We start from the raw sequence: 70083 nt of genomic DNA, 5'->3' as shown, positions 1-70083 counted from the left end.
GACTGACTTGGACTTCCTGGTGATCAGTGCGGTTGATTGACCCTCCATCCTACCCACAGTCCATTTCCTACTGAGAGGTAGTGTCAGTGAGATAAGTAAGATTCTGTGTGGTCCTTAGTGGTTCAGTAACGGTTCAAGGTTGTTCTGTGAGCAAGGTTCATAGCATGGGTCACACTCCCATTAACAGATTAGATGATATAGTGCTGACAAGTGGTCAAAGCGCTTTAAATCCACAGCCAATGTGGATCCAAAGCCATGTCATCTGGTCTTGTAATGTCCCACAACATTGTCTGTGACGTGTCATTTACCCTCCCAATCAATCTCTCTCGCTATACCTCTCTCTCTCTCTCTCTCTCTCTCTATTTCTCTCTCTCTTTCAGCCTCTCTTTTACTGTATGTAGGACAAAGCGTGTATATAGATAGATTTTCAGTGTCTTGGTCCCCTGGAAATTTCACTGGGAAACTTCCAGGAACAGATCGGCCCACTTTCAGCACTAAACTGGAGCGGACAATTTATCTCCTCCCTCTCAAGCCCCTCCCTCTCTAGCATACACACACACACACACGCACACACGTATGCATGCACACACACGTACACACACACACAGCCAACCATATGTGTAAAGTTTGACTTTCCGATACAGTTCCAGCATGAGTAAGGGGCTAATTGGGAGCTAATATAATCCTTCTCTGTCAGTTATGGCCTACCAGCCTTCTGCTACATGGTCAGAGAACAAGTCATCAAACTGTCAGCCAGGAGGACCCGCCCACAGGAGATTCAAAAGGTTAGGTAATGCTGATCACACACTCTGCTACAAACAGTGATCCAAAAACAATGACCAAAGACTCCCTCCACGCCAACCCTCCCACACAGTTATGTTAGAGGGAGGGAAGGTGAATATCATAGATTACATCTCTCCTTCCAAGCATAATATTTCTGTCAGGCAACAGTAGCAGGACACAAGGAGAGGATTCAGCAATTCAGCGATTTGGGGAATCCATAAAACTATACTGAACACCCCTACGGTACACAACTCCTGGGTGGATAAAGAAAGTACACAAAGCGGCAACTACAAAGAAAGAGAGGAAATCAGAATCTGCACCTCCTGAGCTCAAAAGTGACCTCAAGTCCATTTAGTTAGTCAGGTGGACTACTACAGTACTACAGTACGTTCTGCCTGTTACCTCCAGGCTCCACATTCAATCTAAAGATGTCACAGGAAACAGTGTGAACAGGCTCTTAGTGATGACCTCATCCACAGCCAGGCAGCTCACTCTCTCTCTGCTGCCTATTCCAGGAGCTGACTAATACCAGCTGCAGCTCCCCTCGCCGGCCTGTTGGTCTGGAAGCAGAGTGATGACATCACACACAGAGGCAGGTCCCCCTGTCTGCCTGCCTGCCTGCCCACCCGCCTGAGTCCCTGCCTGCCTGACCACCCGCCTGCCTCCCTCCCTCCCTGCCAGGCAGCTCTAGTGGGGACCATTATCTGGCAGTGTAGTGGAGGGGCTCATTAATAAATGAAGGGTAGTGGGAGTAGCTGTAGGGAGGGGACTGAGGAGCAGACGAGGGATGTGAAATATAAAGGGAGATGCTGCTCTGCTCCAGGCCTGTATGCAGGGGAACAGGAGGCTACATGTCACCCCCAGCTCTGCCCTCACAATAACCGTATTTAGGTTTCTGAGCCTGGAAACACACTAGCCTTGGATGGTCATAAATCTATACGTGCTTTAGCCAACTCCTCCAAATATGTTGTCATGCCATACAGTACATGTTAGTAAGAGGAGTTGGCAACAGATCTGAAAATGAGACCAGGCTAGTAGAACATCTGATTGTCTCTTATGTTTGTCAGCATGATGGCTTTGGAAGTCGTGGTCCAAGAACAGCTCCATCAGCTAACTAGGAGAGAACATAGACGTTGTGATGTCATCCCACTGGGAATGGACCAAAGCTGTGTGTGTGATGAGCAGGCAGGTTTCAGACAATCTAACTTAAGGCTGGTTTTATGTGCTGGCTGTAATGAAACCACCTGTACTAGGGAGCAGGGATTACATAGATTCATAGTCAGAGACAGAAACGGACAGACAGTAAAAGACAAATTGAAGAGCAGAGCAGAGCTGCTGTGCGTTACAAATTGCACACTATTTCCTTCATAGTATATATATCTGGAATAGGGTGCCATCGGTTCATAGTATATATATATGGAATAGGGTGCCATCGGGGCACAGTAGGCTGGACAGAGCTGTCATTGAGTGGGATGGGGGTATTTGACAGAGACAGTTATTTACAGTGGGTTTGACAGCTCCCTAAGGTACTACAGTGGCTGAATCAGCAGTTTGCACTGGGATGTTCGGGGGTATAGCACTGTTGGGAGGCTTTTGAACAGATAAGAAATGTCCAGATTTAAAAAAGGTCTGCGTATGGCTTTTAGTTTGTGTCTGCTTTTGAATTAATAAAGACATCCTCAACTGGTATGCAGAGCTATAGTTTAATTTTGTCTGAGACTGGAACAAATACAATTCAGTAATGTTTTTCCTAACATCTTAGATTTTTCAGCACTTACACTTATACATCTTGTATGACATCCTGGTCCTTAAACAAAATATCTGTGTTGAGACTAGCCTAATTCCATACGACTCCAATACCTTGCTCTAGTGAATGACTTCCGTCAGGATACTCCTTAGTTGGGTTAGAAGTGACTAGTGACAGATAATGGATGAGGAAAGACAGAGAGCTGAATGGCCTGGACGACACTGATTACGTCTGACTTCATAAACTCCACCATGTAGGGAGAGACAGCATATGTATATTGTCCTAATCTATTCCTATGTAGGCCAATCAATATGGCTTCACTTCAATTACTTGTATAGCTCTTTTGCTTCTCTCACCTTGTTTTGCTCTCTCTCTCTCTCTCTCTCTCTCTCTCTCTCTCTCTCTCTCTCTCTCTCTCTCTCTCTCTCTCTCTCTCTCTCTCTCTCTCTCTCTGTTGTCTTTTTTCTCTCCTTTCAATCTCCACCTTTTTATATATCCCATTATCCTCCTTTCTGTCAGCTATGAGCCACTTTTTAATATCGTGTCTCCATTCTCCTCCATCCCCTACTCCTCTCTTCTACTCCTCTCTCCTCCCTCTCCTCTCCTCTCCTCTCCTCTCCTCTCCTCTCCTCTCCTCTCCTCTCCTCTCCTCTCCTCTCCTCTCCTCTCCTCTCCTCTCCTCTCCTCTCCTCTCCTCTCCTCTCCTCCCCATCCACTTTCTTTCACACTTCCACTTCACCTCTTAATTGTGTTTGTGTTTTAAATCATTTAATACGCTGGAAAAGCAGAAAAGACACATTAATTTTTCTCTTTGTTGAATTATGCCTGCATACTGTCCCAAATCAGCAGAGTAGTTCTGAAAATGGAGGGGGGGGGGATATATGAGTTGAAATACACAGAATGTGACATCATATAACCATATTATGGGTATAAAATGTATGTGTGTGTGTGTGTGTGTACTTTTGCGAAGAAAACGTTCAAAATAGGAAGCCTTTAGCGGCGAGGAGAAGGAAGAATCCTGATGCATGTGTGTTCAGTGTGTGAGTGTGTGTCTCTTAGGAGCCCTCTGCCAGGCAATTATGTCCTCAGCTGTTAGATCTGTGCGGTAGCCCTCCATTCCTGGTACACTTAACACCTGCATGTGGAGAGGATATCTCATACATCAATTCCCATTCATACTGCCACAGCCCAGCCCCTCCACTGTTACTATAAATACTGCCAAATCACAGCCACTCCACGGTTACTATAAATACTGCCACAGCACAGCCCCTCCACGGTTACTATAAATACTGCCACAGCACAGCCCCTCCACGGTTACTATAAATACTGCCACAGCACAGCCCCTCCACTGTTACTATAAATACTGCCAAAGCTCAGCTCCTCCACTGTTACTATAAATACTGCCACAGCACAGCCCCTCCACGGTTATTATAAATACTGCCACAGCACAGCCCCTCCACGGTTACTATAAATACTGCCACAGCACAGCCCCTCCACGGTTACTATAAATACTGCCACAGCACAGCCCCTGCATTGTTACTATAAATACTGCCACAGCACAGCCCCTCCACTGTTACTATAAATAATGCCACAGCACAGCCCCTCCACTGTTACTATAAATACTGCCACAGCACAGCCCCTCCACGGTTACTATAAATACTGCCACAGCACAGCCCCTCCATTGTTACTATAAATACTGCCACAGCACAGCCCCTCCACAGTTACTATAAATACTGCCACAGCACAGCCCCTCCACTGTTACTATAAATACTGCCACAGCACAGCCCCTCCACGGTTACTATAAATACTGCCACAGCACAGCCCCTCCACTGTTACTATAAATACTGCCACAGCACAGCCCCTCCACTGTTACTATAAATACTGCCACAGCACAGCCCCTCCACTGTTACTATAAATACTGCCACAGCACAGCCCCTCCACGGTTACTATAAATACTGCCACAGCACAGCCCCTCCATTGTTACTATAAATACTGCCACAGCACAGCCCCTCCACTGTTACTATAAATACTGCCACAGCACAGCCCCTCCATTGTTACTATAAATACTGCCACAGCACAGCCCCTCCACTGTTACTATAAATACTGCCACAGCACAGCCCCTCCACAGTTACTATAAATACTGCCACAGCACAGCCCCTCCACTGTTATTATAAATACTGCCACAGCACAGCCCCTCCATTGTTACTATAAATACTGCCACAGCACAGCCCCTCCACTGTTACTATAAATACTGCCACAGCACAGCCCCTCCACAGTTACTATAAATACTGCCACAGCACAGCCCCTCCACGGTTACTATAAATACTGCCACAGCACAGCCCCTCCACTGTTACTATAAATACTGCCACAGCACAGCCCCTCCACGGTTACTATAAATACTGCCACAGCACAGCCCCTCCATGGTTCCTATAAATACTGCCACAGCACAGCCCCTCCATGGTTACTATAAATACTGCCACAGCACATCCCCTACACGGTTACTATAAATACTGCCACAGCACAGCCCCTCCACTGTTACTATAAATACTGCCACAGCACAGCCCCTCCACTGTTACTATAAATACTGCCACAGCACAGCCCCTCCACGGTTACTATAAATACTGCCACAGCACAGCCCCTCCACTGTTACTATAAATACTGCCACAGCACAGCCCCTCCACTGTTACTATAAATACTGCCACAGCACAGCCCCTCCACTGTTACTATAAATACTGCCACAGCACAGCCCCTCCACGGTTACTATAAATACTGCCAGCAGAGCGTATATTATTAATGTACAATGCCGCCCCAACCAATCCAGCCTGCACATCGCAAATTCATCATCACTGCTAAACTTTATTAGCCTCCTCCACCGCTGGTTCTTAACCCACAGCCACAAACACATTCAAACACATACAAACACACAGAAACACATACAAACACATACAAACACACACAAACACATACAAACACACACAAACGCATACAAACACACACAAACACATACACACACATACAAACACATACACACACGGTCACACACAGCCATGGTCACACACACACTGACTCTGGCAGCTCTGACCAAGGACAAGAGTTCACTGATGATGGGGCGGTGGGAAAGTCAATAGATTTAATGACTTACTAAATGATGATGCCATATCCCCACTGAACATAATCAAATTTGAGGGCACCACAACTGTCAGCCGTCATACAGTCAGGAACCTCCACTATAAGGTCTGACAGAAGTTATAGTATTGTGTGACAATGGGGGCACCCCCTGTAGAGGCTAACCAAAGTTATGCTGACACGTAGGTTCATCGCTGCAAAGTGTAAGTGCTGACACAGACAGAGTGTACTTACTGTATGGGAAGTAGCCTAGTAGCCAGAGTAGCATCCCTAGCTCCACCATAGACCTCTATTAACTTACCTGGTAAAATAAGGGTAAGCATAAAACAGGAAGAATCAAGCTGCTATCATTGTAATGATCCATAGGGGCTGCTGATCCTGCTGTTACTGCTCTTTACGCCCCTCCGCCCCCCTGCCTTAGGCTGTGATCACCGTCCCGGGCTGGGCCAGCTCCTCAACCAAGCATCTGCTTCTATAAATAGCTCCACTTTGATGATGCAGTGGTGACTGCTGGGAAAACTCACATCCCGCTCTTTCCCACCCAGCCTCCCAATGGCGCAATTAGCACTAATAAACTCCCAGCCAATCCTGGCTGCATGGGAGACTCTGGCCAATGCCTCCATCTAATTGCTATGAATGGGATCATTGCATTGCACCAGACATGTGGCTGAGATAGGGTGGGGTGGTATGAGTAGTGATAACTGCACCACGAGGGAAAGAGAGAGAGAGAGAGAGAGAGAGAGAGAGAGAGAGAGAGAGCGATGCAAGGCGAGTGGTTCCCCAGGGAGAAATAGGCTGGTTTAGCTTGGCCCTCTCCTACACTGGAAGAGACACAGACACATGTCCATGGAGGTGTGAAGCAACCAAACCCATGTCCCCTCTTCACTTAACAGAGTGGCAGAAGGCAGACACCACGGTGCTATTTCTGAACATAACCACCCCAGTGCTAGACAGACAGTAGTACTCATGGGTCATTTATCTTTGTGTCCGGCCCCTCTCGCAAATCCAAAATAATAGATTTTCTCTCTGAACAGCAATTGTCTGCAGCTAAATCTGTCATGAGTAAGGTGTGCTGGTCTGTGTGCTCAGTGATGACAGCTTTTGGCCTGAAAGCATCCGGCCTTTTAGGTATCTGCCATTTGCACTCTCTCAATGACTTCTCAAGTTGAAGTGTCTTAAACAACCCACCACTGGACCTGAGAAAAAGACAAGCAAAACCACAGATGGAAATAGGTAAAAGCACAGAGAGAGAGAAAGAGGTATCAGGAATAAGGAGGAGAGAGAGGAAGAGAGGAAGAGAGGAAGGACGATAGTGAAGTAGGACAGAGCACAAGGGAGGCCGTCTGTCCCAGATCAGTCGTTTACCGCGGGCAGGAGGAGAAGAGAGGAAGAGAGAGAGAGTAAACGAGTGGGCTAAATCTGGAGTTATGAACTATCCCCCCAGAGCAACATAGCAAATACTGAAGAGGAAGTCATCCTCCATTCTCTGCACTTGAACAAACACACCAGGAGGAGAGAGAGACAGGAGGGCAACACGGAACAATGTCTTACTGAGTGTGAGGGGGTGAGAGGCCATGAAAGGAGGGACAGACAGAACAGAGATGAAGGAAAAGAAGAGCAGATGAAGTAAGCATCATCTGAAAGAACATTACTAAAAAACATGGACTAGAGTAAGGTAACTCAAAACGTCCTTGTTCAAGGCAGGTAAGCAGATGCCTGTAAAGAGTGAATGTAAACATTACATAAGCAAAATGTACATTCAAACACATTTTTGTGCGATATTGAAACATCTGGCATCTTTAATCCATGTAAAGAGATGTGCTATATAATCCTCAGTGGATGTGTTAACCATGTGTTGCCGCTGTGTCAAGTCTGACACATTTCTGAACAGAGTCCAATGATTGGTATTTCCCTGCCAACGCAGGCTGAATATTAAGTCAATGACTCAGAAAAACAGTGGCTCATCAGAAGCCTTTACAGGACCTCCACTGACTTCATGGGAAACAGAAATAGACATGAAAGCCATGTCCATTAGCTGCTTGGTTACTCAGAGAATTCATCAGCCTATTGATTGCCATCTCTACATCAGTTGTTGGTCCCACTGGAGTCCCTTTGGCTATCATCCAGCTCCCTGAGGTAAACCCTTACCTACCAGCCTGGGTCTGAGCCTGTCCTGCCTGGCCCTCCCTCCAGTGCTGAGGTTCCTCTCCTACCCTGCCTCCTGTCTCCAGTCATGAGGTGCCTCTCCTACCCTGTCTCCTGTCCTGTATGCTGCCTCTGACCCAACCCTGTCTTCCTCTACCCTTACCCTGTCCTTCCCAGTGTTATGCCAGGCTCTGCCAGGCTTTGACAGCCTTTTATGGTCTACTCAAAACTTCAACGCAGCAAACCAGAAGAGGGTGGACACCCCCTCTAGAGCCTCGATCCTCTCAAGGGTTCTTCCTAGATTTTTGACTTGGCCACTATTGACCTGGCTTTCTCAATTGCTTGATAATTAATGGTCAGTTTATCAAACAATCAGGTTGCAAATTAGTGAAGTCCTGGTCTGTGGGTAATTTGATCAGTATGAGTATGATTTTTGTTTGACAGTCATTTAGTCACTGTTACTCACATTGTCTGCCAATCAATATGAGTGTGTGTAGCTGTGTGCATAATCCATCTAGTGCTGAGTAGTGGTGTGTAGGTTGTAAGTACAGTCACACCCCTACCCGATAAGAGTATTTCATCTTAGCGTATTGACGTCATGGCACGAGAGGACCACTTGAGGTACAAAGAAAAAATGTATGCACTCAATGTAAGTCGCTCTGGATAAGAGTGTCTGCTAAATGACTAAAATGTAAAATGTAAAGACATTGTCAGGACGGTATTCCCACACACTGACACACAGTCAGCAGGGCACAGCACCAACACTGGGCTCTATGTCAGGAACATTTACATTTTACATTTTACACTTGAAGACATGCTCCGGAACTTTGGCGACTAAGTATTTTTTAAACCTCCCGCTTTGGGCTGGATGTGTCATCACATGCAAAATCTATGAGCATAATTACTGTACGAAATCCCTAGTTTGAAAGCAACTGTTTTTCTGGAAGCTGTGCTGTGCCATTTTCCCCTATGTGGGCCAGCCCCCTAGCAATTCCAGTTCAACCAATGAGCTTCAGCCCCTCGCCATATGAGTGACAGCTAGCAAGATGCACATGATGCACCCACAGCAGAGCAGAGAGAGAGCGATGACGTGATGCACATTTCTGCACATATGTGACGTAGTACGCAATTTTAGGGGACCACTTTTGGCTCATGAGCGCTACTTTCAGAACTACTGGCTAAAAAGTATACAAAAGTACCGGAGAACCCCTTTAACATTTACGTTTTACTCATTTAGCAGATGCTCTTATCCAGAGCGACTTACAGGAGTAATTACGTTTAAGTGCCTTGCTAAAGGGCACATTGACACATTTTTCACCTAGTCGCCTTGGGGATTCGAACCAGTGACCTTTCGGTTACTGGCCCAACACTCTTCACTGCTAGGCTACCCAGCAATACATCCTTGTATTAAACACACACACTCAGAAATACACACACATACTGTACAGTAGTGGAAGTTGAGAGAGAAAGGCAGAGGGGAAGTTTCTAAATGTTTGGCAAAGGAATATCAGTGTCATTCCAGTTTTGTGATTTGTCAATCGCTCTCACCATTGAGGCTAATTTTAGATCTCCCTTTGTGTGCCTCTGTCTGATTATCCACTCTGTCATCCTCTCATCTCTCCCTCTCGCACCCGCCTGCAGCTAATGTGCACATATAAAACACGAACAGAGTGTGTGTGTGTGTGTGTGTGTGCCTGCACATGGCGTCTGTGTCCAAATCTCTTCCCTAAATCTGGTACCCTATCAATAGTTTAATCAATAGTGTAACTTTCTCTTCTGGTTTATTAAGTACAGGCTCCCTCCCTCTCTCCTGCTGCATCATCAAGGCTTCTGTGTGTAATTAAATGTGCCCACTACAATGACCCATCAACACCCTCTCTGTAGGCAGTGATCATTGTTCTCCCCAATGACTGATATGATGGAGGAAGAACATCAGAGACAAAGACATCTATAGACAGACTCAGATAATGACAGGGACAGAGTAGACCAACCACGTGCTACCATCTGGAAAAGGTCCTTATAATATAGCCTTATAATAATATAGCCTTATAATAATATAGCCTTATATTAATATAGCCTTATAATAATATAGCCTAGCCTTATATTATCTCACTACTTCAGCTCTACAAACCCTTCCCACAAGGACCCAGGTAAACCACCTCTGTGTGTGTGTGTGTGTGTGTGTGTGTGTGTGTGTGTGTGTGTGTGTGTGTGTGTATAGAGTATAGAGTATGTCCCTATGGGTATATGCAGGCACGTGTGGAAGTTCATTCAAATGAAAGCATGTATATGTATTTGAAGTCACAGGTGCATTTGCCATTAGATGCACAGCAAAGTGCACAATAGTGTATGTGCATATGGGTGTATCTAAATGTCTAAGTGCATGTTGGAAAAAGTGGTAATTCTACCCATGCCGTGTTTCATTGGCATCATGACATCCACTGTGTGATTGACTATGTGGTTTCAAATGGTTGTTAGCCTTCTGATGTGAGTACCAATCACATTCACGAGCTGCCTTGACTGTGCAGCAGTCCATCACTGTCCCTGCATGGGTACAACAGCCTTCAGTAGGCTAATGCATGCCAATGGATGTGGGTGGGTGTGTAAATAACGCCTCTCTGGTGCCTTGTACTGAACACCACTTCCAGTGAGATTGCCTACACAAATTGCCATCTCAAGCCAATCCTACCTCAAGCCAATCCTACCTGTCCTTCACTGAACTACATCTAGAAAAGGTCCCACTTTCTCTTTCCGTCTCTTTTTCAGTCTGAGAAGGTGTGATATATGTACTGCTATCAGAGAGTATTCTGCTGCCAAAAATGTCAATGCTGCCCAACTCTCCCTTCCTTCGGTCTTCTGCCTCCTCACCACCTCCTCCTCCTTTATCTCTCTGTCATCTTGTTCTGTCATTTATCTTCTCTTTGCACAGTATTTGCCTGTGTATCTTCCTCTACAGTCTCAGTATTGTTATGACTCTCCGTCAACCCACGTGACCAATGAATTAGACACATTTCACATCAATGCCGTAACTTGAATACACAACCTGCCACCGCAACTCCCTCTTACCCTCTCCATTCCTTCCTGAGACAATCCCCGCTCTCGTCTGCTTGCCTTGCAATATTCCCCCATGCACCTCTCTCTGTCTCCCTCGGATGCAGAAAAAGCGCTTCACTTACTGTTCTTCTTCTGTTGCACTTGATTCACAGATCCCTCCTTTGGAAATGGAGAGAGTGACAGAAGTGGTGGAGGGAGGGAGGGAGGGAGGGGGGGGATCCCAGCAGCTGGCAGGAGCACACACAAAAAAACAAGGAGAGAGTAGGCAGCGACAAATAAAGAGAAGAAAAAAAAGGAATGTGAGAAGTGGAGAAATCACCGCTGATAATGAGGCCTTTGAAAATCACATTTTACATGGTGTCCGGTGTGTCTGGGTGTGCTGTGGGGTGATGCATATTCTCGGTGGCCAGTCGGTCTTCTAGCGCCAGGCAGCACAGCGCAGTAGTAACACTTCTATTTCCTCTGTCCTGAACATTTCCCTCTCGCTCTCCCTCTCTCTCTCTTTCTCTCTCTTCCCCTCTAGCACGTTCAAACAGCCCGATCTCTCTCTCACTTTCATCTGGTTGGTTGGTTGATTTCCCTCTATCCCCCTCCCATACCTGTCTCTCTCTCGCTCTCTAGTGCTCTCGCCCCTCCCCCTCATCCTCTCCTCCCGGTCTCGCTCTCTCTCGCCTCCATCAGCACCCAGATACAGGGCATACCCCTCCCTCTCTCTCTCTCTCTCTTCCCTCATCTCCCATTCTCGCTCTCTCTCCTTCTCTTTGATGTTTTGAAGAGTTCTCGACTCTTAGCTGGAAATGTTTAAAGAAATAGACAGAACTGAAGACACTAGAGAACACAGACAGCGGGAACCACCCAACACCACAGACTTCACAGACCCAAACTGTAAAATTAACGCGCCACACAATATCAACAGCACAAATACATTGAATAACAAAATGATCAAATTATTTTCATAATCTCAATGATTGTTTTTCCTAATCAAATGATCCCAACAAACAGCCACAGTCTGAGCAGATGCAGCAGGACTGCCGAGCGACACAGACACACATATTGAAATATAAATGAAGAATGAAAAGGATGTGTATAAAAGGAGCCACTGCAGCAATACTGATTACCATACAGAGGCAGTTGGGGAGAGAGACTGTGTGTGTGTGTGTGTGTGTGTGTGTGTGTGTGTGTGTGTGTGTGTGTTTGGGGAGGGTTACAGTGGGTGGAGAGGGAGCCTTCCAACTGACTAACTGAAATGAATAGCAAGTAGAAATCCCTTCCATTATGCCAATCAGGGGTGATGAGGTATGTCAAAGCTGCTAGGGGGGCTCTGATAGTGGACACACCCCTTTCATTGCTCACCCACACTACCCTCCGAGGGAGTCAGTCAGCATGGACGTCTGTGGATGTGTTTATAAATATACATGAAGATGAAGTCATACCTCCTAACACTCTGATAGCAATATGAGTTGTGTGTGTTGGCTTGGTTAGTATCTGTATGGACAACCACGAAAGAGCTGTCAGTCATTCCTGTGTATCCCAAGACTATCCCAGTGCCCCAGCGGTGTGTGCCCATCAAAGCCATCTGTCCAAACCATCTCACTGCATCAAACTGGCTGAAATATAATAAATATAAAAGTGACATATCAATGTGTGACTAAACTCTGTACATAGTGAAAACACTGAGAGCTAAATTCAATCAAATCTGCATCTAAATGTTACCCCTGTGGGAAAAGTCCATCCTTCACTCTAGCGAGTTATCCGGTGAGCTAACTTACCTCATACAATACCAAGCACAACGTAAATGTGATCCATCCTCATTATCACTAAATTGAGTTTGCATTGATTTGCGTGTGTACGCACTGACGTTGAATAATTTGCTTTCCCCCTGCGTGATTGGGTGAGTCTGTGTGTGTGTGTGTCTCTATGTGGCTGCGTTTACACAGGCAGACCAATTCTGATCTTTTTTCCACTAATTTGTCTTTTGACCAATTAAATCAGATCTTTTCACATCAGATATTTTTCAGAGCTGATCAGATTGGTCAAAAGATCAATTAGTGAAAAAATAGATCAGAATTGGGCTGCCTGTCTAAACGTAGCCCCTGTCTGTGTCTATCTGTGAGTGTCTGTGTGTGGTTAGCGGAATTTAGTATACAGTGAGCTCAATGACTATGAGGTTAAAGCGCAGACTGTCAGTTTTAATATGAGGGTATTTTCATCCATATCGGGTGAACCGTTTAGAAATTACAGCACTTTTTCTACATAGTCCCCCCATTTTAGGGGACCAAAAGTATTGGGACAAATTCACTTATATGTGTATTAAAGTCGTCAAAAGTTAAGTATTTGGTCCCATATTCCTAGCACGCAATGATTACATCAAGCTTGTGACTCCACAAACTTCTTGGCTGCATTTGCTGTTTGTTTTGGTTGTTTTTGATTATTTTGTGCCCAATAGAAATGAATGGTAAATAACTCATTTTGGAGTCACTTTTATTGTAAATAAGAATAGAATATGTTTCAAAACACTTCTACATTAATGTGGATGCTACCATGATTACGGATGGCCCTGAATGAATCGTGAATAATTATGAGTGAGAAAGTTACAGATGCACAAATATCCTACCCCAAGACATGCTAACCTCTCACCATTACAGTAACAGGGGAGTGGGAGGGGGGGGGGGGGGGGGGGTAATGATATTTATGCCACTGTAACTTATATTTGGGACCAAATCCTAAACGTTTGACTACTTTAATACACATAAGTGAATTTGTCCCAATACTTTTCGTCCCATAAAATGTTGGGACTATTTACAAAAAGTGCTGTAATTTGTAAACGGTTAATCCGATATAGATGCTAATACCCTAACATTATAGCTGACAGTCTGCACTTTAACCTCATAGTCATTGTATCATTGTGAATCCAAAGTGCTGGAATACAGAGCCAAAACAACAAGATACAGTGGGGGGGGGGAGTATTTAGTCAGCCACCAATTGTGCAAGTTCTCCCACTTAAAAAGATGAGAGAGGCCTGTAACACGTCAACTATGTCAGACAAAATGAGAAAAAAAAATCCAGAAAATCACATTGTAGGATTTGTAATGAATTTATTTGCTAATTATGGTGGAAAATAAGTATTTGGTCAATAACAAAAGTTTCTCAATACTTTGTTATATACCCTTTGTTGGCAATAACACAGGTCAAACGTTTTCTGTAAGTCTTCACAAGGTTTTCACACACTGTTGCTGGTATTCTGGCCCATTCCTCCATGCAGATCTCCTCTAGAGCAGTGATGTGTTGGGGCTGTCGCTGGGCAACACGGACTTTCAACTCCCTCCAAAGATTTTCTATGGGCTTGAGATCTGGAGACTGTCTAGGCCACTCCAGGACCTTGAAATGCTTCTTACGAAGCCACTCCTTCGTTGCCCGGGCGGTGTGTTTGGGATCATTGTCATGCTGAAAGACCCAGCCACGTTTCATCTTCAATGGCCCTTGCTGATGGAAGGAGGTTTTCACTCAAAATCTCACGATACATGGCCCCATTCATTCTTTCCTTTACACGGATCAGTCGTCCTGGTCCCTTTGCAGAAAAACAGCCCCAAAGCATGAGGTTTCCACCCCCATGCTTCACAGTAGGTATGGTGTTCTTTGGATGCAACTCAGCATTTTTTTGTCCTCCAAACACGACAAGTTGAGTTTTTACCAAAAAGTTCTATTTTGGTTTCATCTGACCATATGACATTCTCCCAATCCTCTTCTGGATCATCCAAATGCACTCTAGCAAACTTCAGACGGGCCTGGACATGTACTGACTTAAGCAGGGGGACACGTCTGGCACTGCAGGATTTGAGTCCCTGGCGGCGTAGTGTGTTACTGATGGTAGGCTTTGTTACTTTACTCCCAGCTCTCTGCAGGTCATTCACTAGGTCCCCCCGTGTGGTTCTGGGATTTTTGCTCACCGTTCTTGTGATCATTTTGACCCCACGGGGTGAGATCTTGCGTGGAGCCCCAGATCGAGGGAGATTATCAGTGGTCTTGTATGTCTTCCATTTCCTAATAATTGCTCCCACAGTTGATTTCTTCAAACCAAGCTGCTTACCTATTGCAGATTCAGTCTTCCCAGACTGGTGCAGGTCTACAATTTTGTTTCTGGTGTCCTTTGACAGCTCTTTGGTCTTGGCCATAGTGGAGTTTGAAGTGTGACTGTTTGAGGTTGTGGACAGGTGTCTTTTATACTGATAACAAGTTCAAACAGGTGCCATTAATACAGGTAACGAGTGGAGGACAGAGGAGCCTCTTAAAGAAGAAGTTACAGGTCTGTGAGAGACAGAAATCTTGCTTGTTTGTAGGTGACCAAATACTTATTTTCCACCATAATTTGCAAATAAATTCATTAAAAATCCTACAATGTGATTTTCTGGAGAAAAAAAATCTCAATTTGTCTGTAATAGTTGACGTGTACCTATGATGAAAATTACAGGCCTCTCTCATCTTTTTAAGTGGGAGAACTTGCACAATTGGTGGCTGACTAAATACTATTTTTCCCCACTGTAATTGTCATTGTCTCAATACGTTTGGAGCTACCGGTATTTCAATTAACTCAATATAACAAAAGAGTTGAAACCCCAAGCTCTAAGAGCAAGCAGTCTGACATTAAACTACTAACAGGAACTGTCATAAAGAAAGATGGTCATAATAACGATAAAAGCCATATCCCTGGCTGTGGAGCTGACATATTTATTCAGTCCTCTCTCTCCTACACGTTTGTCCCAGCCATAATTTACACTAATGCACTGACACCACCAGCACTGGACACTCATTTGGAGCTTCAGCCTCCTGTCACCTGGGAAATAATGTCCTGCTACACTACCTCCTTCTAAGCCCTCTCAAATTCCTCTGCTTTCTCTCTCCTCTCCTCCATCTCTGCCCTGCTCTCTAAATCCATCTATTTTCTCTGTCTGCTCGCCTCTCCTCCATCTTTCTTTTCTCTCTCTCTTCACTCCTCTCTGGCTGAGCTTGTTTTTCAGGGTTACAGATGGAGGTGTTCTCTCTCTCTCTCTCCGCTCCACTGGCAGGGTGACTGAGTTGTACTCCTACTGTACGGTCTACCACTGTTCTCCTCTAGACTCCAACACCAAGTCCACTCAGTCAGTCTCAGCCATCTCTAAGACTACACCACCACACGACACATGGCTACAGCTACTCTCTGCCCCTCTGACAGCCTGTAATCACCAGAGGGGGTTAAACATGGGGGGCAGGGGAGCTAATGTTGCTACAGTTGAAGTCGGAAGTTTACATACATACATTTTAACTCGTTTTTCACAATTCCTGACATTTAATCCTAGTAAAAATACCCCGTCTTAGGTCAGTTAGGATCACCACTTTATTTTAAGAATGTGAAATGTCAGAATAATAGTAGAGATAATGATTTATTTCAGTTTTTATTTCTTTCATCACATTCCCAGTGGGTCAGAAGTTTACATACACTCAATTAGTATTTGGTAGCATTGCCTTTAAATTGTTTAACTTGGGTCAATCGTTTCGGGTAGCCTTCCACAAGCTTCCCACAATAAGTTGGGTGAATTTTGGCCCATTCCTCCTGACAGAGCTGGTGTAACTGAGTCAGGTTTGTCAGGTCCTTGCTCGCACACGCTTTTTCAGTTCTGCCCACAAAATTTCTATAGGATTGAGGTCAGGGCTTTGTGAAGGCCACTCCAATACCTTGACTTTGTTGTCCTTAAGCCATTTTGCCACAACTTTGGAAGTATGCTTGGGGTCATTGTCCATTTGGAAGACCCATTTGTGACCAAGCTTTAACTTCCTGACTGATGTCTTGAGATGTTGCTTCAATATATCCACATAATTTTCCTTCCTCATGATGACATCTATTTTGTGAAGTGCACCAGTCCCTCCTGCAGCAAAGCACCGCCACAGCATGATGCTACCACCCCCGTGCTTCACGGTTGGGATGGTGTTCTTCGGCTTGCAAGCGACCCCCTTTTTCCTCCTAACATAACGATGGTCATTATGGCCAAACAGTTATATTTTTGTTTCATCAGACCAGAGGACATTTCTCCAAAAAGTAAGATCTTTGTCCCCATGTGCAGTTGCAAACCGTAGTCTGGCTTTTTTATGGAGGTTTTGGAGCAGTGGCTTCTTCCTTGCTGAGCAGCCTTTCAGGTTATGTCGATATAGGACTCGTTTTACTGTGGATATAGATACTTTTGTACCTGTTTCCTCCAGCATCTTCACAAGGTCCTTTGCTGTTGTTCTGGGATTGATTTGCACTTTTCGCACCAAAGTACGTTCATCTCTAGGACACAGAACGTGTCTCCTTCCTAAGCGGTATGACGGCTGCGTGGTCCCATGGTGTTTATACTTGCGTACTATTGTTTGTACAGATGACCGTGGTACCTTCAGGCATTTGGAAATTGCTCCCAAGGATGAACCAGACTTGTGGAGGTCTACAATTCTTTTCTTGGCTGATTTCTTTAGATTTTCCCATGATGTCATGCAAAGAGGCACTGAGTTTGAAGGTAGGCCTTGAAATACATCCACAGGTATACCTCCAATTGACTCAAATTATGTCAATTAGCCTATCAGAAGCTTCTAAAGCCATGACATCATTTTCTGGAATTTTCCAAGCTGTTTAAAGGCACAAGGCAACTTAGTGTATGTAAACTTCTGACCCACTGGAATTGTGATACAGTGAATTATAAGTGAAATAATCTGTCTGTAAACAATTGTTGGGAAAATTACTTGTGTCATGCACAAAGTAGATGTCCTAACCGACTTGCCAAAACTATAGTTTGTTAACCTAAGTGTATGTAAACTTCCGACTTCAACTGTACATACAATATATATACAAATGTATGTGGACACCCCTTCAAATTAGTGGATTCGGCTATTTCAGCCACACCCGTTGCTGACAGGTTTATAAAATCGCGCACACAGCCATGCAATCTCCATAGACAAACACTGGCAGTAGAATGGCCTTACTGAAGAGCTCAGTGACTTCCAACGTGGCATCGTCATAGGATGCCATCTTTCAAATTTCTGCCCTGCTACTGTAAGTGCTGTTATTGTGAAGTGGAAACGTCTAGGAGCAACGGCTCAGCCACGAAGTGATAGGCCACACAGACCGGGACCGGCGAGTGCTCACTACTGAGTTCCAAACTGCCTCTGGAAGCAACATCAGCACAATAACTGTTCGTCGGGAGCTTCATGAAATGGGTTTCCATGGCCGAGCAGCCGCACACAAGGCTAAGATCACCATGTACAATGCCAAGCGTCGGCTGGAGTGGTGTAAAGCTCGCCGCCATTGAACTCTGGAGCAGTGGAAACGCGTTCTCTGGAGTGATGAATCACGCTTCACCATCTGGCAGTCCGATGGACTAAGCTGGGTTTGGCGGATACCAGGAGAACGCTACCTGCCCCAATGCATAGTGCCAACTGTAAAGTTTGGTGGAGGAGGAATAATGGTCTGGGGCTGTTTTTCATGGTTTGGGCTAGGCCCCTTAGTTCCAGTGAAGGGAAATCTTAACGCTACAGCATACAATGACATTCTAGACGATTCTGTGCTTCCAACTTTGTGGCAACAGTTTGGGGAAGGCCCTTTCCTGTTTCAGCATGACAATGCCCCGTGCACAAAGCGAGGTCCATACAGAAATGGTTTGTCGAGTTCGGTGTGGAAGAATTTGACAGGCCTGCACAGAGCCCTTACCTCAACCCCATCGAACACCTTTGGGATGAATTGGAACGCCGACTGCGAGCCAGGCCAAATCGCCCAACATCAGTGCCCGACCTCACTAATGCTCTTGTGGTTGAATGGAAGCAAGTCACCGTAGCAATGTTCCAACATCTAGTGGAAAGCGTTCCCAGAAGAGTGGAGGCTGTCATAGCAGCAAAGCGGGGACCAACTCCATATTAATGCCCATGATTTTGTAATGAGATGTTCGACGAGCAGGTGTCCACATACTTTTGGTCATGTAGTGTATATTTAAGAGTTTAATGGAATTGTGAAGTACAGAAGCACAGGAGGAAGAGTGGGTGAGGAGTGGAGGCATTATGGAATAATTGAAAGAGGAAAATCACCGTTGTTAAAGATGGCTAGTTTCGGTTCCCTGAGCCATTAAGGGAATCCTACACAGTGTATGGCCTATTTTGCACATGTATTCACTAGGCTATGTGTAGATGAAGCTGATGAAGCATGGTGTGGATTAGTACCTTGGTGCAATTTAATAGCATTCATATCACTGATTTAATATACATGTAGGTGTCAGCAGGTACTAGCATTGATGCTAAGGGCTGTAGGATCATTCAGCGGTTGGTGCAACACCTCAAAGGATCTGGTCTCTTAGCACACTCAGATCGCCTCTCTGTCTATCCCTCTATGCTGCCTGCCTCTGCTCTGCCTGTCCTCATTATGGAAAAGCTGTTCCACTTGGCATCACATTTAACCCCTCACTTTCCACTGAGACAAGCAAAGTGGGTCACAGGATCTGAAGCACTAAACAGGGCCATGGGATGTGCATGCTGCTGCACTTAGAGAAGAGGCTAGAAACAAGACTGAAAACAGAGTTATGGAGAAGATAGGAAACAGACAGGAGGCTTAGTGACAAGACGTAAATGACAGTCACATACTGTATGGATGGAGAGCAAGACATTACAGACTGGAGGGGAAACAGTCTAGAAAGAAATATGAAAGCTTGTGTAAATATGTTGAGTAAATAAGGAAGTAGTTGCCTGAAGGAAGCTTTCAATCAAACCAGCACAATGTTTTCCACCCCTAAATGTATGCACTGTTAGAAGTTTGGTATTTTCATAAACTACAGCATAACATTAAATGGCTGAATGAACAAATAGATCAATATAGAGTTTACAGCAGTTTCTGTGGACTACAATGATGGTTGCAACCAAACATAAATTCAGTCGAATAATATAATTACTGTATTTAATTAAGCAAAATGATTAAATAGCTAGGCACTGTAAGCTCCCATTACAAGTTCAACATAGCATGCTTCAGATCCACAAATCTATAAATGGATCATGTTTCATAATACACGTTCACGCGACACTACACAAGGGGGTATATTGAACCAATAAATAAATGTCATACCATGAATAAATTGTGAAAAGACACGTCCAAAGCTTAATTCAAAAAAAGAATGCATTTTTCTTTAATGATTTACATTTTACAATTCTACAGCAGACCATTAGAATGTTTACCTCTTCAAAAGGCTGATTATATATCACCACCTGAATCAACTCTAAATCTTGGTCCAGGGGAGACGTCGGGGAACCATAAATGAAATGTTAGATTTGTTTAAAAGTAAATAAACAATATGTTCTATCATGTAATATAAACAAACCTTTCATATCTCGAACAATCAATATTATGTGTAAAATATTAAATTACAATAAAGCACCATTTTCAATAATAATAATAATAATAATAATAATAATAATACACATAGACACAGACATTACTACTTCATGGTATTTATATAAGATTATGTAGTCCTATTGAGTACCTCTGTTGGATTGCTACTGGAACAATGTCTAGATGAGGAAAGTGGAATGCTCAAATGACATTACAAATGTGTAAGAAAGAGCAACGGTCATTTAAAAAATATGAATCTCATTCACGGATGTAAAAATAATACATGCAACCACGTGGCTGACTACACATTTCACTGTGATCACCATCTACTACTAGCCTAACCAGTGTGATCCAATTAAGTAATGAGCGAGACAAGACTAAAAGCAAGATTATCAAGTAACAAGTCACAGCCCTTGCTCTAATTCACAACAGATTGCTTTGAAGTTGCTTCATAAATAATGCCATAACCACCAAGTATTCTCAGTGTGGATGCAGAGGGTAAAGAAGGAAGGGAGGGAACAAAATGTACCCACTTAGTCCAAGTTGCCCCACTAATACAGTATCATCTACCCCTTGATCTACACAAGACCAAAGAAAACCTCATTCTGCAGAAAACATTGCAGTCAGTCTCCCACCCACCCGGTCTCCCTCCCTCGTATACTGTGGGAGCTCTGGACAGCAGCTGCAGAGCTGCAGTTAATGTCATGCACGCCACCCCCCCCAGTGGAGTTGTCCTGGAATTTACAGGCCTGGAACTCATTCTACAGTACACACTGTTCATACACTGTGCATTTCTTAATGCACCATTGACTGCTAATCTTAACTCAAATTGTCAAGGCAGTGCACAAACATACCATGTACAGAAAAGCATGGTACCTAAAATTCCTCCTCACTCCTACACACACTTGCACGTCTATGTCCTTAGTGAAACAGAATGCAGACCCAATAAAACTGTACATTTTAGAGCTCGTAGACAGTACTTAAACCGACAAATCAAAGCCCTACTAACCAAAAATCACAGAAACATGTTAGAGGCACACTTTGCTTGTTTTAGAACTTTAACTTTAAAACACGTTTTATGTAAAAGTAATCATGTTCTGAAATGCACAAACGGTTTGTGTAGGTCTATCTTCCTGACATGTCAATTTTAGAGAACAATCCATTCAACTATGTTACAGTACAATAAGAAGGCCTCCACACACTACTAGAGCAGGGTTTCCCAAACTCGGTGCAAGTTTGAGTTTTTGCCCTAGCACTACACAGCTGATTCAAAAAATCTACTCATCATCAAGCTTGGATTATATGAATCAGCTTTGTAGTGTTAGGAGTGTTAGGGCAAAAAGCAAAACGTGCACCACTTGGGGACCCGAGGACCGAGTTTGGGAAACGCTGTCCTAGAGGGTTCAATGTGCCCACCTTGAGGCTAACCTCTGCTATGACAGACTATGAAAGGATTCTGGAGACTGACTGATCTATTCACTACATATTTTCCACTTGCAAATCACTGAACTTACACAGAAGATGGTTTTATTCACAAAATAAATAGAAGTAAAACTGTTAAGCATAAGCATTACTCGATCCCCACAGATGTCAATAAAACCTTCTCTGAGACATTCATATCATAATAGTATCCAAGAGAGGGAATTCGAACAAACACCAGTAACCATTAAACAAACATAAGGATAGGTAGACTGCAAATTGTTTAAAAAACATTGGGGCAGAGATATGCTCCTCATGAACAATTCTATACAATAATGTTGATATATTACAAGCTGAATCAAAGTCAGATGAGAAGGACAGGTATAAATCAGTCTGTATACTGGAGGTCCAGATCCACTAGCCCATCAGTAACCACTAGCCTCAGTCTCTTGGGCTTTCGGTCTGAGACCGGGGTATTCAAGGAGTGTGAGGATGTGGGCGCATGGTGGGATGTTGGTGGGTGGTCTATGGGCTGGCACTGCTGTTGTATGTCCCTCTTGCAGTGGTCATCCTGGCCTTTAAGCCCTGAAAAGCCCCCCACAGAGAAAGATGGTGAGTGTGAGAGTTGGGGTCCACAGGGCTCCAGAACCAGCCTCCCCTGGGTGCCCGAAGGCTCCATGAGGCAGCGGTACGTATAGTTGGTGGGAGGTGACCCTGGGTAATCTCCCAGGCCCATGGTGACTGAGTGGTCACCAGTAAAGTTGACCACGTAAGGTGGACCTTGGTGACCATAAGAGTAGGAGAAGGAGGAGGAGGGGGGCTGCTGTTTGTTTGCTGGTGTCTGTGATCCAGAGGGAGAGCTGTGGGCTACTTGGGGGCTATTGTGCTGAGACATAGAGGGAGAGAGCGAGGTGGAAAATGTAAAGTCTGAGGAATCGTAACACAGTTTGTCAGGTGACACCGATGTGGCATAGGAAGAGTGAGGGTTCTGGGAGTGCACAGCAGCACAGGGCTTGTCCTGATTCAAACGTTTGCCATGAGGAGACCCATAACTCTGAGGTGCTTGGCTGGGGAAAAAGAATGGCCTTGGGAGAGTAGAGAAGTTTTTGCTTCCAAAGCTGGTTTCAGTGTATTGGGGTTTGTCAGAGGGCGGCTTCTCCAAAGCTGTCGGTGTACTTTTACTGGACGTCTGGAAATAATCTGGATGGACTTTGTCATTGTGAAGATTTGACTTGATGGGGTAGTTTGATGTATTGAGACGAATTGGATCTTTTCCCGAAGTGATGCTATAACTGGGCATGCTACCTTTTTGACCGCCAGTGCTAGAAGCTGAACATTTGTTACTCTGGTGGACCTTCTCAGTGTCACTGTACCTAGATTTGGCAATATGAGGTTTGGGTGCAATTTTAGGGCTGCCAGCAGCAATATTAACTTTGGGGGCACTATTCAAATTCTGACTTGGTTTCCCTCCTTGAAACTTAAGCACACTCTGGATCACACTGGAGCTTTTGTCATAGGTGTTGCGAAAAGCATCTCCTACATTAGGATTTAATTGTGAGCCAAACTTGTTAGAAACCATTTGAGGTAAATGGACGGACTTGGCTGAGTAATTCTGGGGCCCAGTTTTGAAGGAACTTGGCACTGGCTGAGAGGTGGAAAAATATTGAGATTTGTTGGAAGAGCTCATCAGGTGGAAGGGACCCGGAGTTTTGACTTGAGGCTGGACCTTAGAAAAATTGGAATGGGTAAAACTAGCTTTAGTACCATTGGTACTCTGATTGAGAACATTGACTGGGTTATTCTGGGAATGGGAACCGATGGATTGAGTATTTGTATTAAACATGAATGATTCTTTGTGAGAGTACTGGGTTTTGGCTGCTGAAGATAAGGGCTGTGTCTTAGAATCTTCTTTTGACAGTTTCATACCAGGATTCTTCATCAAAAAACGATCCATGAAAGTCCCCTCAGCGCTGCTCAGGGGTGTAAAACTAAAATTTGCATTGAGCTGCCCTCTGTCTTTGGAAGTATCCTTAACTCCACAATCCAAAGGGAGAGACTCATTTTTGGAGCACACAAGACCATTAAGAAATTGCTGATCCTCTGCATTGAAGATACTTCCTGGGCTTGGAGGGCCAAGGTATGGAGTTTCTGGGTTCCAAGCATCCGAGGGGCTATGAGAGAGGGGACTACTAAAGGGCCCACTGGGTGGATCCATTGGACAGAGGTCTATTGGAGAGGTTTGGAGGATGTTCTGTGGATGATAGAACCCTTCAAGATTGAGACACTGGAAGTCGAGGAGATCTTCACAGCAATTAGCAAAGCTGGATTCTGTGGAAAGCATCCTTTCTGGAAAACTGAACGGTGGAGACTGAGACTGGGACGGAATCTTTGAGGTGGAAGCAGTGTAATCAGAAGGTATGTTTTTTTCTAAGGATTGTGACTGACATAACCCTTCGGAAAGTCTAGAAAGACTGTTGTCTATCTGTAGCAGGTTATGACTAAGACAAGAAGTTCCCATCTCTCCAGTTGCACTCTTACGAGCAGTCTCTGTTTTTTGCCTTTCCTTCCTTCCTCTTCCCCTTCCTCCTCTATTACTGATTTTTGGCATGGCCCTATCATTCATTGTTTCAGGAGCATAGGCCATCACATCAGAACCCAAAGGTTGGGGTGAGTTAAGGGTCAAGGGTGAGAGAGATAAAGTGAGGGGGGGAGGTTCTGTTTTCAGAAGACCAGCAGAGGAATCTTTTAAAGTGTTACACTTGGTTGCACTGTTGAGTTTCTGGCAGGCGGAAGGCTGAGAAGGGCACTCTTCTTTTGGCTTAACGCATGTAATTTCCTTCTTCTCTTTTTCAGACTCTGCTTCACTCTGCTCCAACTCCTGGCTGTCCACCTCCCATACACCCTGTATTTTTCTCCGCAGTTTGATCCGTGGCAAGGGTTGGTCTTCTTCCTTTACTTTGTGTTCATGCCGTGCCCCACTGTCAACCAAACTACTCTCCACTCTAATAGAAGTATCCTTCACTTGTTCTCCGTCTCCATCCAAGGACGGAATATCTTTTTCTTTTTCACAGATTCTAACAGGGCTTGGTGTCACTTGATAGTCACATTGCAGTCCCTCCCCTCCGACAGATATACCCTCACTAGAAATTGTATGGTCCTTTTCTCCTGGCAGTTGCTTTACTCCATAAATAACCTTGTCTACCACCTCATTTCGCTCTACCTCGCTGAGCTCTCCCCGTTCTTTTTTTTCTTTTTTTCTCTCTTTCGAGTCTACAGCTACAATCTCACCCTGCCTATCCAAAATGGGACCTCTAGCTTTCAAACTCCCCAATCTGTCTCGTCTAACTTTACGTCTCTTCCAAAATCGTACGTCATGAGTCTCTTTCCCATCTACCTGGGCACCCTTCTCCATTTCTAAGTTCAAGATTGACACAGAATCTAAAATGGCCCTATAAGGCTCCAATTGTTGTGAATCAATAGACTTTTCTGCTTCAATAATCAAATCCTCTCCTCCTGCAGGTTTGTCCAACTCCCACACTTTGCCCCTTTTTCTCTTAAAACGAATTTTGAAGTTGAGGCTCTGCCCTTTCCCGTTCTCTTCCTTACATGTTGGCGAGGTGAGTGAATTCACTAACTCAGTATGTAATTCTGGCTTCTTCTCTCCTTCATTTACATGTTCTTTTCTAGAATCCGGTGAGATTTCATCATGCCCTGCATTGTGTTTGTCCTCATCAGATTCATTCTCCAGTACCTCTGCGTCTTGGGTCCCTCTTTTATACTTTCCTGCACTCCTCCGTGGCCGGTCTTTTTCCAGTTGATTGACTCTGGGACGCAGCATTCTGGGCGTTGCATTTTGTTTTGCTGTCCTCTTGAAGGCCTGTGTCCGAAATTGGACCCCAAGCTCTGAAACAGTAGACTTAGGGTCACTATTCGACCGCAACCCACCTCTACCGCTGTCCTCCTTCAACACTTTGATAGCTTTGGTTTCTCTTCCTGAACACAGAGTAAGATTCTGCCTCAGCTCTGTGGAGGGTCTGAGGTCCTTGGAGGAGGGCTCTGACACAGGAGAGTTGATGCTCTGCTCAGAGTCAGTCTCCACTGAATTACGGAACATCCGTTTCTTCAGAGGAATGTTGGCCTGGGTGTGTGCCTGAAGATATTCTGAAGAGGGAGGGGGAGACTTGGAAAGCCTATCTTTCACTGGGACTAAATCATCATTACTTTGTGGCGAGTGAACATGCAAGCCTTGGCCTGGATCCTCAAGTTTCATCTTACTAGCCCTTCCTTTCCCCCGTTTGGAAATGATCCCACTTTGTGTTTTTGCGTGAGGCAAACTATTTATCTGTGCATCAGATAATATTTGTTCCCTCACCCCTTTCCCTCCAACATTATTTGCCTCTCTGCCATCTTCCATTTGCTTGGAGGAAATTAGATCTTTCTTTCCTGTGTTCCCACTTTCTGAGCTCCCAGCCTTCTGATCCCGCTCTTTTCTTAGAATATCAGAAAGTAGAACCCTCACCTGTTTGATGACAATCCCCTTCTTGTCCATAGTTATGGGAATACTACTCCCCTTTACCATTTCAGACACCCTCTCATTCTTACCTCCATCCTTTCTGATTATGCTGTCACAACTTTTGCTATTTTGTCCTCCTCCTCCTACTTTTCCATTACTCTGTTCATCTGCATCATTTCGCCCTCTAAGCACCCTCTTATCACAGCCAACAACTAGAGATTGTACACTTTCCCTATTTAGTTTTGCCCCTCTGTCAATGTCTTTTACACTCCCCCTATGCCCCTTCCCAGCCACACTAACCTGTTCCATCCCACAAGCAGCTTCTATTTCAATGACCTTATCACCTCCCCCTTTCTCACCATGTAGTAAATCGACCTTCACCACAGAAGTCTGTCCCCTCCCTACATCAATTTTGTTAACCTTAGCCTTGAAATACATTTCCCTCACCCCTTTCTTACCTTCAGCTTCTGACAACTCTCTGCCTGCTTCCTCCATGGACTTTTGCTGGGACCTGGACACTCTGGTTTCTGCCTCTCCTCCCTGTGTAGCTGATCTAGCCAACTGTTCTGCTTGCACTGGTATGCTTCTCTCTCTTCTCACAACGCCCTTTCCCTCCAATCCTGGACAGGCCCTTTCTTCTGCTACACTTCCCGGCACAGACACTCTTATCAAGCTAACTGTGACTTGCTTCAGTCCTGACATTACTGGAACATGGCCAAGTGAGGGGGAAGAGAGAGAAATGGTGCTAGGGGTGGTAGTGACAATGGGAGTACTAATGGGTTTCTTGTGATTCTCAGGCTTCTTGGCTTTATCCAAAGCACTTTGGCAAACTTCAACCCTTTTACCAGTGGGTTTGCTCGCCACAAGTGTCCTATCAGTCCCCGATTCTCCAATGGTTTTGATTTCCACTTTCACATCCACTGGTTTCTGATCTGCACCCTGAGCCTTGCTGCCTTTGGGCCCGCCTCCTCCAGTGTATGTTCTGTTGCTGATGTATGCCACATCCTTGTTGTTGCCTCTGGTGTTATCTTCGATGGTTATGCAATTGGTTCCATGAATATCTTTGATAATATTGTGCGTGGCATCTTTTCCACTACAGCTATCCATGTGTTTCTGAGGACTTGCGCTGTTGCTTTTTCTGTAAATGGGTTTGGTGAGTTCAGTGCGCTTGCTAATGATTTTGTTGTTCTTCTTGGCTCTGGAAACAGACTGGCGTGTGTGACAGTTTCTGATCATGCTCCTTGTTCTGGAAGAGATCCTTGTCTGGACAGATACTTTTTCCACCACTCGAAGGGGCTTGCCACCCAGTATCTGTCCACAAACTGCTGGTCCAGCTTTCTGTTGAGAAGACAAGGAAGAGTGAAGAGTGAAAGGCTTCAGGTTTAACTCACAAATATTGCTGCTCTTCTCTCTTTTGTCATTCTCTTTGGTTGTACAGCAGAGAGAAGATTGTTCCTTCCTCCACTTGTCTTTTGCCTCCACATGTTCAAGCTGGTGCAGCAAGGCCCTCTCTTTACTGGTGGGGTCCTTGCAGCTCAACAAGAAGTTGAACGTGTGGCGCCGTACTCGGACCCTAAGGTTCCTCAACACCACCTCTGATAGGGATGGCATTATCAGCCGTTGCGGCTTCATTCCCGATATCCTCCTTTGCCCCTCCTGTTTCAACCTTTTGGTCTTCCTGCTCATCATCAGAGCATTTCTCTTCATCTGCTGGGTAAATGAATTCCTTGAAGGGATAGCTAAGACAGGAAGACAAAAGAACTAAGAAATTCTGGCAAAAACAATAGCATAACAAATAAATGCATACTGCACCTAACATTACATTCTAGTTGCATGCTGTCACTAACTGCTATATCTGCAATACATTTAGCAAAAATACTATAAAGACAGTATATTGCTCAATCACCAATGCGTAGTACCACTTGTATCTTCACAGAATTTGAGAATTTCAGCCATTGTTAAAAGACATGAACATCATTAGCTTAACGTTTGAAACGAGAGAGAGACAAACACAAACTTACCTGAATTTGAAAATGTAAATGTAGGCCGAAATGTAGGAGGACAGGGTGCTTTCCCTCTGTTAAGACGTAGGTCTGTGTCTCTGAGGCGGTACTTCTGGCCAGACAGGTCATTTAAGTCATCACAACCAGGCTGCCTCTCTCTGTGTCGGAAGTGACCCTCTCCCTTCCTAAATAATAAAGAAATAGTATACAAGTCATATCTATCTATCTATCTATCTATATATAAATAAGTTAGGCTGGTCATTGAGACAATGAGAAGATATGTCTCAATCCTCTCACCTCTCACAGGTGCAGCATTCACACATTTCATTGTCTTCTCCAAAAAAGCTGTCGCCATAGTAACAGGTGATCTCCTCCCCAGGTGCGATGGGCCTCACCACTTTTACACAGCCTCCATTCTTATCGCCAGGAACAAACTGGAGAGGGGGAGGTGAGGGAAGAAACAAGGTGACATCGCTGGCCCTGGGGATGTAACACTTCCAACAATAAAAACATAATAGTACAAACAAAAGACAGATGAAGAGGCCAATAACAATAATCATGTATAACAACACTTCTATAAAAAGGGAACAATGCTTCACGGGAACACAGAGATTAAAACATAGAAGAGTAACATGACTAATAACATAACATTGATGATTACCTTACAGTTTGGTCTGCAGTCTTCACCCAAGGAACAGAAACAAACGTATGGTTACAATACAGATATAACAACTTAAAACTATGCCATGTGTCGGTATAATAAAAGTATTGACCACTAGCAAATCCTGTGAAGCTCTGCAGTAGGAGAGCACATTCGATAACAGGATTAGATTAGTGCATTTGATTTGATCACTCTAGATATAATGTATGACTTGTCAGGAATGCTTAATTAAGAGAAATCCCAGAAGCAGATGCTCTGTCTGTGTATTCTGTGAGTGTATGCACAGTGGGTTTCTGTGATAGTGTATGCACAGTGGGTTTCTGTTATAGTGTGTTTACAGTGCATGTACAATGTGGCAGACTGTAGTTGGGGTTGAATCTTGAAAAACTCACCGTGGTTGATGAAAGCAGCAGGCCCAAGCCAGAGTTGTGCACAGCGCTTACGAGTGGAGTACATCACACTAAAGTCATTCACCCCTGCTCTCAGAACAGCACTGTCTGCTGGACTCAGCTCGGCTATACAACCCAGCAGAACCTCCATCCGCTCACCTACAAACCTGCAGCATTCGGCATTACAGTTAAACATTATATATAAAAACACAGACAAGATGTATCTAATCTGCAGAATTACACATGACTATTGAATGCAACTGTTAAAAGATAGTTGGTCCTTACCAGTGCTTGGTAGAGGTTATCTTTGCTCCGTTGGTTTCTGAAGAGTATCGGTCACATGACTCAATCTGGACACCGCTATCCAACAGGAAGGCACAGAGATAGCGATACACCTGAAGAAATAATAGCTGTCAAGACCACGCATACAGCCATGCATGTTCATGAACACAATCATGAATACCCACAGAGTGAAAATAGGTTATATTAGCTAACTACCCGAACAAATTCTTAGAAAAAAATGACAGAGGCCATCAAAAGTACACAAACAAATGAAATAAATTACACTGACTGAGGAAAGGAAGGGGCAATCAAAAACGTACTTTAGTGCACACTGATATAACAGGGTTAACTGATCCTGCAAACACACACTTACATGCTGTTTCAGTAGTTCCAGGCGGTGGGTGCCCAGTCCAGTGAAGTAGTCACAGGCCCAGTCTCCCACTGTGAGTGCCTCAAAGGTGGCCTGCAAGTCATGTGTGCGTTGGAAGCGTAGCAGAGTCTCTTTGAGGTAGCCCCAACGACGGACCTCTGGGGGGGGGCTGGAAGGCGACAAGAGTTAGGTGTGTACTGTTTTTTGTAATTGTGAAGAAACATTTCCACTTCTCTTTGAAGAACGCTGAAGTTGTGCCTTAACTTCCTGATGAAGACGAATTACTAGACGCAGAGAGGACCCATCAAGACCAAGTTACATTTACATTTACATTTACGTCATTTAGCAGACGCTCTTATCCAGAGCGACTTACAGTTAGTGAGTGCATAGATTTATTTATTTATTTAATTTTTCATACTGGCCCCCCGTGGGAATCGAACCCACAACCCTGGCATTGCAAACGCCATGCTCTACCAACTGAGCTATATCCCTGCTGGCCATTCCCTCCCCTACCCTGGACGACGCTGGGCCAATTGTGCGCCGCCCCATGGGTCTCCCGGTCACGGCCAGCTACGACAGAGCCTGGATTCGAACCAGGTTCTCTAGTGGCACAGCTAGCACTGCGATGCAGTGCCTTAGACCACCAAGTATAAGACAAATGGTGCAATGCATACATTTAAAAGTTTGTCATTTCACACACTTTTGTCAAATGTACTCTAACGGATAGGAGGTTTAAAGAGATTACCTGACGTTCATTTTATGGGTGCTAAACCCCAGCAAGGGGTCCAGCACCAAGCTGGTGGCCAGATCATCCGTCTCACACAGCTCCATCACACTCATTTTACTGCATCCGTCCATCGCCTCCCACCATCAGCATGCTGAAAGGACAGGGGTCGGGGTCAAGGAACAGGGCGATGAGACTGACAACCACCCACAACTGAGTCAAGTTGACCTCGTAACCCCATACAAGCTAACGTTAGCCTTTATGTACCGCTTCGATGATAACCTTATTGATGTTTTAGCTAGAACTAGCTTAGGTTAGAAACTAGCAAACTAACCAGCTAACGTTAACTAGATAGCCTTCTGGTTTTGATGTCTAAATTAGCATCATAGCTAGCAGCTAGCTACCGCAGGACATAGCGTTTAACTGAAAGTCTAGCTAGTTACCGTCGGACTCTGGCATAAGCAAACATGAGAAATATAGCTAGCTAGATTGATATAAGTTACACTGCAGCTCTAGCATAACATTACCTGGGAGTATTTGATAACGAAAGCCGCTAGCTAGATTGTATCCGTAGTGGTTGCTAGCTAGCAGCTAGCTCGCTATGTCAGATGTCGAGTCAGCTAGCTAACGTTACGTAGCTAGCTGATCCGCCAAAACACAGCACAATTTCTTGGTGTTGATTCAACGTTGCAAATGTAGATGTTATCAAATTAGCTAACCAGCTAGTTTCCACAGCAAAACGACTGACCTGAGGGAAGGAATTGATTGTTTGTTATGTTTTTTGTTATTCTCGTATCAGAAGTTGGTCGAGCACCAACTGAGGTATGCGAGTAACACTGCTGCAGTGAAACCAAACTAGGGACATATCCGTTGTTTTTCATTGGCTAGTGCCAAGGTCAATTTTACGCCAGTTACGAAATCTCTCACAGGCCATTTGTCAATAGGGATAGGATGGACTTTAGTTCTAGTAATACGGTTGGTTGTGCCTGGTCGTAGTAGGTTGGGTTTCAGTTGCTTGAATGGACAGACGTTATTTATAATTTCAGTTTAACATGACTTTTACACGTTGCGAAATTAATTGATAACCCTCTAAAAAAAACAGCCCTCTCCTACAACACTGGTGTAAGCAGTGGGATCATGCCAGTGGTCCTACGGGGTCTTGGGGAAGTGTGCCCTCACACACACACTGGGTGCCTTGCACGGGGACACAGAGGGAATAATGTATCACAGTGTGCACTTGTTTCAACTACCCAGGCTTTGGAGGTACAAGTCATTGTAGATCGAGCCCATTTCAACTCACACTGACGTTTTGGGGCCAGTTTTCCAGACCTTGATTAAGCCTATATTCCTGGACTAAAAGAAAGTCTGGGTAAAATGATTCACTACTATGGGTCTTTTGACCAATCACATTTTTCAGAGCTGAACGGTCAAAAGACCAATTAGTGAAAAAAGATCAGAATTGGGCTGCATGTCTAAACGCAGCCAGTGTGAGGCAATATAACACTTAACAAACGTGTAGGACTAGGTCTTTAGATTGTAGATGCCAGAAAGAAACGGGAATCACTGAGGATTGCTCAAGGACAGTGGATACCACCACCACCCCCCCACTCATGTCCTATGAGCAATATTAGATATACGGCACCACTGAATAAGGAATCTGGAAGACATGCCATATGCAAGGTCCCCCTATACCAGCAAGGGCCAGATTTTGGCCCCAGGTGGTACCCACTACAATCAGAGCACATTTCTACTTAGCCAGACATTTCACTTTCCAAGGAAATATCACTGGAGTTCACATTAGTGCTCACTAAACAGCAAGGAGGCATCAGTTTCACATGATTGAAGACAACATCCAAAGTTGGAGCTGCAATTTATTACCACAAATGTAATGCTCTGGGTCGTACAACAGGGACAATTTAATGTGCATGGGAAGAGGACATAGTGTCATGAGTCAGCCCTCACTGACAGCAGCTTGTATCGCACGTCTTGCCCTCCTTGCACACACAACCAGAGGCGCACTTGCTGCATCCAGTCGGGCAGCAGGAACAACAACCTGGAGGAATGATAGAAGAGATTAGTACTGATTAATGACCATGAGTGGTTTTCCAACAAGACCTGTGGCTGCTATAGTACAGGCCTGAAAGCAATTTATCTGGACTAAAAGTACAGCTGAATGTTAGATGCACGCATCTGGAGTTTGACAGTGGATATTCCATTTTAAAAAGCATTATTTGGACATTGCACTAAACGCTTACAACGTAAGGAAAGATACGCAACTAATTTGGGTGAAGGATTTCTTTAAGGCAGGGTTTCCCCCAAACATCTTTCCCATAGGTTTGAATTTAAGCTAGTTTACATAGGGAAGGCTGATAAAGCGTTATCAAGAGCAAATACTTTTGCAAGTGAAAGCAATCCTACTCATTACTCCACGTACTTAATTACGCCACTTTGAGCCGACTTCGCCGTGGGCTTTCGCGGGACTTGGCTCACGCCCAGGAGGCAGCCCGGTTCCTAAACGAATGCAATGGTCTTTCACCCGGTGCAAAACACGCCTACCCGGCCCAGATTTTTCGAATCCCCTCATTGGCTAGGGATGTTCAGTCTTGATGTGACTACCAATTATTCATAACTAAATTGTGAAGTTTAGTGGGGCAATCTGCACTTGTTACAGCTAATTTGACTTCACAATTAACGACATGTACCCATTGATTCTTGAAGAATATAATTTAAATGCCTCATGAGTGGAGTTGAAAAATCTGTCGATGTGCCCTTAAGCAAGGCACTTAACCCTAATTGCTCCTGTAAGTCGCTCTGGATAAGAGCGTCTGCTAAATGACTAAAATGTAAAAAAATGTAATGTAATGGAGTTAAACGGCCGTAGGCCTGTCCCATCAGAACACAAAATATGATTGCTTACAAATATTGGGGGGAAAAAGTGAATGTAAACAAACACCAAATACTCAAAACATGGTTAAAACTATATTTTTGATAATAGTCAGTCCTTAGATCCCAAGTGTACATTTCTCCAGCTCCATCCTTTAGCGTCGCTTTGTTATTGTTTCAACTACGGATTGCGCTTCATGGAGATTAACCCATGCACTTACTTTTCGTTGTACATCCACAGTTTGTGCACTTGCAGGGTCCACCGCAACTGCAGCTTCCAGCTACAAACAAAACACTTCAACTAGAAAATTGATACGTTTCACCTGCCATGCAAATCTATATAAAATCCACTGTACCAGTTTAGGTCAATTCGGAATTTACAGATCAATTCCATTTGGCAAACTTACTTTTTGAGCAATCACAAGGATCCATTTTCAGTTTGAATGAGCTCTTATCCCAAACAATTCAACAATGCTGACCTAACACCGTTCCAGTGGCGCTTTGTCTGCTATTTATTTGAGATTCGGTACAGCTGTTTTATATCATCCGAATTGAGAGGGCCATGTGCAAAACAGAAACGCGCATTCCTGCTCTGCCTATTTCTCCCTATAATAACATTTTCCTAAAAATTATTTTCTATAGATGAACTGCATACACTAGATGGCGCCCATTTAAAATGTAATCTCAAACATACAGTATGTAGTATGTATGTACCACTATATGGGTAATTCAACAATAGTGGCCTATAGCGTCACTGTATCTTACATTATACACAAACCATGGCTCATTTAAAGTTACATTATGGAATATTTGCCGTTGCTCGAGACAAAAATGGTCCACTATTATGGACAGGAATATTGTCCAGAAATTACTTCTTTAGACAGAAGGGGGCCCCACCTCCCCACACCCATGAGCAAAAGTTTATATTGCAAGTTTGTTAGCCCAAAAAAATTTTCTACCCGGTAACAGAGACAATATTTGTGATTGGTTGGAAAACAAATTACATAAAAATAAAAAAGCATTATTTTTATTTCTTATTTAACGTTTTTGATTCATTCATTTATATTTTAGCTTAAAAGCCTGGGGCGCGTTCAGCATGACTTAAAGTTTTGATACGTTCAGATAGAAATAGGCTATGTAGTACAAACATGCCTCTGACATTTACATTTTAGTCATTTAGCAGACGCTCTTATCCAGAGCAACTTCCAGTTAGTGAGTGCATACATTTTTCATACTGTAGAATAAGAACTCACATCAGCTCTATTCATGGCATTTCTATCCGCAACGTTCGACAACGTTTGGAAACTGAACGTGGCCTTGTATTCTACCCAGCGACAGTGCATGAAGGAAAAACGTCCCTGATTGGTTAAAATAAAATAAAAACATTTTACATATCTATATTGCCCTAGTTCTTAAAATAAAATATGTCAAAAGAAATAAGATTGATGTAGATAGTTACAGTATATTGTTGGTGGGGATGTCTTAATAAAAATAACGATTTTACCAAATTAATGATCTGACCAACATTGCAAGCAGAACGTTTACCCCGCTATGAACAGTGGGGTCGGGTGAAATTGGTATCATTCAGGACAGTAATATTAAGACCTGCAATGATCCCCAAAACAATTTATCTTAAAGTTGATGCATTGTTTTATCTTTTAATTGCTCTCCTGTACTGTCTAAAGCATGTAAGCAAAGCTTGCCTCCAAAATGCATATATATTTTTTAACATTTCAGCTGGTCTACATTACAGCTCTGAATCATTATCTTAAAGCCTTGTCATAAAACAAGTAATTTAATATTGGTCTGAAAGCCATTGACGACAATTCCAACACATTGGAGAAAAAAAGTTTTCCAACCCAAAATGTTTCTTCTCTAATATTACAGCTCTTTTAAAAACAAGCGTATTATTACCTTTCCATGTAATATATTGTATATCAAGCATTCAATATCTTTATCTAACAGCAAATAAGACTTCCTCTGGTCAATGGATCATAACGTAATTAAAACCAACACTCCTTGGTCTCACAATATGATCAATTTTCTTTATAAACTGCAAAGCCAAAAACCTTGAGCTATGTGCTCTTTAAAAAACTTACTGCCGCCCATGCACCATGAATGCACCCAGCACTGCATGGGGCGCATTGAATGTACAGTACTCCTGAATCCCAGTCTTCAGTGAGATGACGCAATGGTGAGTCAGTTGTATGAAATGCGCCACCTAGTGGAGAGGAGAGCGCACTAGAAGCCGATATGAGCTAGCTACTAAAAGGTGAGAAGGAACCCAGCACAGGAAATGACCATTAATGCTGTCTGGCAAGTTGTTACACATAATCTTTAAATATAAAAGAGAAAAAGAAGAGAAAAACAGGGGGGCAGAGGCAAAGTGGGGTAAGAATTGAGGAATGACATTCTTTGACTACTCAGAACCCAGAGAGAAACTACTGAGCAAAATGGGAGACAGAATATGGAAGATTGTGGGGGAATGAGAACCAGAGAGATGAACATTGACAGTGTTTAAAGGATAGGGGCAAGGAGAACAGACATTTAATTTAAAGGATAGGGGGTGATAGAAAATGGCTAAGCAAAAGACCCCAAAATGCTGCACAGGAAATGGGTATTTCATGGAGCCAGCAACTAATCCCAACATCCCACCCTGAACAAACATAGCTTTTGATACCATTCAGACGAGAGGAGCAAGTGGGAATGACAAAGGGGGTAGAGCAGGGGTGTCAAACTCATTCCATGGAGGGCCGAGTGTCTGCGGGTTTTTGGTTTTTCCTTTCAATTAAGTTCCTTACTAATTAGTGACCTTAATTCATCAACCAAGTACAAGGGTGGAGCGAAAACTCAGCCCATTGTGGAATGAGTTCGACATATGGGGTAGAGGAATTTAATATATAAACAAATTACAAAGCAATGGTGAGGCGAACATAGTGAACATAGTGTGATGGAATATTTTAAATAAATGGTTCTTTATTAATCATCGGCGTCCAAATAAACTAAAACTCAAAAGATTCAAACCTTTTTTTATGCATCTACAAAAAAGAAAAAAAAGAAAAGAAAGCTATTTCACATCCATGATTGCGTTTTCAAATCATTGGTTTTTGGGAAGAAGAAAAAAACGTGTCCGCTTCTTGATCTTTGTGAATCCATAAACTAAAGGGTCCATCTGCACATATCCACCTGTGCTCTCAGTGTGTGGTGTGTGCCGTTGTTACCATCTGACCATGCAGATTGACCCCATTCCATACACATACACACACACAAACCTCTCAAACAGGATGTACAAAAGCTTGTGTTTAGCATCAAAACAGTGCAGGGCCCTAACCAACAGTAAAGGCTCCTTTCCTCTCCCCCTCCCTATCCCCATCTCTCCTCCCTCTCCCCCAGGTCTGCATTTCCATCACTGAAAGGAAGGACCAATTTCATCTACAAAGTGACAGGAGAACAGAGTAGGGGAAAGGGAGGACATACAAACAGAATACAACAAACCTCTCTTTCAGACACACGCACAGACATACATACACTCAAACAGTTAAAAACAGTATCAGAGAAAAAGAGGACCGAACCCTAGGTACTGTACTGTCTGCTTTGTTGCCGTTTGGTGATGAGAGAGATAGAAGTAGGGAGGTAGAGAAAGAGTGTGGGGGGGCGACAGGGGTGCTTGGTTCAGGGAGGGGGGTCCAGTGGGTGTTATTTCTTGGCCTTTCCGCCCTTAGCGGAATTTCGTGGCGGGGTGACCGGGCGTCCAGATCCCATTCCTCCACCTCCACCGTAAGAGTAGAGCTTCTTATCCGCTGGCTTGAGAATCTGAGGAACAGAGAGGCTTTCTTTAGACAGCTATAAATATACATACTCCTACAGACTGAACACTGCAGCACATAACAGGTAAGACAGGGGACCGGCAGACCTTAAAAATCAAGACTGACGGACAGGAACAGCCAGACTGAAGGAGAAAGGAAAGACGCAGAGAGAAAAGCAGAGGAGTACACACCTGAAAGGAGCACATGAGGGTCTCATCCACACTCATCATGGCACCGGCATTATCAAACTCTCCACAGTAGTTAGGGGCAGAGAACAGAGTAACAAGCTGTCTCTTTGCAAAGAACTCGTAACCGTCTTCTACCACCTGAGGACAGGAATGAAAGAGGTAAGAACAATGCAATAAAAAAGAAACAGGAAAAATACCAGGAGTGGATACCCAACAACTGCAGGGCAATCATTTCAAACAGAGGAGTTAACATCCTAATCAACACCTCAACCTCCAATGCCAGTAAAAATACACAAAATTACATGCTTTAAAGATGGAATCCGCAATAGGGGAAATAGAGCCACTGTTCACCCCAGCACCTTTGTTATTGTTTATGTTGTTCAAACGGAGGAGTAATCGTCGGCAGCATGGCCCAAAAAAAATTCTGTACATATTCTGCTGTTCTATTGCGCATGCAATGATGTCAGAGGGGAAAAAACTGTGTTCGTTGTTTACAGTAACTTCTTTGTTGTTGTAATATCCCAAACATACATGGCAGTTTCACCAATGAAGGATTCCAGCTTTAAAAAAGTGCTTCAATATTTTATGTAGGTGCAATGACCTTTGATTATCTGATTTGCCTGATTAATAACAAGATCCCTCTATTCTCTCCAAACCACCATTGGTCTGACCGTGTCCCGCAAAATACCCTCTTCCCAGCCCCTAACCCCCATCCAAAACTCTAAACCACTGAGCTAAGCCATTACCTGATGTGCCCTGCATATAAGGTCCATGTCATGTTTGTGCAAAAATTTGGCCACCACGTCTGCCCCGAATGTGAAGGAGACCCCACGGTCGTTCTCGCCCCAGCCCAGGACATCTTTGTCTGGGTCGGCCCACAGCAGGTCACACAGCAGGCCCTGGTCAGGCACATCTGTGGGTCGCATCACTCTGCGCACCTGCTCCATGGACTGGAGGTCTGGAGAGAGGCCTGGACAGAACACAAAACACAGCACACAGAAACATTACCATCACCACATACATGAATAATGACTGCCATGATACAGTTTTCTGATGACGCCTACCACCAATAACAATAATATCTGAAATCACACCTTGATGACTACCACCTCTTATCAATTGTATATTGTATGCACTTGAGTCATCTCCCACCACAAACACTTAAGGGAGTGGTTAATCCAAATGATCATGGGGCAACCAAATGCTTATTGATAAGACCCACAAGGAAAAGACCAACAGGGATTGGAAGTGATGCAGACAATTACATTGATGGAAGTTACAATCTAGCTGCAATATTAAAGCTGATCTACCCAAAATAAATAAATATATATATATAGATATACATACATACATACATACATACATACATACATACATATACACACACAGTTGAAGTCGGAAGTTTACATACACTTAGGATGGAGTCATTAAAACTTGTTTTTCAACCACTCCACAAATTTCTTGTTAACAAACTATAGTTTTGGCGAGTCGGTTAGGACATATACTTTGTGCATGACACAAGTAATTTTTCCAACAATTGTTTACAGACAGATTATTTCACTTATAATTCACTGTATCACAATTCCACTGGGTCAGAAGTGTACATACACTAAGTTGACTGTGCCTTTGAACAGCTTGGAAAATTCCAGAAAGCTTTAGAAGCTTCTGATAGGCTAATTGACATCATTTGAGTCAATTGGAGGTGTACCTGTGGATGTATTTCAAGGCCTACCTTCAAACTCAGTGCCTCTTTGCTTGACACCCTTGGAAAATCAAAAGAAATCAGCCAAGACCTCAGAAAAAGAATTGTAGACCTCCACAAGTCTGGTTCATCCTTGGGAGCAATTTCCAAATGCCTGAAGGTACCACGTTCATCTGTACAAACAATAGTACGCAAGTATAAACACCATGGGACCACGCAGCAGTCATACCGCTCAGGAAGGAGATGCGTTCTGTCTCCTAGAGATGAACGTACTTTGGTGCGAAAAGTGCAAATCAATCCCAGAACAACAGCAAAGGACCTTGTGAAGATGCTGGAGGAAACAGGTACAAAAGTATCTATATCCACAGTAAAACAAGTCCTATATCGACATAACCTGAAAAGGCCGCTCAGCAAGGAAGAAGCCACTGCTCCAAAACCACCATAAAAAAAGCCAGACTACGGTTTGCAACTGCAAATGGGGACAAAGATCGTACATTTTGGAGAAATGTCCTCTGGTCTGAAGAAACAAAAATTGAATTGTTTGGTCATAATGACCATCGTTATGTTTGGAGGAAAAAGGGGGTGCCTTGCAAGCTGAAGAACACCATCCCAAACGTGAAGCACAGGGGTGGCAGCATCATGCTGTGGGGGTGCTTTTCTGCAGGAGGGACTGGTGCACTTCACAAAATAGATGTCATCATGAGGAAGGAAAATTAGGTGGATATATTGAAGCAACATCTCAAGACATCAGTCAGGAAGTTAAAGCTTGGTCGCAAATTCGGTTTTCCAAATGGACAATGACCCCAAGCATACTTCCAATGTTGTGGCAAAATGGCTTAAGGACAACAAAGTCAAGGTATTAGAGTGGCCATCACAAAGCCCTGACCTCAATCCTATAGAACATTTGTGGGCAGAACTGAAAAGGTGTGTGCGAGCAAGGAGGCTACCCGAAATGTTTTTGAGTGTATGTAAACTTCTGACCCACTGGGAATACGATGAAAGAAATAAAAGCTGAAATATATCATTCTCAATACTATTATTCTGACATTTCACATTCTTAAAATAAAGTGGTTATCCTAACTGACCTAAGACAGGGAATTTTTACTAGGATTAAATGTCATGAATTGTGAAAAACTGAGTTTAAATGTATTTGGCTAAGGTGTATGTAAACTTCAACTATATATACACTGCTCAAAAAAATAAAGGAAACACTTAAACAACACAATGTAACTCCAAGTCAATCACACTTCTGTGAAATCAAACTGTCCACTTAGGAAGCAACACTGATTGACAATACATTTCACATGCTGTTGTGCAAATGGAATAGACAACAGGTGGAAATTATAGGCAATTAGTAACACACCCCCAATACAGGACTGGTTTTGCAGGTGGTGACCACTTCTCAGTTCCTATGCTTCCTGGCTGATGTTTTGGTCACTTGAATGCTGGCGGTGCTTTCACTCTAGTGGTAGCATGAGACGGAGTCTACAACCCACACAAGTGGCTCAGGTAGTGCAGCTCATCCAGGATGGCACATCAATGCGAGCTGTGGCAAGAAGGTTTGCTGTGTCTGTCTGCATAGTGTCCAGAGCATGGAGGCGCTACCAGGAGACAGGCCAGTACATCAGGAGACGTGGAGGAGGCCGTAGGAGGGCAACAACCCAGCAGCAGGACTGCTACCTCCGCCTTTGTGCAAGGAGGAGCAGGAGGAGCACTGCCAGAGCCCTGCAAAATGACCTCCAGCAGGCCACAAATGTGCATGTGTCTGCTCAAACGGTCAGAAACAGACTCCATGAGGGTGGTATGAGGACCCGACGTCCACACGTGGGGGTTGTGCTTACAGCCCAACACCGTGCAGGATGTTTGGCATTTGCCAGAGAACACCAAGATTGGCAAATTCGCCACTGGCGCGCTGTGCTCTTCACAGATGAAAGCAGGTTCACACTGAGCACATGTGACAGACGTGACAGAGTCTGGAGACGCCGTGGAGAACGTTCTGCTGCCTGCAACATCCTCCAGCATGACCGGTTTGGCGGTGGGTCAGTCATGGTGTGGGGTGGCATTTCTTTGGGGGGCCGCACAGCCCTCCATGTGCTTGCCAGAGGTAGCCTGACTGCCATTAGGTACCGAGATGAGATCCTCAGACCCCTTGTGAGACCATATGCTGGTGCGGTTGGCCCTGGGTTCCTCCTAATGCAAGACAATGCTAGACCTCATGTGGCTGGAGTGTGTCAGCAGTTCCTGCAAGAGGAAGGCATTGATGCTATGGACTGGCCCGCCTGTTCCCCAGACCTGAATCCAATTGAGCACATCTGGGACATCATGTCTCGCTCCATCCACCAACGCCACGTTGCACCACACTGTCCAGGAGTTGGCGGATGCTTTAGTCCAGGTCTGGGAGGAGATCCCTCAGGAGACCATCCGCCACCTCATCAGGAGCATGCGCAGGCGTTGTAGGGAGGTCATACAGGCACGTGGAGGCCACACACACTACTTAGCCTCATTTTGACTTGTTTTAAAGGACATTACATCAAAGTTGGATCAGCCTGTAGTGTGGTTTTCCACATTAAATTTTGAGGGTGACTCCAAATCCAGACCTCCATGGGTTGATAAATTTGATTTCCATTGATAATTTTGTGTGATTTTGTTGTCAGCACATTCAACTATGTAAAGAAATAAGTATTTAATAAGATTATTTCATTCATTCAGATCTAGGATGTGTTATTTTAGTGTTCCCTTTATTTTTTTGAGCAGTATAGATATATATATAAATAAAAAAGGCCAACAGTGAAGGACTGCTCCCTCAAAACACACTCAGACAGACCCTGCAAGCATACACCACCCACCTCCATGGCAGCAGAAGATCTTCTCATCTACAATTGCAGCCACGGGTAAACAGTTGAAGCAGTCTGTGAACGTCTTCCACAGCTTGATGTTATACCGTCTCTTACCTAAAGAAGAGCAGGGCAACAAAGAGCATGGGGCATTACTAAATGGCTAATACTCTGTGTGTGTGTGTTCCGTTCTCCTGTTGTGAAGCATGTGCTCCAGCTTCTCGTCTCGGCACTTACACTCATCATAAAAGCCATAGATACGGTTAATGGAGGCGCACTCGTGGTTGCCACGCAGCAGGAAGAAGTTCTCGGGGTATTTGACCTTGTAGGCCAGAAGCAGGCAGATTGTCTCCAGGGACTGCTTCCCTCGGTCCACATAGTCCCCTAGGAACAGGTAGTTGCTCTCCGGGGGAAAGCCTCCGTACTCAAACAGCCGCAGCAGGTCATAGTACTGACCATGGACATCACCTGCAGGGGGCAGCACAGAGGTGGACAGTCAGTCCCTACCACACCCTCCCTGACTACATTAGACCTTGTGTGTGTATACCGGCCGTTGGACTGAGATAGCACAGGCAATTAGAGATTAGAATTCTACAGTAAATCAGACATGTTGTGAAACCTTGGAGCGTTCACTATCAGTTCTGTGTCAGAGAGGCGCTGCTGCTTTGTTCCACCGACATTAATTACTATGAAACCAATTTCAGCTATTGTAACTTATCCAATATGACTCACCGCAGATCTTGAGTGGTGCCTCAAGCTCGAGCAGGATTGGCTGGCTGAGGAAGATTTCGCGAGACTTGAGGCAAAGGCCACGGATCTCGTTCTCTGTCAGCTGAACGTTCTTGCCTGGTCGAGAGCCCTTAACTGGATGAGAGAGAAAGACAGAGCAAACAGAGTGAGGACTGACATCGCGCTTATTGGAACAAATATGCTCGGCCAAGACCATGGAAACAACACATACACAAATAGCACAGCCACAGATATAACACACAGTACACCAGAGCAGGGGAAACCAATCAATATCAAGGACCCCGCTGACGGCACAACCCTGAGCATACTGCAGAGCCAAGGTGAATCTGCTCAAACAGCACAAGCCAAGAGGATGGAGAACTATTTGATGTGAGAAACTCAAGGTTACAGAGCATGTGAAACCTAAATGAGAAGTAAGGGGGTTGGGGTCTTGGTTTCTGAGCACTCAAGGCTTGGGGATGATGATGGTGGTAGTGTTGAGCACCAGCAGAGGGTATAGGCCTGGCTATGTGTCTGAACAAATGTGTGCAGTGTGCACCCAGCCCCAGAAGCACGTATGAATACACCACCGCCTGTCTGTCTGCTGATGTAACCAGGACAGAGAGGCTGCAACGGAAAGAGGCACACGCAGTGAATCTCACACTGTACTCAAAGGGGGTGGACAACTCAAATAAGGATCAAATACACTGCCCTTCAAATCAAAGTAGGTCTAAATCATAATTTAAATAACCATATGATTGATGGCCAACTTCAGAGCTCTCTGGTTACAAGTGCACCGCATGCAGTCTGGTAGCATAGTGTAGCCTGTGAACTGACAAGCAAACATTGCTAGGCCGCCTCTGACCACACGGCAGAGCTAAGCAGGCTAGTCTGAGATGTGGTCAGGTCACAAGGGACACATGCACAGTGCTGCGCTGAGCATCTTCCTGAGGCATGCTCCTGGCTGTCCTCTAGCTCTGCTCACTGTATCTCAAGAATCTTACATGTTTGTTGAGTATAGTAACTAGTTATGACATTCACACACATTCTATCAGGAAAATAAAACCCCACCCTGTGGCTGTGTAAACGTTAGTGTTAATTCATAAAGCAGAGGTGCAAATCCACAGTGCAACTGATATGAGTGTTCAATGATCAACACAGACACAGGTGATCAGCACTACTGGAGCCACAAATGGGTAAACTGTTTAATGTAGTTAATGCACCATTGTAGCCCTGGAGTAGGGAATTACTCTTAAGTATGTTGGTTTGCAAGGCAGCTTGAGGCTTTTGTGACATGTGAGGCTGCAGGTCAAGTACAGGTTTAATATGATGAGCTGGCTGAGGCTACTTCAATCTCAAACTAAAACATTCACTATAGCTGCAAGGGATCACTGCAATAGCATATCTATAGTCAAACAAATGCAACAGGACGACTGTATTATTCAGAAATCATGTTTGTATGACAAGCTCCAGGCAAGGATACAATGGAGCATGTAGTAAGTGTATTCCAGTGACTCATGGTGTACGGGGACTTGTGCAAGACTGAGCTTGATGGAATTAGGGTTGTTTGTGTCACAGAATCAATTCCCCCTTTCCTGCACGTTCTGCTGTCTACCCTAGGTGCAGGTGAAAAGTTCCCAATGCCAGCCCTCCATAAACCATCACAGGAGAACTAGGCAATGACACAAACAAGCATCAACAGAAAAGCCTTCTTATCGTCAACCATAAAGCACAATAAATGTGTCTAGCACACACCTGGTACTTTAATAGCTGTAGCTAATGGGCTAGCTACACATGAGAGAGCAGAACAATCAAATAGCCTGAAACCCTTCAGTGACATTCTGCCTTACAAGCTGGGTGCAGACAGTGTTCTTTACAGAAACACATGGCGGGGTTGATTGAACGCTTGTCAAAGTTCTGACAGCTCAAACTGACGCTTGCTGACCTTGCCAAATGCCAAACAAACTAGAGAACATTGCGAAATGGGCTAGACTACATTTTGGAAAGACTGAAGAATTAACTACACTGAACAAAAATCAAACGCAACATGTAAAGTGTTGGTCCCATGTTCCATGAGCTGAAATAAAAGATCACAGAATTTTTCCATATGCACAAAAAGCTTATTTCTCTCAAGTTTTATGCACAAATCTGTTGACATCCCTGTTAGTGAGCATTTCTCCTTTGCAAAGATAATCCATCCACCTGACAGGTGTGGCATATCAAGAAGCTGATTAAACAGCATGATCAATACACAGGTGCACCTTGTGCTGGGGACAATAAAAGGCCACTTTAAAATGTGCAGTTTTGTCACGACACAATGCCACAGATGTCTCAAGTTGAGGGAGCGTGCACAATTGGCATGCTGACTGCAGGAATGTCTACCAGAGCTGTTGCCAGATCATTTAATGTTAATTTCTCTACCATAAGCCGCCTACAAATAAGTTTTAGAAAATGTGGCAGTACGTCCAACCGGCCTCACAACCGCATGCCATGTTGCGTGGGCGAGCGTTTTACTGATGTCAACATTGTGAACAGAGTGCCCCATGGTGGCGTTGGGGTTATGGTATGGGCAGGCATAAGCTACGGACAACGAACACAATTGCATTTTATCGATGGCATTTTGAATGCACAGAGATGCCGCGACGAGATCCTGAGGCCCATTGTCATGCCATTAATCCGTCGACATCACCTCATGTTTCAGCATGATAATGCACAGCCCCATGTCGCAAGGATCTGTACACAATTCCTGGAAGCTGAAAATGTCCCAGTTCTTCAATGACCCGCATACTCACCAGACATGTCACTCATCGAGCACGTTTGGGATGCTCTGGATAGACGTGTACGACAGCGTGTTCCAGTTCCCGCTAATATCCAGCAACAGCCATTGAAGATGAGTGGGACAACATTCAACAGGCCACAATCAACTACATTTTAGTCATTTAGAGCGACTTACATGAGCAATTAGGGTTAAGTGCCTTGCTCAAGGGCACATAGAGCCTTGTCGGCTCAGGGATTCGAACTAGCAACCTTTCAGTTACTGGCCCAAAGCTCTAACCACTAGGCTATCTGCCGCCCAACTCTATGCAAAGGACATGTGCACGCTGGTGGTCACACCAGATACTGACTGGTTTTCTGATCCATGCCCCTACATTTTTTTAAAGGTTTCTGTGACCAACAGATGCATGTCTGTATTCCCAGTCATGTGAAATCCATAGATTAGGGCCTAATGAATTAATTTCAATTTACTTATTTCCTTATATGAACTGTAACTCAGTAAAATCTTTGAAATTGTTGCGTTTATATTTTTGTTCAGTATATTTCTTTCACAAAAATATATTCTGCCCTAATAAAATCACTTGAAGTGGGGGAGGGGTACACCCATTTGTTCTGAAAATGGAGGAGGACTTCCAGGTACGACCTCGGCACTAGATCTAGATTAGCAGTGTCATGTTTGGGCAGCAACACAGGCCTTGGCCCTAAAGAGTGAAACGTGGGTATAAATAGGGTAGTGCTGCTTGTCACTTTAAACCTGGATTAGGGCCGGCTAAGCCCTGACAGAGCTTACTCTAAAGTTAGCCACATGGCCAATGGCAACAGTGAGTTTAGAGAAGGGGCGTGGGGGATGGGGAGGGGGGGGTCAGACAAAGGGCTTTCCACTTTGCTGGTCACAGGATAGAAAATAAAAAGTTGGACAAGCACAATAGCAAAGCCATTGGGAATCAACAGTTGGCTAGCTTCAGATTTCCTCCCCCTCTGATATGTCCATGGATGATATGGACATCCTCGTATATGGTGACAGGAGAACGGTAGTAGCGGCCTGGACTGACCGTTCAGATGTACAGGTCAGGAGGCTGATGGTTAATCCCATTGAAACGAGTCACACCATCCACCACATTTAATTGGTTTGCAAACATTGTCACCAGGCTGGCCCATGTGTTATTAAGGTGTACATGGGGCAGCTAAAGGCCGATGGTGGTCCGTCACCATTCTCTGACAAATTAGTGATTAAGCGAATCCCCAATGATTTAGTGAATTAGCAACCAGAAGAAAGGCAGTTACCTTGGCCTGGCTCTACATCATATAAATACAGCAGGATTGGATGGAAAAACAGACGGTTTATGACTGGCCAAGACTTCAAAACTAATTTAAAACCCCATACATGACATGTTAGGCTAATTATGATGACTCTCACAGAGGCAAACACTGAGCCTTGTGAGGAGTTGCCACACTTCAAGAGAGAAAAAAGGTCAGCTATATACTGCCATTATCAGTTAATTTTTTATTGCACTTGTCAGACAACTTTATCATCAAGAGCCACAGTCAGTCAGAAGGGGCTAGGGGTGGGCGAAATAGCAATTGAATTTGAATGTATGTTTTAGGGCAAAATTACAAATGCATGCATTTCAAGAATCAAGTTTTCCTGGGGTTTGTAGCATTTATGTCTGCTTGTTCTCTTTTTGGTCTTATTTCCTTTACTCCAGTGCTGTGTGCACCTTCCCATTCACACACACCAAGCCCCTCCCCCTGCCACTCATAACAACAAAGATGATAGATTACTTATTCCTCTATGACAACAAGCAGTTTCAACTGGTTATTTGCATTTGAGGTTTGGTACAACAGAATCGTTCATATGGACAACGAAACACATTGAGACATTTTACTGTGACAGAGAAGTTAACCTTTCTAACGACACCCTTTTTATGTCTCAACTCCCAAACTTTTGCACAGAGCAGACCCTACTAAAAAGTAGACTTATGTGCTAGCTGTCTAATCTGTTTTATAAATGTGAATGAGCATAAAAAGTAACAACTAAAGCAGTACGAAACTTCTATTTGATCAATTAAGCCACACGTACAGTACCAGTCAAAAGTTGACACACCTACTCATTCAAGGGTTTTTCTTAATTTTTTAAAATTTTCTACATTGTAGAATAATAATGAAGACATCAAAACGATTAAATAACACATATGGAATCATGTAGTAACCAAAAAAGTATTAAACAAATCAAAATATATATATATATTTTTTATTCTTCTTCAAAGTAGCCACCCTTTGCCTTGATGACAGCATTGCACACTCTTGGCATTCTCTCAACCAGCTTCATGAGGTAGTCACCTGGAATGCATTTAAATTAACAGGTGTGCCTTGTTAAAAGTTAATTTGTTGAACTTCTTTCCTTCTTAATGCGTTTGAGCCAATCAGTTGTGTTGTGACAAGGTAGGGGTGGTATACAGAAGCCCTATTTGTTAAAAGAACAAGTCCATATTATGGCAAGAACAGCTCAAATAAGCAAAGAGAAACTTTAATTACTTTAAGACACGAAGGTCAGTCAATCCGGAAAATGTGAAGAACTTTGAAAGTTTCTTCAAGTACAGTCGCAAAAACCATCAAGCGCTATGATGAAACTGGCTCTCATGAGGACCGCCACAGGAAAGGAAGACCCAGAGTTACCTCTGCTGCATTAGAGTTACCAGCCTCAAAAATTGCAGCCCAAATAAATGTTTCACAGAGTCCAAGTAACAAACACATCACGCAGACTCCTGTTCATAGGAGTCTGCGTGAATCAGGCCTTCATGGTCGAATTTCTACAAAGAAACCACTACTAAAGGACACCAATAAGAAGAAGAGACTTGCTTGGGCCAAGAAACACAAGCAATGGATATTAGACCGGTGGAAATCTGTCCTTTGGTCTGATGAGTCCAAATTTGAGATTTTTGGTTCCAACCACTGTCATTGTGAGACGCAGAGTAGGTGAACGGATGATCTCCGCATGTGTGGTTCCCACCGTGAAGCATGGAGGTGGTGGTGTGGGGGTTCTTTGCTGGTGAAACTGTCAGTGATTTATTTAGGATTCAAGGCACACTTAACCAGCATGGCTACCAAAGCATTCTGCAGCGATACGCCAACCCATCTGGTTTGCGCTTAGTGGGACTATCATTTGTTTTTCAACATGACAATGACCCAAAACACACCTCCAGGCTGTGTAAGTGCTATTTGACCAAGAAGAAGATGGAGTGCTGCATCAGATGGACCTGGCCTCCACAATCACCCAACCTAAACCCAATTGAGATGGTTTGGGATGAGTTTGATCGCAGAGTGAAGGAAAAGTAGCCAACAAGTGCTCAGCATATGTGGGAACTCCTTCAAGACTGTTGGAAAAGCATTCCGCATGAAGCTGGTTGAGAGAATGCCAAGAGTGTGTAAAGCTGTAATCAAGGAAAAGGGTGGCTACTTTGAAGAATCTAAAATATATGTAGATTTTTTAAACACTTTTTTGGTTACTACGTGATTCCATATGTGTTATTTCATAGTTTTGATGTCTTCATTATTATTCTACAATGTAGAAAATAGTAAAAATAAAGAAAACCCTTGAATAAGTAGGTGTATCCAAACTTTTGACTGGTACTGTAGCAAATAAGCCACTCCATTTTTTGTTAACCAAATCCGACACTCATTGACCTCCATACAAAAACACCTTGTTTGGTGAGCGGAAAGAATAACACCACCACCTGTTGGAGAAGACAGATTTTTGGCCCAGCTATCCCTCTCGCTTCACCTCTTCCTCTCTGGTGTGACTCACAAATTTCAATTAATTACTATAGCTCCCGCCTTGGGCCAATCAGTGTAATTCTGTAAATGCCGGATCTCTATGGCAAGACGCATCGTTCACCCAAGTTTCATCAAACTCGGGCCAGTGCTGTCTGAGATCGTGTTTTGACTAACGTACGAACAGAGACCGATCCACAGTCCCCTACCCGATTTCATTGTGGGGGACAAAGTGGACAGGCTAGTATGTTGTTCAAACAGCTGGAGACGGACAACATGGTGGAGCCATGATAGACCACAGCCTGTCGTTTCCAATGGGAACAAATTAGTCATAGTGGGCAGAACAAGCGAGGAGGGGGGCAGAGCCAAGCAAGAGCTAACAAGATCCTATTGGCGCGTTCTAGCATGTATTTGCATATTTCTGTTAGGGAACGCCTAACTCTGAAGTTAGTGTGTGCAATAACTCAATTTGTCCTTGCACTCCTAAACTTTTTTTTTTTTTTTGGCAAAGGGTAAAATCTACAAAACTTAGTCCACTCTTTTCGTAACGGATTCTAGTTTTGAGAACAGAAAACTGTATTGAGATCAAATGTTTCATCAATGAGAAAATGATGTCGGCCAAAATTCTCCCACTGGGCTTCCTCTCATCACCATATTTGGTAGTGAGTGGAAGTGTCAAACGGATGCTTCACACTTATACATCCGGTGAAATATCTGGCTCATTGTTCTATCTGTGGTGGAACCCTACAACATGATGCACCACTATTACCATGATGTAGAGGAGCCATACCACTGATAAAACAGACATGTGAAAATGTCTAGGTTAACTGCAGCACCATTTCTGTCAATCCTTGTCAGAACAGAAAGAAACGGTAGCCTATACATTGAGATACAGTAAAAATCAGTATACATCTAGATCAACAGATTTCAAAAGGGAAGAACAAAACAGCAGAACCAGGGGTTGGAACACCTGACTTTGCCTTTAAACCAGCCAGACCTGTCCTGAAGAGAGAGAAAAAATTATCTAACCCAACAAGTTCCAAGAGCAGCAGAATGCCCCTCTTCCTGTTTTCTGAACTGTTCCCAGGCCAGCAGAAGCTCATGTCTGGCTCAGCCACTGTGCTCATTACAGCGGAAGGCCCCTGTAGAGTTAGTAGCTGGAGGGGTTTATGTTGGTCGGACAGCCTCAGGTCTCCCATTACACAACCTACCAACATCTATCAAACAGATCACAAGTTTGATTCTGCCCACCACCCCGTGTGGTATAGACAGCTTCTCCCATGCACCAAACACTAACACCTACATATTATTCAGCATTCATTAACCTCCACAATACTCCCAAGAGTGGTGTGGTGGTCACTAAAACAGAAACACAGTTAGTGGAATCGTTTTAATCCATCATTACATCCATAAGCTTCCCCCAACGAAAGACATGTACAGAGTAAAAACCCAAGAGAAAGCAAGACATTAAGCCTGCTACTTGCAAACAACACCGTCCTTCACATTCCCCATGTCTTCCCATATTTCTACTATTCATGCTTCTGTAGCCGATGTGAAATGGCTAGCTAGTTAGCAGTGCGTGCTAGTAGTGTTCAATCAATGACATCACTCGCTCTGAGACATTTTACATTTTAGTCATTTAGCAGACGCTCTTATCCAGAGCAACTTACAGTTAGTGAGTGCATACATCTTCATACTGGCCCCCCGTGGGAAACGAACCCACAACCCTGGCGTTGCAAACGCCATGCTCTACCAACTGAGCTACACAGGAGTTTCCCTTGCTCTGGAAGGGACGCAGCTTTTGTGGAGCTAGAGGTAACGATGCTTCTTGGGTGACAGTTGGCGCTGTTCAGAGGGTCCTTGGTTCGAGCCCAGGTTCGGGCAAGGAGAGGGACGGAAGCAACCCTGTTACACTTCATTACATGCACAAATATACTGCCATCCTAGAGAATGTAATGTGCCATAATGTTTCCACCTCTAGTGGTTACAGTATGCACAATTTACAGCCCTGCTATAGGCTAATTGGCCAATGAAAAACAAACCCAAATCTGGATATTCCCTTTACTTTATAATGTAGTAAAGGCCATTGGCCTTCTTTAGACAGAATGGAGTCTAAAACCAGGGCACTGATGTTTCCTGTCTATGGAATTTGGAGCATCACAGTAGTACGTTATCAGGGTGGAAACAGTAGCACCAAATGAAAGCCAGTGTGACCCAGTGGTGCCATTCACTCTGTGTAACCAACCACCAATGATACAGCTAAACCTACTGTAGTTTGCATTTTTAAAAAGCAAGTTATTACATTTACATCATTTAGCAGACGCTCTTCAGCAAGCATGCTTTCAGCATTTGATAATTGCATCCGCAGCCCTGAAAAACATGCTCAAGTATGCTTCTCCCTCATCCAGGCATGAATTGCAATCTGTTCTTGTCAGAATAACTAGCCTCGGCAGCCGATTGTGCAGATCTAGCACCCATGCACTATAGTCTAGGCTTGATGTGCATTCCTGGTAATACACTCGTGTCCCCTGTGGACCTGCTCCTACATACAGCATCTTCCATTCAGGCTGTAAAGGCATCATTTTCCTCCTTAACTAGATTGGATGGTGAGAAAAAACTGAAAATATGCGTACTTTCTTTATGAAACACACATTTTGTATTTTCGGACAACTTAGGATGTTGCACACCATTGGTTGAACATGGTGTGCAACATCTTAAATTGGCCAAAAATATAAAATTATTGTGGAAAATTGTGTTTCATAAAGAAAGTACGCATATTTCCCCCATCAATAAAAAAATGCCTTTGCAGCCTGAATGGAGGATGTTTTAAGTACGAGTCGGTCCATAGGGGGACACCAGTGTATTGTCGGGAATGCACATCAAACCTAGACTATTGTACAGATCTAGCGCCCATGTACTATCGTCTGCCTAGGCTACATAATAACCGGTATGTGTGCTAGACATTTAAAAAAAACTACAGTATGGAAAGATTGGCTGCTGGAAACAGAAATGACTGGTAAACAAAACCGACGTTACTGGCTAGCTTTTCATTCCTTTGAATAACAGCACACACCAGACAGAACACTGAACATATTTAACGTTACAGTAGCTAGCTAGAGTTAGTTAACAAACACAGCATCATCGTAAAATAGCCATGTTTGTCATCTTAATAATAATTTGCCATTGATACTAATATTACAACAAAATGGGCACTTCAGGCCGAGTGACAAAGAATGAAGCAGCAAGCCAGCCATATCCCAGTTGCCCTACTAGTTCGTAGATCTAGGTAGCTCGCGCTCTAACCCGGCCACATCGTTTTCAAAGAGAACAGCTAACTTAACGTTAAGCCTGCTAGTTAACTACGTTAACATACACCAGACATCGTTAGAATACCGACGCTTCTTTGAAAATACAAACATCTAAATAGCAACTAATTCGTAGTTAATCAAATTAAGTGGTTTGATTCCTAGTTAAGTGCAAATCCTCACCTTCCAGAAGACGCTGTATTATGGAGTCGATGTTTAATTTGTCCGGCTCCGCCATTTTACTTATTTTTTTGTCGTGGTTCAGGCAGTCAAGACCTTCGTTTCGTGTTGCTTCTTCGATGAGACAAAAAACAAGTACCGATCAAGTTAAACAAATAACAAGGCAACTTATATTTTGTTCTGTCAAATTGAGGGGGGAAAACGAGTCATTTGGCTTAACTTTCCCTTCCGTGTTGTAGCTAGCTGGCTAAATGGGTTAGCTAGCTAGTTAGTTCAAGCTAGCTAGCTAGCTAGCCGATGTTAGTTAGCAGGCTACGCTAGCTAGCAATGGCTAACAAACCAAGCTACCCGCTTTAGTGATAGCTAGCCAATAATGGATTATGCAAATATGAAATTGTAACATATAATAAACCTTTGATTTGACAATAGTCTTCCCGTGTAGAAGACAGGGCTCTTTCAGCTCTGTTTTGTGTCTTTTTCTCTTCGTATTTCAGAGTCCCCCTTTCTCTTCCCCCACTGAACTTAAAAAGGGCCGTGTTGTTCAGCGGAAGCGAGAAGAGAGGGGGTTGATACTAAGCGCGTTCTTTAGATTTACTCAATGATGATTGGGTGACTGCTTAATTTTGAACCCAAGTTGTCGTTTTCCATTGGATACATTGTACATCCGTCACACACTGGTGCTCCACCTCCAGCTGTTTTACGGATGACATCAACGGTCGTCACTAGTTACCACTACTGAGGTATAAAGAACTACCACAGCTACAAAGTCAGAAACTCCGCCTATTTCTACAATGTATCTTCTTAAAATGTTATTTTATACCTAACCTTAACCTTAACTATAATCACATTGCTAAGCGTATACCTAACCCTAACCTTAAATTAAGACCAAAAAGCATGTTTCAAGGATTTTTACGATATAGCCAATCTTGACTTTGTGGCTGTGCTATCTAGTGGAAACTGACATCAACGGGGTTGGTACCAGTAAAGACTGCCACCGCGTGTTAGAAGTTAAAATTACAATACATATTTTACAGTTTGTTACGTTCCAGGGTTTCCCAAACTCGATCCTGGTTTTTGCCCTAGCACTACACAGATGATTCAAATAATGTAGTAGTTTAGTGTGTCGTGTGTAGTGTATAACTTTGTGGGAAAGTAATGTGTTGCTGTTGTGCAACCCTAACCCATCTCTTTCCCGACATTCCTTCCCATAATCTCCACAAATCCACGTTCCTCCATTACAGGTCACTATTACACAACCCTCCTCCTTACTCGGTCTTTACCCTGTTTCAAAATCCATCCCGCTCACCTCACTGTGTCTATTCGTCAGACAGTTTCGAAAGAGGTATGGGCTAAACTTTTCCTTGGGGGTGTGGGGCATGGGGCGGGACATTGTGAGTTCTGTGCCTTATGATACAGGAAGGGGTAGGGGAGGGGGTGACTAGGGATGAATTGACTTAATTCACAGTGAATCATAGGCTACATGTTTACTATGAATCAGAGCCTAAATGTGTGAACTCCAAATGATTCATGGTTTCATGATGGTATTGAGAGGCCTATGCTGTTATTGTTGTTCATATCTTCAATCTATACAACCAAAAAATAAACAATTTCTCTTTCACTCACATATCCTTTGTTTTAATTTTATTAATTTTGAAAAATATACTCCAATCTACTTGACAACCAACTTCACTAAATAAGAATGCCATAGCTAACTCCTAAGGTTTTACATTAGACAATGTAAACTGATGTTTCAATTCTAAACAATCTCTAAAAGGCAGTGTTGGGGAGTAGTGGGTAACACTTTACTTGGATAGTCCATCTGTAGATGATCTACAGACTATCAGTAACATTTAAACTATCTACTAACCCTAACCCTAAGCCTTATCCTAACCCTAAACGTAATAACCCTAGCCCTAACCCTTTTTTAAAAGTTATTTTTTAAATCCTTTTAAAAATATATTTCCCTTTATTACTTTCCAACCCCACCACCCCTTCCCTAATTGGAGTAAACTAGTGAACAACAATGCTTAGGCCTCTACTTCTAGCTTATATATACTATATACATTTTATGGACACAGTCAATTTTACAATAATTATATTTTGCTTGTATTTACTCCTGAACTTCCTCTACCCTCAACCTCTCCGATAATTTTCATGATGTCCATCCGGTTTGCTTCTATATGCCATATCTTTCTAACTGTGCTCTTTCACAAAAGCTCTCAACCTATAACCTATGTACTTATTATGGACACAGTATGCTTTACATTAGTTATCTTGTTGTTATTAGTTGTTGTTAGTTGTTATTAGTCCCATCCTTCAACTTCATTCAACACCACCCATCTATCTCCTTAACACCATCCATATTGGATTTCTATTTGCCATATCTTTTTCAACTTTACTGTGATGTTTTACAAAAGTTCAGAACCTTTCTATTCTCATTGTCTCTACAGATTGTAAATTGAAAATACTTTTTTTTGCTAAAAGTATTATTATATTATTGATCGATTGACTATGACTTTTCAGATCACCCAGTAGTGCTATCTGCAGGGTTAGCTCCAGGTAAATATTGCAATCCTTTAGCCATTCCTGGACCTGTGTCCAAAAACAAGCTACAAATGGACAGTACCAAAACAAATGATCTAATGATTCTGTCTCTTCGCAGCAAAATCTGCAGAGCTGGGAAGATTGTATCCCCAATATAAATAACATTCTATTGGTAGCAAGAATTTTATATAATAACTGAAATAGAAAAATTATATGTTTTGAATCCGGCGTTGTTTTGCGTATCAGTTCATAAACACTATGCCATGGAATCGGTACGTCAAAAATCTCTTCTAATTTTGGGTAGAGCAGACATTTCCATATGTTTTTGTTAGCTGCATGTGCGACATAACTCCACCAGTCCTACCTATGATATCATTTACGACGATTACACCTTTTTTAAACATTTTGTCAAAGAATAATGTTTTTTCAATCAATTCGTATATTTGAGTTTAACCACAATATTTGTTGCATTATTTGTTCTGTCGTTCCTGGAGGATTAAATTGAAATTGCAACCAACTTTCTATGGCTTGTTTTAGAAATAGTGATATTTGGGAGATTATTTGCTTTTCAAATACCTAAAAGTGAGAGGTTGTAATCTGAATAAAGGGAAAAAGGCCATTCTTGAACATTGGGTGAGACAAACTTACTAATTTGCTAGAGAACCAGCACATCACACTTGTGTCAGTTGCTGTGTGTGTGTGTGTGTGTGTGTGATGTTGGGCCGAAGCTACTGACCAGGAAGCTTGGCTCTCTCACTCCTCCCAGGCTTTTGTGAGGGAGGGTGGACAATGAGCTTGTCGTAGTGGATGTAAGCAATGTCCCCATGCTCTCTGGCAGCTTTCGTAGATGGGATAAGTTCTTTCCACCTCTGGCACACAGCTTCAGTGAAGTCCCTTGTTGAGGAAGATGATTCCTCTCAAGCTTTTGTCTCTCTCCAGAACAGCCATCTTGTCCTTGAACATTACGAACTTGACCACTATCGGCCTGGGTATATCACCTGAGCTGGTTACAGGTTTTCCAGACCTGTGGGCGCGCGCCACCTCAATCTTCATATGATCCATCTGCAGTTATTCAGTGAACATTTTTCTCACTTTCTCCTCAGACTCTATCCAGGTCTCATGTGGAGACTCTGGTATGCCATCTACAACTATGTTATTCCTCCTGGATTATCGTTCTAGATAATGTTTTCCCAGTCATTTGTAATAATGATTCATAGACAGTGCTGATGTCATCTCACGTAGACTTAGAGTTGTTACCATCTTGCTGGAAGTCTCTTTCAGGACATCCACCTCTCTCTGGGGGAACTGCAAATTGTTCTTAAGGTCTTGGACCTCTCTGGTCAGATCGTCCATTCTTTTGTTAGTTGAGTCTACAATTGCTTGTAGACATATCTTTGTTGATTTAAAAGATCACGCACCTGTGATAGCGAAACACTGTCCTCTCCATTACTCCCACCTTCTTTAGCTTTTGGCGGCATGATGTTAGCATGATATATTCTGTTGACAAAAAGTGATCTGTTCTTGCAATTTGTAGTCTATGACATTTCATATTTACATATGATAATTTTTCACAAAGTAGTTTGGACATAGTGAACTAGTTTTTCAAAGTAACTTTAGTTAAGTAAACTATATTTTTCTTAAGGGTAGCTTTAGTATACAGTGAGGGAAAAAAGTATTTGATCTCCTGCTGATTTTGTACGTTTTCCCACTGACAAAGACATGATCAGTCTATAATTTTAATGCTAGGTTTATTTGAACAGTGAGAGACAGAAAAACAACAACAAAATCCAGAAAAACGCATGTCAAAAATGTTATAAATTGATTTGCCTTTTAATGAGGGAAATAAGTATTTGACCCCTCTGCAAAACATGACTTAGTACTTGGTGGCAAAACCCTTGTTGGCAATCACAGAGGTCAGACTGTCACGATCGTCATGGAGAGACCAAGGCGCAGCGTTGCGGGTGAACATATTATATTTATTAAATGATCACACGATCAAAACAACAAACGAAAAAACGTGACGTCTATGGTTAAACACACACCAACACGAACAAGAAACCACAAACACAACGTGAAAGACAGACAGTTAAATATGGCTCCCAATCAGAGACACCCAGCTGACACTCGTTGCCTCTGATTGGGAGTCACTCAGACCAACATAGAAAAATCAAACATAGAATTACACACCCTGGCTCAACATAACATTGTCCCCAGAGCCAGGGCGTGACAGTACCCCCCCCTAAAGGCGCGGACTCCGACCGCGCCAACTAAATCCCACAGGGGAGGGACCGGGTGGGCACTCCGCCTAGGCGGCGGATCCGGCTCCGGACATGACCCAGGCACGGGTTGTGCTGGACTGACGACGCGCACCCCTGGCTTGGTGCGTGGAGGAGGAACGGGCCTTACCAGGCTGACGACGCACACCGTAGGCTTGGTGCGTGGAGCAGGGACAGGCCGGACTGGGCTGACGAAGCACACCACTGACTTGGTGCGGGGAGCAGGAACGGGCCGAGCCGGGCTGACGAAGCGCACCACTGACTTGGTGCGGGGAGCAGGAATGGGCCGGACCGGGCTGACAACGCGCACCACTGACTTGGTGCGGGGAGCAGGAATGGGCCGGACCGGGCTGACGACGCGCACCACTGACTTGGTGCGGGGAGCAGGAATGGGCCAGACCGGGCTGACGAAGCACACCACTGACTTGGTGCGGGGAGCAGGAATGGGCCGAGCCGGGCTGACGAAGCGCACCACTGACTTGGTGCGGGGAGCAGGAATGGGCCGGACCGGGCTGACAACGCGCACCACTGACTTGGTGCGGGGAGCAGGAATGAGCCGGACCGGGCTGACGACGCGCACCACTGACTTGGTGCGGGGAGCAGGAATGGGCCAGACCGGGCTGACGACGCGCACCACTGACTTGGTGCGGGGAGCAGGAATGGGCCGGACCGGGCTGACGACGCGCACCACTGACTTGGGGCGGGGAGCAGGAACGGGCCGCGCCGGGCTGACGAAACGCACCACTGACTTGGTGGGAGTGGCAGGAACAGGCCGGACCGTACTGGGAACACACACCACTGGCCCTACTTGAGGATCAGGAACAGGCCGGACCGGACTGGCAACACACGCCAGTACCTCTCGCCGTGCCTCTACAACCTCCTTCCCCCTGGTGGCCAGTGACTCCCGTAACCTGGCGGCCTCCTCTGCCAACCCGCTGGACCGCTCTATCGCGGCCTCCTGCTGCCCCGACGTCGTGAGCCCCCCCCTAAAAATGTTCTGGGGGTCTCTCCTCCCCGTGGGCCAGGCCTCCATCGTTCTCGCCCAACTCTCACTCCTCTGTCTCCAACTCTCGCCACTCAGCTCCTCAATGGGCTTGACCCAGTCGAAGCTCCTCCTCAACTGGTCCCAAGTCCACCCTCTCTGCTCCTCACTAGGCTTCACCCAGTCGAGGCTGCCACGGAGATCTGCCAGCGATGGCTCCTGGACACGCTGCTTGGTCTGGTTTAGGTGGTTTCTTCTGTCACGATCGTCATGGAGAGACCAAGGCGCAGCGTTGCGGGTGAACATATTATATTTATTAAATGATCACATGATCAAAACAACAAACGAAAAAACGTGACGTCTATGGTTAAACACACACCAACACGAACAAGAAACCACAAACACAACGTGAAAGACAGACAGTTAAATATGGCTCCCAATCAGAGACACCCAGCTGACACTCGTTGCCTCTGATTGGGAGTCACTCAGACCAACATAGAAAAATCAAACATAGAATTACACACCCTGGCTCAACATAACATTGTCCCCAGAGCCAGGGCGTGACACAGACGTTTCTTGTAGTTGGCCACCAGGTTTGCACACATCTCAGGATGGATTTTGTCCCACTCTTTGCAGAACTTCTCCAAGTCATTAAGGTTTCGGGGCTGACGTTTGGCAACTCGAACCTTCAGCTCCCTCCACAGATTGTCTATGGGATTAAGGTCTGGAGACTGGCTAGGCCACTCCAGGACCTTAATGTGCTTCTTCCTGAGCCACTCCTTTGTTGCCTTGGCCGTGTGTTTTGGGTCATTGTCATGCTGGAATACCCATCCACGACCCATTTTCAATGACCTGGCTGAGGGAAGGAGGTTCTCACCCAAGATTTGACGGTACATGGCCCCGTCCATCGTCCCTTTAATGCAGTGAAGTTGTACTGTCCCCTTAGCAGAAAAACACCCCCAAAGCATAATGTTTCCACCTCCATGTTTGACGGTGGGGATGGTGTTCTTGGGGTCATAGGCAGCATTCCTCCTCCTCCAAACACGGTGAGTTGGGTTGATGCCAAAGAGCTCCATTTTGGTCTCATCTGACCACAACACTTTCACCCAGTTCTCCTCTGAATCATTCAGATGTTCATTGGCAAACTTCAGACGGGCCTGTATATGTGCTTTCTTGAGCAGGGGGACCTTGCGGGCGCTGCAGGATTTCAGTCCTTCACAGCGTAGTGTGTTACCAATTGTTTTCTTGGTGACTATGGTCCCAGCTGCCTTGAGATCATTGACAAGATCCTCCCGTGTAGTTCTGGGCTGATTCCTCACCGTTCTCATGATCAATGCAACTCCATGAGGTGAGATCTTGCATGGAGCCCCAGGCCGAGGGAGATTGACAGTTATTTTTTGTTTCTTCCATTTGCAAATAATCGCACCAACTGTTGTCACCTTCTCACCAAGCTGCTTGGCGATGGTCTTGTAGCCCATTCCAGCCTCGTGTAGGTCTACAATCTTGTCCCTGACATCCTTGGAGAGCTCTTTGGTCTTGGCCATGGTGGAGAGTTTGGAATCTGATTGATTGATTGCTTCTGTGGACAGGTGTCTTTTATACAGGTAACAAGCTGAGATTAGGAGCACTCCCTTTAAGAGTGTGCTCCTAATCTCAGCTCGTTACCTGTATAAAAGACACCTGGGATCCAGAAATCTTTCTGATTGAGAGGGGGTCAAATACTTATTTCCCTCGTAAAATGCAAATCAATTTATAACATTTTTGACATGCGTTTTTCTGGATTTTGTTGTTGTTATTCTTTCTCTCACTGTTCAAATAAACCTACCATTAAAATGATAGACTGATAATTTCTTTGTCAGTGGGCAAACGTACAAAATCAGCAGGGGATCAAATACTTTTTCCCCTCACTGTAGCTTAACTTCTTCCACTGTGAAGTAATTGGTAGGTTGGTAAACTATTTTCAGAGTAGCTTCCCCAACACTGCTAAAAAGTTGTGACAAACCTGGAATATCAATACTGGAAACACAAATCAAAGCTGGAAAAAGAGAGGGAAAGAGAGGCATGAGACAAGTCCAGTCTGGCTGTGAGGTACATCCCGCCTCCCTCTCTCTCCTGTTCTTCCCGGCCCCACCCTACACCTCACATTCCACTACAAAACCCCTTCACATCACACACCAGCTACATAACAGACCACTGCTTTACACAGATCAACTACCAACACCTGAATTAAGAGAGTAGAATTTCCTTTTTAAAGAGAAGGAAAACCCTTGACACAGAACTTTACTTTTCAAATTTCCAATCAAGACAAGAGGACACATCATAAGGTATTTGTTAAACTTTTCTACTTGTATGTCTGATTTTGTGCTATTTCAAATATGAAACATACCAGCTCCATACTGCATTATAACTGCATTATAACTCTTAGCGGAGTAACCTATCCAATCAAGTTTAAAATAAATTCCTATTGATGGTATGTTTAGGGGGCAGACACATGCATGGAACATCCTTATACTTTTATGAGTGTCTAAACCTCCACTTAATTCAAACAGATGAAGGTATGTATGATTCAGGCCATAAGTACAAACAAATCAACTTTTTTTCTCTCTCTATCGATTAAAAGATAATAAGTTCTGAGGCACATTTCCACCCAAACTTTTAATTTTGACATTAATCTGTTGTGAAAGACTATGGTTCATCCAAAATACGCTACTTTTTTCAATATGGCATGAGAAATGTTTTCATACTCTATTCCATTGACGACCAAACATAATGCCTTCATGTTATGTGTGGTCCTCTGTAGCTCAGCTGGTAGAGCACGGCGCTTGTAACTCCAAGGTAGTGGGTTTGATCCCCGGGACCACCCATACACAAAAATGTATGCACGCATGACTGTAAGTCGCTTTGGATAAAAGCGTCTGCTAAATGGCATATTATTATTATTATATTATTATGCTCAGGATTCAGTGATTCACCAGGATCTATAAGCAGCAACAATCACTATTAGTACTTTTGTTCTTACCAACTCACCCCTATCCTCTCGACCTCCTCCTCTCCCTCTTATCCTCACCTCTATGGGTCCCTGTGAGAAGAAAATACACATTTATGTATTTGTTTTACTAGTCTGCCTGTTCTTGTCCAGTTCAATATAAGGAGTGGGTCCAAGTAAGCACTATTGCATGTTTTCTTAATTCAATGAGAGTAGCTTAGATGGAATATATAACATGATCCAGTGGAGAAAATAAAGATAAATGTGTGACGTTTTGCGAGGCTACTTAGTGTTGGGGTAGAAGAAAAGCTCTTTGGGCTTGATTTAGTGAAGTTGTACTCAGCTAAAGGGATGACAACATTAAGGAGCAGATTACATTTGCTGGACTTTTTCGCATGGCTAGGTGAGATTGAGTGGATCCAGGTGAGGAGATGTTGAAGTCTCAGTGAGACTAGGAGTGACAGCATGCCGCTGAGCTGCAGCAGCATGCCACTGAGCTGCAGCAGCATGCCACTGAGCTGCAGCAGCATGCCACTGAGCTGCAGCAGCATGCCACTGAGCTGCAGCAGCATGCCACTGAGCTGCAGCAGCATGCCACTGAGCTGCAGCAGCATGCCACTGAGCTGCAGCAGCATGCCACTGAGCTGCAGCAGCATGCCACTGAGCTGCAGCAGCATGCCACTGAGCTGCAGCAGCATGCCACTGAGCTGCAGCAGCATGCTGAGATAGACCGGGCCTGTCACAACACGACTCTGTCCCAGGGCTGTGCTTTCTGAGACTTTGTTTTTAAATGCAGTTCTGAGCTACACGATCCTGACCTGTACAGGCCTGTCATAGGGAATGAGTCAGTGTGTGTAAGTATGTGTGTGTAGGTGTTTGTTGGATACTCTGCTGGTGATGATAACAGAAATGACCATGTAATTCCATCTCTACATTTAAAGCAACCACACTTCCTTTTATACCAGAATGTGAACTGTTTTATATCCACCCCCCCCCCCCCCCCCCCTCTCTCTCTCTCTCTCTCTCTCTCTCTCTCTCTCTCTGTCTCTATCTCTTCCAGGATGGGATCTGCTGGGGTACAGATTGTATGTGTGGCCCTTGGGGTCCTGGGCCTGATCGGGGGCATTGTGTGCTGTGCCATCCCTAGGTGGAGAGTGTCATCATTTACAGGACAGAACATTGTAACGGCACAGGTACTGAGCAGATCAACTGTTTTATTAGACCTATGTGGTTTACATTTTAAACCGCAAAATACTTTCTAAAATTATATTGACTCAAATGGCTCTAAAAACTCAAAAAATGTAGAATGGATGCAATATGCTGAAGTAAAATAAGCTGTAATGAATGAATGGCGTGTGTATTACTGTAACTATTTGTCTCTGTGTGTAGGAAACTGAAGAGGGCCTGTGGATGAACTGTGTGGTGCAGAGCACGGGCCAGCAGCAGTGTAAGAGCTACGAGTCCTTGCTGGTGCTGCCATCTGACCTGCAGGCGGCCCGCGCCATGACCATCATCAGCTGCATGGTCACCTCCCTGGCCATCCTCATCCTGTTCGCCGGCGCCGACTTCACCACCTGTGTGGAGAACGAGGACATCAAGCCCAAGATCAGCCTTGTGGCCGGGATCGCCCTGTTGGTGTCTGGCCTCCTCCTCATCATTCCCGTCAGCTGGTCGGCCCACAAAGTCATCAGCAACTTCTACAACCCCCTTGTGGCCCAGAAGATGGAGCTGGGAACCTGTATCTTTATTGGCTGGGCTGCTGGGGTGCTGCTGATTCTGGCTGGAGGCCTGCTCATGTGCTTCAGCAGAGCCAAATCTGGCAGCTCGGGAAGAACCGCTAAGTACTACAGCAACAGCGCCTCAGCCCCCGCCACCAACAAGAACTACGTGTAGAGCATGTAGTACACCTCTTTTGTACAGTGGGGAAAAAAAGTATTTAGTCAGCCACCAATTGTGCAAGTTCTCCCACTTAAAAAGATGAGAGAGGCCTGTAATTTTCATCATAGGTACACGTCAACTATGACAGACAAAATGAGGGAAAAAAATCCAGAAAATCACATTGTAGGATTTTTAATGAATTTATTTGCAAATTATGGTGGAAAATAAGTATTTGGTCAATAACAAAAGTTTCTCAATACTTTGTTATATACCCTTTGTTGGCAATGACACAGGTCAAACGTTTTCTGTAAGTCTTCACAAGGTTTTCACACACTGTTGCTGGTATTTTGGCCCATTCCTCCATGCAGATCTCCTCTAGAGCAGTGATGTTTTGGGGCTGTCGCTGGGCAACACGGACTTTCAACTCCCTCCAAAGATTTTCTATGGGGTTGAGATCTGGAGACTGGCTAGGCCACTCCAGGACCTTGAAATGCTTCTTACGAAGCCACTCCTTCGTTGCCCGGGCGGTGTGTTTGGGATCATTGTCATGCTGAAAGACCCAGCCACGTTTCATCTTCAATGCCCTTGCTGATGGAAGGAGGTTTTCACTCAAAATCTCACGATACATGGCGCCATTCATTCTTTCCTTTACACGGATCAGTTGTCCTGGTCCCTTTGCAGAAAAACAGCCCCAAAGCATGATGTTTCCACCCCCATGCTTCACAGTAGGTATGGTGTTCTTTGGATGCAACTCAGCATTCTTTATCCTCCAAACACGACGAGTTGAGTTTTTACCAAAAAGTTCTATTTTGGTTTCATCTGACCATATGACATTCTCCCAATCCTCTTCTGGATCATCCAAATGCACTCTAGCAAACTTCAGACGGGCCTGGACATGTACTGGCTTAAGCAGGGGGACACGTCTGGCACTGCAGGATTTGAGTCCCTGGCGGCGTAGTGTGTTCCTGATGGTAGGCTTTGTTACTTTGGTCCCAGCTCTCTGCAGGTCATTCAATAGGTCCCCCCGTGTGGTTCTGGGATTTTTTCTCACCGTTCTTGTGATCATTTTGATCCCACGGGGTGAGATCTTGCGTGGAGCCCCAGATCGAGGGAGATTATCAGTGGTCTTGTATGTCTTCCATTTCCTAATAATTGCTCCCACAGTTGATTTCTTCAAACCAAGCTGCTTACCTATTGCAGATTCAGTCTTCCCAGCCTGGTGCAGGTCTACAATTTTGTTTCTGGTGTCCTTTGACAGCTCTTTGGTCTTGGCCATAGTGGAGTATGGAGTGTGACTGTTTGAGGTTGTGGACAGGTGTCTTTTATACTGATAACAAGTTCAAACAGGTGCCATTAATACAGGTAACGAGTGGAGGACAGAGGAGCCTCTTAAAGAAGAAGTTACAGGTCTGTGAGAGCCAGAAATCTTGCTTGTTTGTAGGTGACCAAATACTTATTTTCCACCATAATTTGCAAATAAATTCATTAAAAATCCTACAATGTGATTTTCTGTATTTTTTTCCCTAAATTTGTCTGTCATAGTTGACGTGTACCTATGATGAAAATTACAGGCCTCTCTCATCTTTTTAAGTGGGAGAACTTGCACAATTGGTGGCTGACTAAATACTTTTTTCCCCACTGTATGTGAGTATAGAGATAGTTTGATGGAAAGGAAATGGGTCAGACAGAATGGAAACAAGAAAAGGGAGGGTGGTCCAATACAGTGGTTTGAGTTTTTACATTTAAAATACAAATATATGTTACTTTTTTTTTTTGGGGGGGGGACTAACTCAATATACTATAAAATTACTAAAACCAAATAGAAATTGTAGAAATGATCATGTACATGTACCTACATTCATACAGTTTCTTAACTGTGTCCAGCTCGCTAATAATCACCGAAATGAAAGTGAGACAGTCAGGGAGCACCGGAAATTCCAGAAACGATGGACCAATTTTCAATGTGGCCCTCCGTACCTCGTTGAAGACCAAATGCGGCCCCCAGGGCAAAATGAGTTTGACACCCCTGTTGTAATGTGTTATCTCGTTTAGTTTTTTTATGCTGGGTGACGGGTTTCTATAATGCCATGAATGAACAACAGAGAGCAAGGTTAGGGACTCAAGTGTTCATGCATTTCAAAATAGAGGTATAGTCAAATGACTGTATATATAATTTACGTCCATGAGATCACAATTTTTTTACTTATGTAAATCAGCTTGTCTTTTACTTTTGTGTATCAAATAATAAATACATGTTTTTATTTTATTCTGTATACAAATTATTGTCATCTCCTTCAGGTGTGCCATCCTTTAGATGGCGTTTGGAAATGTTAACAAAAGCAAAACACGTTTAAATATTTTGAAAATATTGAGGACTTTTATTTCCAACTATGTAAGAGCATATATTAAAAACAAGTCTCTATAAATGTGATAATTCACACAAAAAAACGAATTCAAGCTTCCAGCCCAAAAGATATTGGGCTCCTGATATTGATGGATCCTGTCTCCAACTCTCCCTTTAACCATCTTTCCTTCAAACATCCACAACTATTTCAAACTATTTCACTTTCCTCTCCTCTTTCTCTTCTCCTCTTTACACCTCCTGCTCATTTCTCTCTCTCCATCAGCTCCCTCTCTAACCCAACCGCTCTATTTCAATTCTTGCTCTCCAGTTCGCTCACACGCTTGGTCAGCTCCTCTACTATTTCCTTCAGAGTCTTCACCTCCGCCTGCAAGGCATGTACCTCCTGAGAGAGAGAAAAAGAGAGAGAGAAAAAGAGAGAGAGAAAGAGAAAGAGAGGGAGAAGGGGAGGGGGGATTCTTGGTCAACTGTGCAAAAGAGGAGGCCATATCTAAAATACAGTATATATTCACAGATATATCAAAGCATGTAGGTAGATGCAGCCATGTCCTTACCCCACTGATATCGTGCTGATGCCCCACGGTAGCTGAAGTGGTCTTCAGAAGACTTTTGTGAACTTTGAACTCTTTGTTTTTGGTGGTTGGCGCAAAACCTTCCTTCAAGGAGATCAGGATAGGTTGGCCCTCTTTGCCTTCAAACCACTCAGTGGCCTCCACAGACGGCTCTGGACCCATGGTGTCTGGGTACAAATCCTCCTGAAACAGGTCAGACTGAAGAGAGAGAGATAGAGACAGAGAGAAAGGGAAAGTGAGATATTGAAGAATCACACATGCTTTGAGTTATATTAATTTTTAAAAATGTATTTACCTTGCGGGGCACCGTCATGACAACGGGCTCGCACTTCCTTTCATGGAGCTTGTAAAACCTGGTGGAGGGCGAATAAAACAACATACGTTCCCATTTTACAAGCAGCGCTTGTGTGTATGTGTGTGTATATTGGCGAGTGAAAATATCCATGACTCTGTGTGGTTACCTGGCGATTTCACACTTGTTGACCTCCAGGCCCCTCTTGGGCATGTAGCCCATGCCCTTCTGACTCTCCTTACTGCTATACATGGACAGGTAGTGAACATAGGGAGCCTCATCCGTCACCTCAAAGTACCGGATACTGCTGTCACCCTGAGACAGGGAAATGAATGGTTAGTAAACCATAGTGTGTGTGTCACAGGAGGTTGGAGGGCTCGTGGTAATGGCTGGAGCAGAATTAGTGGAACGTTATCAAACACATCAAACACATGGTTTCCATGTGTTTGATGCCATTCCATTAGCTCCGTTCCGGCCATTATTTTGAGCCGTCCTCCCCTCAGCAGCCTCCTGTGATGTGTGTGTGTGTTTGCGTGCGTGTGCGTGTGTATGTGATCAACTCTAACCTTGCCACAGAGGTAGACGATGCCAGTGTCGGGGTCAAAGAAGGGCAAAAGGACGCCACTGCTGGTGTCCAACTCCTGCAGGGTGAGCGGCTCCCCAAAGCTCTTCTGTCAAACACATACAGGTCATGTCGGTTCTTAAGACACCATTCATAAGCCTTTATAAGATGTTCATAATTGTCTCATAACACTCACCGGGTCCCAAAGTGCCACCTGCCTCTCACTCATGCGACTGAAGCCTGTACTCAGGATCTTCCCATCGGACACAAACACAGCCTTGACAGGCCTGGAGCCTTCATGGGTCTTCTCCTTCTCCTGAGAGAGACAGAGAGGCAGAGAGAGAGAGATACAGACTCAGGGAAAGAGAGACACTCAAGGAAGGAGGTTCATCTATCAAAGACACGTGAAGGGAACTATATTAACTAATCACTGACTGTGATTCTATTTATATCTATGACATTAAACCTAGTAGCTAGGTGCATCTGACTCTCCAGGGTGGCTGGTTCTCCTGTGGTATTGAGGGGGGCAGGGAGGGGGGCACTCACGGCAATGACGGTGCCCTTGCGGGGGTCCATCACACGTAGGGTCTTGTCCTTGCAGGAGGTGAGGATCTGGGAGCCGTCCCTGTTCCAGCAGGCACTGTAGATGAGGTCAGGGTGGACCGAGTCGATCCTCACCACGGCCTCGCCACACGCCACGTTCCACAGGATCACAACGTTGTCACAGCCTGGCAGCCAGGGGAGAGAGAGACGGAGGAACAGGCAGTTAAGCCATGCAGTGCTACTCCACTTATGTTTACAGCTGAAGAGCACGTGTATTCTGAGGCAATGCATCAGAGCAGTGCTATACCTGCGCTCATGAGCACGTTGTGGGCAGTGGGGTGCCAACTGAGGATGCCCACGCGTTTAGAGTGCCCCTCCAGCTTCACCACGGGGTCCTTCAGGGGCGTGACCAGGCCACCGTCCGGGATCTCCCAAATCTGAATGATGGTAGAGGAAGAGGAGGGTATATTATTACACTGAGTTAACACAGTACATAGATACAGAACACTGGTCAACTGGATAACACAAGGACATATTCAATCAACACATAGGCCACAGTGTCCTTACAGTATGTGCGTTCATAATATGATTCTACTTAACAAGCTCAACATTATGGCCAGTGAAAGGTTGTGACCTCTACTTACCATGACACTGCAGTCCTCTGAGCCACTGGCAATGATGTTGTCGTTGTGAGGACAGAACTCAATATCCAGCACTGGGCCTGTGTGTCCACAGACTGTGGGCTGGGACATGTCAATACGACCCGTCTACAGGGAGACACAAAGGAAAAAGATGAGTTACTATGACACAAATAAACACACACACACACAAACACACACATACACAAACACACACACACACACACACAAGCTGATGGCTCAAACAGGAGACAAATACTACAGTATGCAGTAAGAACACATGTAGATGTAGAGCGTTGCTACCACTGTGGTTTTGGCAAGAGAGAGACCTAGAGAAGGTTCAGACGAGAGGAACTCAGTCAGCTGATGTCAATTTTATAGCTATGCCTCAAATTAGCCTTAGAGAGCAGAGAACTCTGCTGGGAGAGCACTAGCAGGCTGCAGGGTTCCCATGGCCCTGGGGGAACACACACATACACACACACAGAATCTGGACTGTTGGCCCACTCTGTCACGTTGGCCCTCGCCCACCATTCACGGTACCAAAACAAAACCATCTACATTCAATAATGTACTAAGGATGTACAGTACATGTAGCTCAGTTGGTAGAGCATGGCGTTTGCAACGCCAGGGTTGTGGGTTCGTTTCCCACGGGGGGTATAAAAAAATTATGTATGCACTCACTAACTGTAAGTCGCTCTGGATAAGAGCGTCTGCTAAATGACTAAAATGTAAATGTAAGTGGCATAATGTTTTATTTCAAACTTAATTCAAATTTTTCTCCTAATGTCCCTGCCTTCATTGTACATGAACAATCCGCTGCCGTCCAAAAACCTCTTAGTCACTCACTGTCTCAATAATACAGTTCCAAATACTGGTTATATTGCTGTAGTATTAACTATACAATAGGTTGCCAAAGTAGTTAAGTGACAGAAAAATAATCTTCTCCAACATATAAATCAAGAGGCTTAAAGGTAGACTCAGCGATATGACGTAGATGCAGAAAGTAAACAGCATAGTGGGTCAATTTCCACAACAACTAAGAGCGTTGAAGCGCGAGGCTCAACTTCTCAGCTGTTTTGGTCCCGTGGCTCCCACGATGTAAGAGCGTGAAGCGAACCCGTGCGTATGCGCAGATACTTTGTGTGACTGTGTGAGGGAGAAGTCTTGCATCTCACTCATCTCAATATCTGCAGTGCTGCCCGTGGCAACGTCATTTCGCTGTCTACCTTTAAATCAAATTATCGTTCATTGGAGAACAATGGCTCCCTTTGACCACATCATTAGGCCTTAAATGCACTGTGAATTTGGGTTGACAGGACTATTATTCGTCCCTGTTACAGGAAAGTCCAAGAGGTCTACCCATGAAGATGAGACAAAATTATGTTATATCTATCTGTTCTATATATGAATATGCATACACTTAATGTCAAAGTCTTTAAGTCTTTTCAAACCTTTATGCTTCAATATCCCATAAAGTATTCAAAATCAATCTAGATAGTGACCACTATAAGATCATTATATTCACTATATATACAAATGTATGTGGACACCCCTTCAAATTAGTGGATTCGGCTATTTAAGCCACACCCGTAGCTGACAGGTGTATAAAATCGAGCACACAGCCATGCAATCTCCATAAACAAACATTGGCAATAGAATGTCCTTACTGAAGAGCTCAGTGACTTT

General features: G+C 44.2%; 5 protein-coding genes across 8 annotated transcripts; 1 reads left to right on the top strand and 4 right to left on the bottom strand.

Annotated features, from left to right (window-relative positions):
- Positions 1 to 21730: 21730 nt before the first annotated feature.
- On the bottom strand, positions 21731 to 31432 carry kmt5c (lysine methyltransferase 5C). 3 transcript variants are annotated; one of them, XM_084191636.1, is made up of 10 exons: positions 31114 to 31432; positions 30608 to 30740; positions 29866 to 30031; positions 29496 to 29605; positions 29214 to 29377; positions 28822 to 28841; positions 28458 to 28594; positions 28179 to 28345; positions 26616 to 27896; positions 21932 to 22229 (listed from the first exon to the last, which is right to left on the bottom strand). In XM_084191636.1, exons 2-10 carry the CDS (start codon positions 30718 to 30720, stop codon positions 22033 to 22035), a joined length of 2355 nt encoding a protein of 784 aa, XP_084047762.1. In that variant the 5' UTR covers positions 30721 to 30740; positions 31114 to 31432; the 3' UTR covers positions 21932 to 22032. The 3 variants fall into 3 exon arrangements, with proteins under 3 accessions (XP_084047760.1, XP_084047761.1, XP_084047762.1); XM_084191634.1 differs by having other exon boundaries at positions 21731 to 27896; XM_084191635.1 differs by having other exon boundaries at positions 21731 to 27896; positions 31335 to 31432.
- A 1112-nt stretch (positions 31433 to 32544) lies between these two features.
- Positions 32545 to 33901, bottom strand: LOC311116551 (metallothionein A-like; the record flags this gene model as incomplete). The annotated part of the gene is made up of 3 exons (XM_084191631.1): positions 32545 to 32639; positions 33691 to 33750; positions 33877 to 33901. 3 exons carry the CDS (start codon positions 33899 to 33901, stop codon positions 32545 to 32547), a joined length of 180 nt encoding a protein of 59 aa, XP_084047757.1.
- Positions 33902 to 36425: 2524 nt separating this feature from the next.
- Positions 36426 to 53299, bottom strand: LOC311116556 (serine/threonine-protein phosphatase PP1-gamma catalytic subunit B-like). Of its 2 annotated transcripts, none has more exons than XM_084191637.1 (8): positions 53172 to 53299; positions 52763 to 52873; positions 42732 to 42863; positions 42237 to 42467; positions 42012 to 42116; positions 38210 to 38433; positions 37467 to 37601; positions 36426 to 37282 (listed from the first exon to the last, which is right to left on the bottom strand). In XM_084191637.1, the coding sequence occupies exons 2-8, from the start codon at positions 52815 to 52817 to the stop codon at positions 37166 to 37168; spliced, it is 999 nt and encodes a 332-aa protein (XP_084047763.1). In that variant the 5' UTR covers positions 52818 to 52873; positions 53172 to 53299; the 3' UTR covers positions 36426 to 37165. The 2 variants fall into 2 exon arrangements, with proteins under 2 accessions (XP_084047763.1, XP_084047764.1); XM_084191638.1 differs by having other exon boundaries at positions 52763 to 52870; positions 53172 to 53256.
- Positions 53300 to 60741: 7442 nt separating this feature from the next.
- cldni (claudin i) lies at positions 60742 to 64921 on the top strand. The gene is made up of 3 exons (XM_084191633.1): positions 60742 to 60885; positions 62608 to 62740; positions 62937 to 64921. The coding sequence occupies exons 2-3, from the start codon at positions 62609 to 62611 to the stop codon at positions 63438 to 63440; spliced, it is 636 nt and encodes a 211-aa protein (XP_084047759.1). The 5' UTR covers positions 60742 to 60885; position 62608; the 3' UTR covers positions 63441 to 64921.
- An 859-nt stretch (positions 64922 to 65780) lies between these two features.
- coro1a (coronin, actin binding protein, 1A) lies at positions 65781 to 68519 on the bottom strand. The gene is made up of 9 exons (XM_084191632.1): positions 68401 to 68519; positions 68064 to 68193; positions 67760 to 67941; positions 67410 to 67529; positions 67218 to 67322; positions 66821 to 66966; positions 66655 to 66712; positions 66342 to 66557; positions 65781 to 66172 (listed from the first exon to the last, which is right to left on the bottom strand). Exons 1-9 carry the CDS (start codon positions 68506 to 68508, stop codon positions 66080 to 66082), a joined length of 1158 nt encoding a protein of 385 aa, XP_084047758.1. The 5' UTR covers positions 68509 to 68519; the 3' UTR covers positions 65781 to 66079.
- Between the last annotated feature and the right edge of the window lie 1564 nt (positions 68520 to 70083).

This window comes from Coregonus lavaretus (assembly GCF_964263955.1).
Source record: "Coregonus lavaretus genome assembly, contig: HAP1_SCAFFOLD_2998, whole genome shotgun sequence".
Taxonomy (NCBI): domain Eukaryota; kingdom Metazoa; phylum Chordata; class Actinopteri; order Salmoniformes; family Salmonidae; genus Coregonus; species Coregonus lavaretus.
Note: the sequence above shows the minus strand (reverse complement) of the source record. Positions and strands in the feature narration are given on the sequence as shown.

Coding starts and splice junctions, on each gene's coding strand:
- LOC311116556 (XM_084191637.1), bottom strand. CDS start 52,817: ATGGCGGAGCCGGACAAATTAAACATCGACTCCATAATACAGCGTCTT. Junction 42,864..52,762: donor AATACAGCGTCTTCTGGAAG/GTGAGGATTTGC, acceptor TCTCTCATCCAG/TTAAGGGCTCTCGACCAGGC. Junction 42,117..42,236: donor CTATGGCTTTTATGATGAGT/GTAAGTGCCGAG, acceptor GCTCTTCTTTAG/GTAAGAGACGGTATAACATC.
- kmt5c (XM_084191634.1), bottom strand. CDS start 30,720: ATGGACGGATGCAGTAAAATGAGTGTGATGGAGCTGTGTGAGACGGAT. Junction 29,606..29,865: donor TGGAACTACTGAAACAGCAT/GTAAGTGTGTGT, acceptor TTATTTCTTCAG/GTGTATCGCTATCTCTGTGC. Junction 29,378..29,495: donor ATAACCTCTACCAAGCACTG/GTAAGGACCAAC, acceptor CGAATGCTGCAG/GTTTGTAGGTGAGCGGATGG.
- cldni (XM_084191633.1), top strand. CDS start 62,609: ATGGGATCTGCTGGGGTACAGATTGTATGTGTGGCCCTTGGGGTCCTG. Junction 62,741..62,936: donor AGAACATTGTAACGGCACAG/GTACTGAGCAGA, acceptor CTCTGTGTGTAG/GAAACTGAAGAGGGCCTGTG.
- coro1a (XM_084191632.1), bottom strand. CDS start 68,508: ATGTCCCAGCCCACAGTCTGTGGACACACAGGCCCAGTGCTGGATATT. Junction 67,530..67,759: donor GCAAGGGCACCGTCATTGCC/GTGAGTGCCCCC, acceptor TGTCTCTCTCAG/GAGAAGGAGAAGACCCATGA. Junction 66,173..66,341: donor ATCAGCACGATATCAGTGGG/GTAAGGACATGG, acceptor TCTCTCTCTCAG/GAGGTACATGCCTTGCAGGC.